Below are 70,330 nucleotides of genomic sequence, written 5' to 3' on the forward strand. Positions count from 1 at the left end.
ACAGCTTCCACCTTGGGATCACACTATCTCTTGTTCCCTCTCTCTCTCTCTCTCCCCGCCCCCCCCCCCCTTTGCATCTCTTACCCTGGGAAAAACAAGCTGTCGTGTTGTGAGCAGCCCCACGGAGAGGCCCACCTGGCGAGGCACTGAAGCTGGCCATCGACAGCCAGTGAAGAACTGATGCCAACTGACAAGCATGGCCGTGTGTTTGGAAGTAGGTTCTTCCACCCCAGTGGCCCTCGAGATGACTGCAACCTTTGCTAGCAGCTTTGCAACCGAGAGACCCTGAGCCACTACTGCCCAGCTAAGCCATTTCTGGGTTCCTAATCCACCATAATTGCGTGATGTAATAAATGTTTGTTGTTTGAAGGCATTAGTTTTTAGGTAATCTGTGGCACAGCAATAGAGAACTAGTACACTCAGTGTCCACCCTGTTCCCCTGACAGTGACTGCCCCAGCTCCCACCCCATGTTCTCACAGGACAGCATCTCAGGCAGGAGGAAAGGGTGATGGGGCTAAAAGGGCTCATTTTATGTTCCTTTCTCCTTTTATCAAGGAGGAAAACCTTTCTTAGAAGCCACTCAGTAGATTTCCTCTTACTTCTCATTGGCCAGAACTGTGTTTCTGATAGCCTCTAGCTGCAAGGGAGGCTGGGAAATCAATAATATTGGGGTAACTTTGTGTGGTGCCTGGTGGGTACTGGAAACACTGGGGGGAAACACTTTATAAAGTATATGATTATCTAACCACCTGAAATTAATACAAAATAACATTGAATGTAAACTGGAATTGAAAAAAACAAACATTGGGGCCTTTTAGGTCTTTGTGGGGAAGAAGGCACAGAACGTACGGGCTGGAAATCACTGCTCTGTTGCAACGGCAGCATCTACCAGCCCTTCCTGAAGTTGCAGTGTGTCCGTTGTTTTCACCTGGGGTCATTTTACTGGTTGCTTCACACCGTACTCACTGCAGACTGGAAGTTAGGCCTCGATTAGATTCAGGTTAAAGGTTATTGGTAAGACTACTCACAGGCGATGCCGTGACCTTCATACTGTCACATCAAGAAGCACCGGGACCTTCAGCACACAAACATTTTACAAGATTAAAGCAGAGGGTGGTGCACCTTCAGTGAAAGGCTAACCTGGATCCAGAGGAGCTGCGACCTGGGTGGCTTCACTTGTAGTTGGGGAAACCCTGTGTTTGTCTCTAAGTTCATTTTGGGTTGTGCTGCGGGAATTGTGTGAGATAAGCAGTCTCAGTTACTTACTTCTATCTCTTCATGGGCTGCTGAGTAATATACCCACTGCTAACTTGATTTAAAATACCTGAGAGGTTATATGCTGACTTTAAAAATTAAATGCAGAAATGTTGGATTGTGGCCCTTTTACGATGTCATCCCCTTGAAGCTTGTAGGGTTCAAGCAGAGCGTCAGGAACAAGGGGAATAAAACGCACCTTCTCAATTGTTTAACTGAGGCACAGGACGACAGGCCCTGTAGCCTGTGTGCAGGTGTGCAGGGCGCTCGGCCAAGGTCAGGGCTTGGTGAACACATTAACAGCTCTTGTGGGACTTTCTTATGCACCATGGCGAGTTTCTAGTTTGGCTGTTTGCACCTGCTGTGGTCTCCACTGTCCCGTCTCCATGGAACTGTGGAATATGTTTTCTCAGTGAAGACCGGGGCCTACTCTGACAACCAGGCCTGAAGAACGGGAAAGCCAGAGGCTGTGTTAGGACAAAGCATTGTGTCCTTGAAAGTGTAGGGGCCCCAGGCTTCTGGAGCCCCAGTAGCCCATGGAGAGCAAGGTGGGCCCACTTCCAATTTCTCTGGGCATGTTGAGATGACACGGAAGGGGGATGCTTGTCCCAGGGTGTCTTTCTTCACCATGACCCTGTGCCACCTCCAGCTGCCTCCCCTTCTCTGTAGCCCCATTGGCAGGGGACTCTGTCACCCTCTCTGGAGTCACCTCTGAGAGCAGAGTCTTGCTCTCATCTCAGACTCATCTTAAAGATAACTCATCCTCTACCCAGTTTTCCCAAGTCAATAAAAGGCAGCCCACTCCTCCCAGCCCCTGAGGCGAGGGCCTTGACCATCCTTCCCAGTTAGCAGTCCCCTTGTCCTGCAAGTCTCTGCAGCAATGGTTTCATTAACTTGTCTCCCTCCCTTCAGCCCCCGCCCTGGCCCTGTTGCTCACATCCCTAGGAAGATGTAGCACCTTCCTCCTCCCTCTCCCTCCCGCCCTGGTCTCATTGCCCTTGTGGCTTCCCACCTGAGAGCCCTCCCAGCTCCTCCCGAATGTTGGCAATGGCACCCTCTGTTCCACCTCATCTCCCTGGCCCACCTATCTGGGAGCCTTGGGCCTTCTACCCTTGATAATAATAGACATACCACATGCCAGGCATTTTACAGCCATGTCTTTAACCTTTAAACTCCTGTGTAACATAGGCGTTATTGTCCCTTTTACAGATGAGGAAAACTGAGGTCTGGAGAGGTTACACAAGTCAGGCTGCCTGTAAACAGGAGAGCTGGGATTCAGCCCATGTCTGTCTGATCTGCAGCCCTTCATCCCATGTGACTGCTCACCGTCCCGCCCCACTCTTCTCTCTATGGAGCTCGTGCTGTTCCCTGTCATAATGCCACCCTGACCCCTACCCCAGCTCCTTCAAATCCCACAACCTACAGCTCCACCACATAGCTTCCCTGATGGTTCCAGCCCATGCTGCTCACCCCTGTCTCTCATTTTTTTTCTGGCAGGAATCTCAGCCTGCACAATTCGGCACTTAATTATAAACTGTCTGTCTGGTGACTTCACATTTGCTTGTCTTGCTCTCAGGGAGCCTGGAAGTGCCTGCGTTCAGGGATGGGGGTTACACTCACTCCTGCCCCCAAGAGCCCGACACGGAGATGGGGGTGCCAATACTCAGTGGAGCGGACCTGTTTCCCAGGGCCACGATGCTCCAATAGCAGAGTGGACTGCACCCTGGCACACCCCACCTCCACCCCAGCGGTAAGCCTCAAATCTCTACGGACACACACTTTCTCTGTTTGTACACACACATTCAATCAAAAGGCCTCTTCCCAGAGGAGAGCAATTCTATACCTGGAACTACCTACCCAAGAGACAGAACACCCTCCTATCTGAATACTACAGTAGCCCTCACTGGAAGTCCAGCATGGACCAGGGGTGGCAGAGTTGGCCGGAGCTCCCTGATAAAGGTGAAGCTTTGATATCGCATCCCAACAGGGTATGGAGCTGCACTGGCCACTGGGTAGGGTACTTGGTGCCTCAATTCTAATTCTGGTCCTGCCTCTGGATGGGCTGGGGTTGAGGGGGCAGCGTTTGCTGTGAAACTTCCAGGTTGTGAGGAAGAATCCACTCTCCAGAGCCACGCTGCACGGCTCCAGAGGGGCGTGAACGGGGCCCCCTGGTGCTACGCTGGCCCCATGCACCACCTCCCTACCCTCTGGGCTTCACAACATCTCTGTCCTGATGCCGATGCCCCCATATCTGTGTTCTCAAGCTGTTCCTTCTTGGGATTAAATGGCCCCATCTCCAACTTCTCATTCCAAAGTGGGGAGAAGAGCGTTGTAATACGAAGCCCCACACACTTTGAATGATCTAGATTTCAGATTGATCTTGTTCGTGGACACTTAGGAGACAGCATGAGGTTCAGGGTTTGCTGAGAGGGTGCTGACCAAGGGCCAGTGGGTCAGCAAAGGGCAGGAGAGACAAGAAGACAGTGAGGATGGAGAGCCGGTGCTCAGTGGGGCCCTGGAAGCCCAACTTGTCTTCCTGTACAATTTTGCCCGTGACCAGTCCTAACATGTGAACAAAAAAGTGATGAAGCAAAGGGGAGCTTATGTAAGAAGGACAAATAAAAACAATTGTGCAACATGCCACCGGAGCCTGGAGAAGGAGCCCAGGGAGGGTGTCACTGCAGGGGGCACGGGCGGCAGGATCGTGTCCCCTCCAAACACCACAGCCACCGTGCCAGTCCTGCCGGGTGGGGAGGGGACACCATCCTCCTGGAAGGAGGCCAGCATTCAATTCCTTTACTGCCACAGTGCCTCAGGGAGAGAGGCACCCTCTGATAACCATCTGTGGAAGTTTTGCAACACGTGTGTGCATCCTTCTGGGCTGAGCGCTGAGCAGTGCCCGCCTCTTTGGGCCTGAGCCTGCGTGGCAGCTCAAATACCATAGGTGTGCCCGGCAGGGGCAGAGGGCTGAGGAGTCTGCCAGAGATGAACCCGGACATGCGATGAAGCCAGGGGGCCCTCGGGACCAGATGCTGCTCGCGCATCCGGGGGCTTCTTCACCTTGTCCTAGCGGAGCTCAACAGGCCCGGGCGCGCTGCCTGAGCCACCCGTGGGAGCCCCAGCCAACTGGGGAGAGCTGGCCACGTTCCAGGCTCCGGGCTGGCAGGGAAGCTTGGCAGCCAGTTCCAACAGGAGGGCGGCCCCAGCTCGGGCAGGCCAGCGCTGAGGGGTGACTTCTCACTATAGGAAGCCCCAGGCTGAGGAGATGGAAGAACAGGTGTTCAAGGGGGACCCGGACACCCCTCATTCCATCTCCTTCTCCGGAAGCGGCTTCCTCTCCTTCTACCAGGCTGGGGCCGTGGACGCCCTGCGGGACCTGGCCCCCAGGATGCTGGAAACCACCCACCGCTTTGCCGGGACGTCGGCAGGCGCCGTGATTGCGGCCCTGGTCATCTGCGGGATTGAGATGGGTAAGGCCTTGGTCCAGGTTCCTTGGGGAGCCTCTGGAGCGTTCCCCACAGCGGAGCCTCAGGGTTGCTCTGAGATGCTTTTGGGAGCAACACCAGGACTTATGGGGGACAGGAGAGGATAAAGTGGGTCGAGTGGGACGGTGGGCAGCTATGACTTTAAAGGCTGGGGTCTGCCAGGTACCAGTCTTCGACCCAGCAGCTGAGCTTGGACCCATTTCTCTCTCTCTCTCTCTCTCTCTCTCTCTCTCTCTCTCTCTCTCTCTCTCTCTCTCTCTCTCAATGCTCCTACCTGTGATGCCTTGTCTCTCTCAGTTTGAGGCACAATCTCCTGCAAAGGTACTGGTCTCAGGGATTACACCATGGCAGAGTCAGATGTGGGGGTGGAATGTTCTCCTGCTGGCCTCATGTAAAACGCAGATATCCTTGGGAAGGGCTGTGCTCCCTGTCTGGGTCGCCTTGGTGGGGATGGATTTGTCAGACCTGCTTCCAGGTGGCTGGAAAGAAGAAAGCTGGGGACTGGGGGTGGATGCAGGGCCAGGATGGGGAGGAACCAAGAAGGAATGTGGAAGCTCACACTTCACCTTCTGCCCTGCTAGTACAGGGGCCCCAGAGGGCCATACCATTGACCCAGAGGACAGGGGGGTGGACACGTTCCTTGCAGCCCCAGACAGCAGGCCTAGACTTGGCACTAGAGAGAGCCAGTGTCCATCAGCATGGACCACCTCGGGTGCATTTATTCATTTACTGTGCTGCAGTTCTGTGTCTAGCTCTGTTCCAGGCACAAGGGACTCTTCCCTGTCCCCGTGGAGCAGAAACTCTAGGAGGAAGAGATACATAATAAACAATCATATAAGTAACCTTATGACATCACATCAGGAAGTGCAATATTTATGAATAAAATTACCACAGGAGAAGGTCGGAGAATAAAGTGGGAACTATTTTAGAAAGAGTGGTCAGGGAAGGCCTCTTGGAGGAGGTGACACTCAAGCAGAGACCTGAGTGAAGTGAGTGAAGAAGCCATTGGAAGATCAGGAAGGAAAGAACATTCTAGGTGAAGTAGCAGCCAGGGAGCCAGTGGGGCTGGGGAGTGGTGGGTGAGGAGGAGGAGGAGGAGGGGGGTGGGGGTGGGATGGAGAGGCTGCCCAGGCCAGATCACGTGGGGCCTGGCAGCCGGAGTAGCAAGCCCTGATTCCTCTGTGAGAGGTGGGAGCACAGATGGGCTGTGAGCAAGGCGATGTGGGGGCAGCTAAGGGCACCCACACCACATGGGTTGGATCCCAGCCCGACCATTTCCCAACGTGCGTGCCCCTGGGGCAATTACTGAACCCTCTGTGCCTTAGTTTCTGCATCTGTAAAGTCATGGTTCGACTCATGCCTATTTCCCAGGGTAGAAACAAGGAAGCTACTGTAGCTCTAGACTGGGGTGAGCATGGCAGGTGCAGGGCGTTGAGGATGGTGAGAGGTGATTGGGTGATTAGATCAAGGATGTACCTTGAAAGCAGAGTCAGTGAGACTTGTTGATGGGCCACAGTGCACCCCCCACCCACTGCCCCAAATTCCTGCTGTTGGGCACATCCTGTCTCCAGATTCTCTTTTTCCCAGGTATCTGCATCACTCACCCGCTCCATTGCTCCCACCCTCCTCGTGTCATTATTTCAACTTCTTAAAATAACCTTCCGAAAGACTCAATGGTGTCCTCATCCTCTGGCATTCAAGCCCTTTTCAGAACCAATTCAGTTATATCAGCTCCATAAATACTGCCCCAAACCTACTTGGTCAGGCTGCGACGAGCCTGGACAGTAGGGGAGAGGAACTAACACCCACGGGAGGGACACCTGACAACAGGTGTGACCAAGGACGAGACCATGTGCTACCCGTAATGAGGAGGGAAGTTCAGGGAACGGTGAGATGCAGGTGGGACTCACATCCTGTGTACGAGATGCACCCACATCGCTCCAGCCTACTGCATTCATTTTCACTGCCACGTGATTTGCTGTTAACCAGCGTTTCCTTTATATCAGACGCAGTTCTAAGTCTTTGGGATATTAACTCATTCGGTCCGCATGCCCACCTCTGAGGTGAAATCTATTATTACCTCCATTTTACAGAAGAGGAAACTGAGTGACAGACAGCTTTAATATCTGGCCTGCGGCCATACAGACCGTAATTGGTAAAGCTGGGATTTGAACTCCGTCTGGCCAGAGTCTGCACCCTCACCCTTTAAACCACCCTGCTTCTTGACCAAGGGGTGTCGGGATGTACGTGCTGGTTGTATAAACAGTGGGGACAGGGAAATCTCTCTTAGCTGGTGGAACCTGCACTCAGACCTGGGAGGTAGTCTCTGCTCAGTGGGACGATTGACTTGTGTAACGTCTGTCATCAGTTAGAAGCACAACATAAGCCAGGACTTGGTCTCCTGCCTTCGAGGCTCTTGACTGCTCTCGGTTTATGTTTCACTTAGCCATTCTGTGCAGGCACGGCCTGCATCTGTTGCTATAAGCAGCACTGCAGTGCGCATCTGTGTTTGTGTCCGCCATGCCCACGTGGAAGGCTTCCCTTGGGCACATGTCACGTTGACTACACCAGACCTGGTTGAATTACCCTCCAAAGTGGTTGTACCAATGTGACCTCTGATTGTCCCACAGCGTCATCAACCCCCAGTACTGCCAGACAGCAAAGTTTTAATTCAATTTAATGAACGTGAAATCATGTCTCACTTTATTTAATCTGATATCCTGATTACTAGAGATGCTATCACTTGTGTTTCCTCTTCTGTAACTTGCCTGCTCATGACATTTTCCTACTTTTTCTATGGAATTAACCTTTCCTCTGTAATTTGTAGATGTTGTCTCTGTTGCCTGTACACTTGTCACTTACAGACGTCACAGCTTCTCAGTCCACTCCATGGCTTGTCGTTACTTTGCTTATGATGTCTCTTGTCCTGCAGAAAATTTTCATTTTAATGAGTCAAATGTATTAATTTTTTCCTTTTATAATTTGTGTGTCCTAATATCTTTGCTTTTTTACCATGATGTCTTCTTCATTTTCCTTCAAAAGTTTTAAAGTTTTGTTCTTTCATATGTTGGTTAATCCAGCTGGAACTCATTTTGTGGTTATTTTGAGGTAGAAGTCCACATTTTTCTTGATTTTTCCATGTGCTGACCTACCCAGTTATCCCCCACCATTTAGGTGGCCCTGTGGCCCTTTCCACACTTGTGTGACATGCTGCCTCTGGCTCACTCAAGGTCCTGGGTTCTCAAGAGCCTCTCTTCTCTTCCACTGTCTGGTTTGTCCACTTCTTTGCCACATCACCCTGCTTTAATCACTAGAGCCTTGTAATGAGGGCGCATCATATACGGAAGTTCCTCTCCTCCTCCTCTCCCAATTCCATCCTCAAGTACTGCCTCTATTATTCTCAACACTTTTCCGCTCCATGTGAAAAGCTCTGTTGGGATCTTGATTGAAATGACATTTTGCATTCATAAACATAGTCTGTCTCTCTGTTCACTGTGGCCTTTTTGTCCTTTAATGAAGATTTGGTATGTCTTTTATTAGATATGCTAGTTTTTGTTGCTATGGAGAACGGGATCTTCTATGGCATTTTCTGATCTAATTGATTATTGCTGATATAAAGAATGTTGGCTCTTCTGCACATTGATTTTTTTTTTGAGCAACCTGTTAAACTTCTTATAGTCCTAAAAGTTTGCTGGCAGATTGTCTGATACTTTATGTGTAAACAATCACACTATCTGCACATGACTAGAGACTTATCTCTTTTTAACAAAATTCTTCAACCCAGGGGCCCCGGAGCTTCTCCCTCATTCCTGGCTGGGCCTTCCTGTCCTGAGACCGTTCTGTTCCTGCGAAGGCTGAGGCAGCAGTGGGCTCATCTGGAGATGTGCGCCTCGCTCTGTGACAGGAACAATTTGGGGGTGTGTGAAACAGTGTGTAAAAACACCTACCACAGTGCCTGCTTTTATTAGAGATGCAGTAAATGTTCATTCATTCATTCACCCAAGGGGAGATGTTCTCCAAGACAATCTACAGGGAATTCAGGATTTCCAGTCTGGTCAGAAGTGGGGATGGGAACTTGCACAATTCTGAAAAATAAAAAGAAAAAATTTTCATATCCAAAATGGGGATTTGGTGGACTTACATCCCTATCCCCACTTAAGCTACTAGTGGGCACCTTCCCCTCTATAAGAACCAAATGGCAAGCCAATCATTCATTTCACACGTGTTTGTAGAGCATATAGTAGGCCCTGCAGAGGACACAGAGACATAACACAAAATGTCTCAAGGAGCTGGCAGTCAGTCTACTCAGACTCGACAGCAGCCAGCAGCCAGGTACTCATAATACAAGCCAGTTCCTACTCAATGTTAGCAAATTAAAAAGCGCTGGTGTGCAGAGGGAGGGAGCGAATGCTTCCAGTCATGGAGGGCCTCATGGAATTGGCATTTGAGCTGGTGCTTGAAAGGCAAGTAGACGTTTGACGGGTAGGGACAGGTTGGGCCCGAGCCCAGGCTTCTAGTGAGGACGGGCCACAGCGACAATCACAGACATGGAGATAATGCGGTGCCTGTGGGGACGGGAGAGTGCAGGCCCACTGGTGTCAGGGGTCGGGGTGAAAAGTTTCATGATAGAATACTTACTGTACTCTAGGCCATAATTTTGATATTCTGCTCTAGTTGTTAAAAAATTCATTAAATCAATGGTCCTCAGTCTTAGTTGCATATTCAAGTCACTGGGGAGCCTTAAAATGCACATTGCCCAGGCCTCTATGAAAACAGATTAAATCGGGTCTTTGAGGGCAGAGCCTGGGCACCCGGGCAGAGTTTCCATGTGCAGCCGTGGTTGAGACCCAGGGTCCTCTGGGACACTAAGGTGCCGTGGGTGCATGACCAGGTAGTGGGAGCCTGTAAGGTGCCCACCACGGGCCTGGACTAGTGAGAATTCTGTACCTGATCACTCATGGGGAATGGCTTTTTCCAGGACAGAGAGGAACAGTTTCATTGTAGTAGCTTTAGGCTGGATTAGTTTCCTATGAAGGCCTCTGTCTGGGCCACACATGAGGAAGACTGACCTTGGTTGGGGGCCACGGCTGGTCTGTCTCTTCCCCTTAGGGGACACCCACACCCAATCCACCTTTCAGGGAAGGGGTGAAGACCCTGGGCCCACAGCCTCTCCTGGTGGTTTTTCTCCCCCTGCTCTTTTCTTCTTTCTTTTTTTTTAACTTTTCAAAATAGCTTCTGAACTATAATTCATATAGCACACAATTCACCATTTAAAGCATACAACTCAATGGCCTTTAATATATTCACAAAATTGTCCATTCATTATCACAATAAATTATAGAACATTTTAATTGTCCCCAAAGAACCCTATACCCCTTAGCTGTTTGCCTCCCAGCTCCTTCATTCCCCCAAGCACCTGGCAGCCACTAACGGACTTTGTGTCTCTGTGGGTTTGCCGACTCTGGACATTCCACATTACTGGGACTGTACGCCATCACGGTCCTTCCACGCTGTGGCACGGTCAGTGCTCACCCCTGCTCATTGCCAAGTGGTGTTCCACGGGGTGGAGAGGCCACATGCTACAGGTCCACTCATCAGGGGACAGACACGTGGGTTGTTTGTTCTTTGGGCTATTATGAATAATGCTGCTATGAACATTTATGTACATTTAAAAAACTTTAATGGCCTTTTTAATGGGAAAATTTTAAACATATTGGAAAGAATAATATAAATGAACCTCAAAGAACCCATCCTCTAACTTCAACAATTATCAGCATTTACCTACTGGGTTTCATCTATTTGGCCCCCACCTGGCTTTGTTTGTTGTTTACCTTTTGTATTTAAAATCACTTTGAACTCACATAGAAGCTGCATGTGGGCTCCCTGGCCTTGTTTTTGGGAGAGCCTTTCAGTGCCTGTATTGCGCTGCAGATAAGGACAGTGAGCGGTCAAGGGCCCAGAGGGTGGTGGGGAGGAGGCTAGTGGGGCCCCACCCCACAGCACAGAATGCACTGGCTAAGGGCAGGGATGACCAAGGACTGTGCTGACTTTCAGTGAGCTCATCAGATGACTTTGTTTGACCTCTAACAGTAATTATTTTCCAATATATCTCACCCTGCCTTCTGAACAATGCCAACCTCAACCTCCCCCGACAAACACCAAATCAAGTAGTTAAAGGGTGGGGCTGAGGGTGAGGGCTGGGCTGGGAGCTCTTCTCTCCCGGCACAGTAGTGTCAGGATGTATCTCTGCGCCTTTGCTCCCACTGTTCCCTCTCCCCCCAGGAAGCTGTCCCCTTTCTTCTCTCCCTCTATTACATCTCCCCATCTTCTGAGGCCAACCTCAGATGTCACCTCTTCCGTGTCTCTCCTGATCCCCAGCAGGCGCTAAATCCTAGGCGTTCTCACAGCCTCGGAGACCGGCATTGCTCTGGGGGAAAGCACCGACTAGGAATGTGGCTTTCTGGACTCTGAGAACAAGGGCTACGAAAGTGTCTTGCGGTCAAATCGTGAGCTTAGCTTGCCACACACACTCTTGACACATGGTCTTCCAGAGTGGGGCTTAGCAAGGAGGGAGGAGAGGTGCAGACCAAAGCTGGTCCTGGAAACAGTGAGTGACCTGGGACAAGCCACCTTGAGCCTCAGGTCAGCCACAGTACAATGTGAGAGAATAATCCCTGCTCCCCTTCCCCGAGGTGGCTCTAGGAATCAGCAGTGGTCCCTGTGAATGAGCTTTGCAAACTAAGGGATTGATGTTGTAGCTGCATTGGCTGGGATAGCAGAGGCTTCAAAGAAACAAAAGAGCGTCGCTTACTTATGTCGCCTTTGTACCCCAGCCACCCAAGGCTGGTGTGGTGGCTCCACCTAGTTAGGACCCAGGTTCCTCCCACTGTGTTGCTCACCATCCGAGAGGGCTCACCGCCATGTCTGCATTCCAGCTAGTTGAGGAGGGGGAGGGACGTACATCCTTTAAGGGCAGGCGTTGGAGGTGACACACATCATGTCACCCTACAGCCTGTGGATCAGAACACGGCCACACCTGATGCAGAGGAGCCTAGAAAATGTAGACTTTATTTTGGGAGGTCCAGCCAAAAACTGGGGATTCAGTTACTAAGGAAGAAGGAAAGAATGGATATTGGGGACAACTAGCAGTCTCTGCCACGATAACAATCATTGGTGACACGATGATGATAGAGAGACTCCCTCTGTCTGGGACGAGAACCGTGCCTCCACAACCATGAGGTCAAGTCCAGGCTGTTGACTGGGGCGGGGCTCGGCTCTGAAACGCCAGCAGGTTGCCCTCCTGACAGCTGGGGGCATGGGTCCCTCAGTCCTTCCCCAGGGCCCTGGGCAGTGGGCCACAGCACCCATTGTGTCCCCTGTCTAGAATGACCTTCTGTTCTCCTCTCCAGAGATATCACCTCTTCCAGGAGCCCCCCATTTTGCTCCATTGGGTGTCTTTCCATGGCCTCCGGTTTGCCCACATAATCCGTCCACCTGCTCTAGCACGTGGTGTGATCTGTGCTGCCTTAATTGTTTCAGACGCTGTTTCTCATTTTATCAGCTACATTGGTTGGGCGATCTGAGGTCTTATGGGTCCCCTGGCGCCCACAAATTGCTCTTCAAATAAGAGCAGCTCGATAAACTCCTGATGATTGCTGGCTGTCGGCAGGCATGCCAATGAGCTTATCTTTGCAATTTCTATTTTGGGGTTTACCCAGCTCTTAATAATTTTCTGCAGTTATGGATATGACTTATAATACTAGAATGTCATAGATGGAAGGTCAGTGAGTCCAACTCATTTGTTTTTATAAGTAGTTGTATTTAGGCTTTGGGAGAGGAAACTAGTTGGAGATGGAACTCACTTAGGCCAGTGGTTTCCAAACTGTGTTCCGAGGAGCCCCAGGGTTCTGTGAGGTGGGGAGGGGCGGGAGCAGGGGGACAGCGAGAGGACACACGCTGAAGCCCCGGGGCCAGCAAGTGTAGCCCCGCTATTGTCTGTCTCATACGTGGGTTTATCTCCTGAAATTTCATTTAAAGAAAGTGTTCCAGTGATTTTTTTTTTAATTTGAAAGTGTCTGTTTGAGACAAGGAAGTTGAAGACCAGATTCTGACTGAATTGCAAAGATAAAACAGACCCCCCTCCAGGTCCTGGGGCTCCAGCAGTGAACAGGACAGCTGTCTGCCCACATGGAGCTAGTGTTCTCCTGGTGAAATCAGCCCTAAATCACCAGAAAGTGTCGGCATACATGCTGGAAAGAGAAAATAAAGCAGGAGAAGGGCATGCTGAGTGATTAAAAGGTGAAGTTCCAGGTGGGCTGGCAGGGAGGCTGAGGCAGGAGGATGGGAGGGGAGCCAGGTGTGCTCTGCGAGACGCGTGTTCCCGGCCGAGAGCCCAGCAGGTGCAGCAGCCCTGTGGCACAAATGCGTCAGCCTTCTCGGAAGGCGGGCCTTCTGGACAGGAACTGGGCTTCTAGAGAATGTTTCAAAGCACATGAGCAGGTCAGGGGGCAGTGGGGGCCCCAGACCCCCAACATGGGCCCAGCAGGACCCCGCATGACTCCTCCCTGGATGGAGGATGCCACAGGTGTTTAAGTCTTCCTCCCACACCTGGTCGGGCACTGCCTCGAGCAGCTCCTGCCATCCCAGTGACCGAAGGCTTCCTGGGGCACTGGAGCCAAGGGTGGCTGAAGTTACTGTCATTAGCAGGTGGCTCAGGTGTGTTCCGGGCAGTAGGCCCACTGGAACACAGCAGCCGGGGCTGGCAGGACAAGACTGCCTCTGTGAGAACCTTGGCTCAGGTCATTCCTTTCCTCAGTCACCGTGTGCCTGTCTTTGTCACTCAGTCGAGGAATAAGACACCCCAGGGCTGGCAAAGAACGCAGCACCCAGGAAGGAGAAGCACTGGGCTGGAGAATAACGGTGTAACATCCCTGCGGAGCACGTGTGCTGCATTCTTAGGACGGAAGGCAGCCCTCCTTCTGGACAGGAAATGGCTCTGCCGGCAGCTGCCACGGGTCCTTGACCTGCCAGCGACCTGCCTCACCCTCGTTTTTCCCACCTGTAACTTGGAGTGGGAACACACCCCTTGGACATGATGGTGAGGGCCGAAAGAGGTCGTGGATGTTCCTGGCACAGTGCTTGGCAAATATTGATCAAAACACTAAGTCTTTGATGAAAGAATGTTGAGTGAATGGATGAATGAGTACAGAGAAAATTGTCTTGAAATAGAAAAGCATAGGTAAGCAGCATTGTTCAAACTTAACTAAGAATGTCCTATAGAATTTACTAAGCTTGTTAAAGCAAAGATCCCAGGCTCCAACCTGGTCTAATTAATATCTTTAATACTTTGGTCGTGAGCTTTAATCTGCACAAGGACTTGGTTTTCCTGTGGGAATTCTGTGTGGCCTGGGCCAAGGAAGAACCCATCTGAGATGGTTGGCAGTGGCCCTGGCCAGGCGCCCCAGATTTTCATGGTAATTACCTAGTAGATTATGCCACTTCAAGCTCTAAACTACCCGTGAGGCAGACTTGGGCTTAAAGTTTTTATGGGAGACTGTTTTTTCACCCAGAGCCCCAGGCAGAGACAAGCCACCAGCACTTTCCTTGTCCAGAGGGGTCCTGGCCTTAGCAGGGCTCTTGTTCAACTCCCCTCACGCAGCCCAGGACCCAGCCCCGAGGCTGGTCTGATAACCATGGAGCCAGCTTTCTCCCCCAGGGCAGTGGCTTTCAGTCCCTTCTTCTCTTTCTTCTTGTGAGCTCAGACACGTCTATTTTATTTTATTTTATTTTATTTTATTTTAATCAAGCTTTTTGTTGTTGCCGTTGTTCTGGAATCTGAGGAGGTTTCTTTTTTAACTTAGCTTTATTGCTCAAGCTGGAAGTCTGTCCAGAGTTCTTCAAGACATAATGGAAACCTCCATTTCTTTCATGTCACAAGGGTGTGTATGTGTGTGTTGCCCAGACAAAGATGAGTTCAGTCCTGACTGTTGGGTACACTTTCAGAATCAAAACGTCTTCATCAAAAATCATTCCCACTCATGGACTCAGACAAGAGTGTGGTGATTGCGGGAGGGAGGGGTTGGAGGTGTAAGAGGGTGTAAGGGAGATAAATGGTAATGGGAAGAATACGATAAAAAATAAACTAAAAAACAAATCATTCCCATCCCTGGCTGGGTGGCTCAGTTGGTTGGAGCATTGCCCCGTACACCAAAAGGTTGTGGGTTCAATTTCTGGTCAAGGTAGATAGCTAGGTTTCAGGTTGGATCCCCATTTGGGGAGGCAACCAGTCTCTCTCTCTCTCTCACTCACTCACTCTTCAGTAAACATAGCCTCGGATGAGGATTTAAAAACAAAATCATTCCCAGAGTTATTTACCTGCCTGAGATGGCGGTGTTTTCTATAAAAGGTACTCTGCTCTGATTCCCACCTTAGAGTGACGCTGGCAGCAGCTACGTACTTACCAGGTGCCAGGCTCTGCACTCAATGTGTTGCAGGAATCACTCACTTTAACCCTCTCACAACTCCATCAAGTGGATTCTACCTCTACACCCATTTGTACCGAAGGAAGAAACAGGTATTGAGGATAATTAGATAACTTCCCAGGTTTCTACAACAGAGCCAGGCCTGGGACCTCACTTAATGTCTACATTCTACCTCCGCCCTAATCACGTTTTCAGAAGGTGCTTTGCAAACACCACAACAGTTTCCCTGCCAGACTCCATGGGCCAAGCAATCATTTGCACACTGATCAAGAAAGTAAGATCAAATGACATGATGTATACGAAAAAGACGTTTTGTAACATGCTATGGAAATACTGTCACTGTGTGGCTGTGTTCCACGATGGAATCAGTATCCTTCAATTCAAAGTCACTTGCATTTACATGTTTAGCCTCTACAGCCAAGTAGAATAAGATATTTTTCTCCTCCAAACAATCCTTTGGACTCTTTTTTTAAAAGATTTTATTTATTTTATTTCTAGACTGAGGGAAGGGGAAGAGAAACATCAATGCGTGGTTGCCTCTCATGCACCCCTACTGGGGACTTGGCCGTCAACTCATGCATGTGCCCTGACTGGGAATCAAACCAATGACCCTGTGGTTCACAGGCCGGTGCTCAATCCACTGAGCCACACCAGCCAGGGCCAATCCTTTGGACTCTTAATTAGAAGAAACTTGAATGGAAAATCTGGCAAAATTTCTGAACTTGTTGGTCACACCATAGAAACATGTAACTGCTGGAAAGCATCTCATGCAGGTGACACACGTGGACACCTTCCCCAGCATCAGCAGGCGGTCCCTAGCCCCTGCTGAGTGGCAGGCAGGCACTGTGTGTCTGATAGCTTTGTTCAATCTGTTCTTCATTGTTCTCGTTATTCTGGAATAATGTTAGATTTAGAGAAAAGTTGCCGATATATACAAAGAGTTCCGTATATCCATCAGCACTAAGACATCAACATTGGTGCATCACTAGTAACTATAGATTCCCCCAGTTTTTCTACTAATCTTCTTTTTCTGCCCCAGAATCCAACCCAGGATCCTGTACTGCATTTACTAGATCCATTTTTAAACCAGCTCACTCAAGAGCATTAGAATAGTGTTTTCTTTGCTTCACTTTGGGATCAAATTCAGCAAAGACAGTTGAGCTGCACCTCCAACGCTACAGGGAAAACAGGCAAACAAACAGTACACAAACCTGTCAGTCGACCCACGGTGCTGAGGGCGACCCAACTCCATCCTTTCGAGACCCCATCCTTGCACCACACACAAGAGTCTCCTGCTTGGTGCCAGCTCCGGGTCCTGTGTCCACCTGTGTGGGAGCAAGAGTTAGGACCAGGCTTGACAGAGCAAACTGCTTTGCGTCTGCCCTTCACAACCCCTCGTCCGGCTGAGTTAGAAAGATTCCTATCAGCCCAGTAGAGAAGACACTCTTTGATCTCCATTCAATTTGTTCACTCAGTCACTTTTTTGCCACTTACTATTAATTTATTCAACAAACATTTTTAAACAGATTTTTTAAATTTATTGATTTGAGAGAGAAACATCAGTCTGTTGTTCCACTTATTTATGCATTCATTGGTTGATACTTGTATGTGCCCTGACTAGGAATCAAACCCTGCAACCTTGGTGAATTGGGATGATGCTTTAACCAACCGAGCTACCCAGCCAGGGCTTTTCAGCAAACATTTATTAAGTATCTATAGTGTGCACATACTGAATTAAATGCTGGGGGCATAATGGGGTACAAACCAGAAATAGCTCCTCCTTATGGAACATTAAATAGTTTATTCATTCTTGGATACCCATTAAGTGTTCAACACCGAGCTAGGCAATAATAGGGAAGAAGGGTGTTTGTGAGACAGGCCCTGTCCTCAAGGAATGCAGCTGACCAGAGAGCCTGAGGTAACTGGTGCAGACAGTAATGGGGGAGAGAGCTAACAGCGGTGATCAGGGAAGGCTTTCAGGAGGAGGCCCAGATCTTAAGATGGGCTTTAGGGTGAGGTCTGCATAAATGGTTTAAAAAAAAGTGTGAGCAGGTGGTGGAAAGCAGGATCTTGCACTGTGTGTGTGTTTACTGTGAGAGAAGAGACAGACGCGGCCTGAGAAGGGGCTTTGGGTCATGGGATTTGGTTCCACTGCTCTACAGGAAGTCTTCCTGTCTCCGCTGACACCTGAGTCCGTAGGAGGTGTGCCTGAACTAAATCCAGGAGGCCGATCTCCCTGCCTCACAGTGGGGGACGAAGGCTCTGAGACATGGAGGGTGTGTCCCTCTATGGAGGCAGTGAGCTGTGGTATGAAGAACACTGGCTGTGGGACCCTCAGGACTTCAAGGCCTGGGTCTGCCATTTTCCAGCTGCGTGACCTTGAGCAAGTTACTGGTTAAGTCTCAGTTTCCTCATCTGTAAAGAGGAGATAAACATAGCAGCTACCTCAAAGGAGTGTCATGAAGACTAAATAGACAATGAGGCCTCAGAGCCTGGCACAGTGCATAGCACCAAGGAGGAACCAAACGGTGGTAGCTGGTAAGAGCAATAGACAGTGGGGTGGGTTTCACAAGAACTTCAGGACTCGTGCAACAGAGAGAAAGATGCAGGTAGCAAACACAACCAACTGAAGTATTAGACAGAGGGAACGGTGAGTAACTCCAGTCAGCAGAAATGAATTTTAATTAGCATGGCTTTGAAAGAGGGAGGCATGGGTGTTCCTCGGCAGTGGTGCCCTGATTTGAGCAAATCCCGGATGAGGAGGCGCTCTGAGATGCTCTTTTTTTCTGTGCAGCAGAGCCCTGTTTGGAGGTCACCTGACCACACATACACACGCACACCCCTAAAATAACTCTTAAGAATGGAGGGTGACTTGCTCATAGCTCCTGCTTTAGCCCAGTGTCCCCTTGGTAGGTCAGGGAGCATCTGTAGGACGGTAGGGCGGGCCACAGCCTGAAGAGGGGTGTTGGTTTCCACCTTGAAGCAGAATCCCGAAGGGAATTCTGGGTCCACCAAAGAAAATAGAAAGAAAAAGCAGGGGCAATGGCCCTGAGAACATTTTGAGCTTCCAGAGAACTTTCTAGATATATTTGCTCTCTGACTGATCCTTCAGAGGAAAGCTGGGTGGATCGTTCCTGGATTCTGGGGGAGGGGCACACAGGGACGGGGTGAGGGCCCAGGTTCTGGGAAAGCACAGCCAAAGCACCTTGATAGGAATGCAGGTGATGAGCCAGTAGGAGGCACTACTGTTTCCACAGCAATGTGATGTAAGACAATCTGGACTTTTAAAGCCAGTTCTTAGTAAACTCTTAGGGTTAGGAAAAGGTATGTGTGGAAGATTGTTATTATCCATAAAAAGTAATGCTTTTGTTGTGTTGAAGTGCCTATTAGGTCAGAGTTGTTTTGCTTTTGGCTGAAGCCTAAAATGCATTCAGAATAGAGTAGAAAAATGAGTTTTCTCATACATTCTAATTCTGGCTTATGCTAACATAGACTGTGAGACCCCGGGTATATCCATCCTTTATTCATTTTTCCATCCATTCTAACAGCCAGCCAACTAGCCATTTGGCCATGGTTATGGAGTTTAACCTTCATTCTGAGCTGGATTTCTTGCCCTTAAAATGAGAAAATTGGTCTATAGTGTTTCTGGTTTGACCTACACTCCTAGAATTCTAGAGATTCAGGGCTGTGCATGCAGGGGCATCCTTCCCAGGGCGTGGTGGAGTGAGCAGACAGGTCTGAGACTCTGCTTGGTTCCAACCCAGAAGAGCCCTGTGTTTCGCTGTTCTATGTATTGGGTTTCCAATTAAGATTTCTTTTGAGCAAAGTCTCGCTGACTGAAACATCACTGCCCCAGAGGGTCTCTGTGGGTCTTCCTGTGCCGACACTGCAGCCTGAAGTGGAGTTGTTTTCCATCAATGCTCCTGCAGAGCCGGGTATGTAATGAAATAGTGAATAACCAGGGTCTCTGCCCCACAGGGGCTCGCTGTCACTGTGAGGATAAACTGAGAGTGTAAGTGTGAAAACCTGCTTGAGTAAACGACTGTTGTTAAGATAATAATAATTACTATTACAGTGGAGTCAGGCAGTCAAGACATACCCACAGGGAAATGCAGCCTACAATTCAGGTTACAATTAGGGACCAGGCGGGAGCAGCAGACTTTCTAGGTCTGAGAATCTCAGGGACTCTGAGAATCACTGGGCTTTCCTGGGAACGCAGCTTTGCTCATCCTCGTCTCCCCAGGGGCTGCTGTGTTTCTGCTTCCTCAGTGCCTGCTGCGCTTGCTGCTGCGAGAGGCGCCTTGCTGTGATTGGCTGAGCCTGAGGTTGTTGCTAGGCTACCGGTCCGCGGGAGACTGAGGCCCCAGAGTCCTATCCTCCAGGGCAGATCCATCCCACACAGACTACCTAATTCAGACACCCTGTAAACGGGATCCCCAGCCATTTAAATTGTCAGCTGCCAAATGCCTGTCTTTCTAGGATTTTTCACTTAGCAAGAGGCCTTGTGGAGGATGGAAAAAGAGAAATCGATTTTATTCTGAGTCACCTTGAATAGCTGCTTCTCTGTCAGGACCTCGGTGTCCTCCTTCCATTGCTGGGGTTCATTCATTTATTCATTATTCATGTATGCATTCATGTTTATTAAGGGCCTATCACTCTCCAGGCGCTCTATCAGGTGCTGGGGACAAAGGGATGAACAAGAGTGAGGCCATCCTTGCCCTCACAAAGGAAGAAACATTGGGCACTTAAGCAAATAAAGATAAACACACATCTGATTATCCCTTTCCTTCCCCCTCAATGATTTTTCTGCCCCCACTTTCCTTACTAGATCTGTAGGACCCCCCAACCTGACGGGAGAAATGCCGCAGCCACCCCTGCCTGTGCTACATCGCCCCGTGAAACACACTCGCACTCTGATACAGGGTATACACCCCCACCTCCACAGTGCTTGAACTCTGCTCTTTTGTATCCGCTCGTGACCCTCAGCACACCTTGATAAAGGTGCAGAGCAAGGAGCATTGTCCCTTGTACAGGTGAGAAAGCTGATAAGCAGAAACATTAAGAAGGCTTTTCCATGCTCACAGGGGGAATTATTAGCATACCAATATTGAGCACTTACTACATGCAGGCACTTAAAACACCACCTGCTTCATAACAACCCTGTAAAGTAAGTACCATTAGTCCCATTTTATAGGTGGCAAATTGAGGCTGGAAGAAGTTATATCACTTGCCAGTGATGGCCCAGAGAGCAGGTGGCAAAGCTGGGATTTGAACCAAATCTGTCTGGCTCCAATGTCAGAGGTCTTTCCAAGAAATGGATCTGGTCATAGAAAATAGTAAAAGACTCTGCGTGGCTGAGATTGAAGCAGCTTCCAAATGACCTCAAAACTTCCCAGTCCCGGGATATTTATTTATTTGTTTGTTTGTTTATTTATTTTCCTACTGGAGTTTTTAGCACTACAGACTCATAAAACCTAGTAAATTGGCCATACTTACCAATACAGTTAACTCTGCTTTCTATCCACTTATCTGGGATGATCTTGCCTTCAAGCTTTTATTGGGTGATTAAGTCAAGTAGCTCTTCCTTGTGAATATCTCCATTATTTGCTTTGCCTCCCTGTCAGGTTTTTCTTTTCTTTTGTTCACACACTGACCAAACAGTGAGCACCCACCAGTCAGCTGTGGTTGGCAGAGGTGAGTGTGGTACATCCCTGCCCTTAAGGAGTTCCCAGTTTACAGCAAAGGCTTCCGAAGGGCCTTCTATGGGCAAAGCACCATGATAGGCCATAGAGGGAGAGGAGGACCACAAGGACCAGCCCTCAGAGAATCTCCTTCTTGGCTTGGGAGACAAGCTCACTACCCTTAGATAATACACAGGTGTGAAAGACATGGCGAGTGTGGGCTGGGGGTGGGAGCAGCCAATCTTGAGTTTCCTGCGGTGCTGATTTTAAATCCTGACTTGCTGTGGTTGGTGCGGAATGCTGTGTCAGAGGCCAGCAGCCTGCAGCTCAGAAGGAGGCCTTTAAATGGGAGAAGGTGCTGGGAAGTACAGAGATGCATAAAGAAACAAGCTAAATTTATCCCTCCTTGCAGCACCCAGCAATTGCTATGCTTAACACTTGATTTCCTACCAACTGAGACTTGCTAACCAGATTAGTTGCTTTCCCCACAGCTAGGGAGAGAGAGAGAGAGAGAGAGAGAGAGAGAGAGAGAGAGAGAGAGAGGCTCTGAAGACAGAGACACACAGAGACCTGAAGAGAAGCAAGGAGAAGCAGAGATAAAGGCATCTGTTGATATGTGTCCCCCTTGAGCAGCAGGAAAGGATATTCAACTGGGCACCTGAGTGGGAGAAATCAGACAATCACCTGTCCCCTCCCTCCCTGGCCACATGATTCTGGCTAGCGCATTGCTAATTTCCAGATAACACTGTTTTTAGATGTAAGTATATTGGAGATGTCTACACTATTTCTATTGTCTTGGCCACTGCTCTGTCCCTGTCACCCACCACCATCCCTGAATAGCTGAGTTGACTGTAATTGGATAACATAAAAAAGCCATGATTAAAATAAGCATTACAAGACTAAATATGCACATGCCTTTCACCTAGCATTGCCACCTCTGCTCCCATCCTAAGGAAAATAAGGAAGGACACAGGCAAATAATTTAACATGAGATTACTAATTACAGCATTGTTTATAAAAGCAAGGAAACACACTAAACAGCCAACCCCTCTTGGGGACCCACCAGATAGATGACCTTATAACCTTAGAGTAGCTTTCCATGCTGCTTGTAAATTAGGTTGTAAGTGGGGACTTATTGGTGTGAAAGACATGATTTATTAGGTGGAAAAAGCAAGTCACAAAACAATGTAAATAGACTGACTCAATAAAAATATTCTTATAAGTAAGAATACATATAAAATATATAGTTAATCTCTGGGTGAAGGGGTTCTAAGTCATTTACATTTTTTTCTTTTTGCTTATCTGCATTTAAAAAAAAATTCCCCCACAATGAACATGTATTTCTTGCGCAATAAGAACACATTTCCTTCCATCGGGCCCAGCAAGTGCCTCCTGCCAGGAGCCCAGGACTGTATGAGTAAACTGAAGGAGTCACTCCTGGCTCCCAGGCATTGTGGGTAAGGCCACCAACCCTTTTGTGACCACTTCAAGTTGCTCATTAAGAATTCCAAAAGCAGCATGTCCCCACCCTAGTCTGACTCCCCATCCCAGCTGGTCTTGTAGGCGAGAACTCAGTGACCTACCACCTTGGTATCCAAATGCCCAGTTGTTTCATTACCTGCTGGCGGGTTGGCCGCCACCTTCCCTTGAGGGAAAATGCTGTTTGTGTAAGTTGGCACATGATAAAGCTAACCTCCCTAAAACCACAGACGCTTCCCACCTCCCAGGAGCACCCTCCCCTCTAAGGGGGTGAAATTAAGATGCTCTGTTGCTCAGACCAGTCCCTACTACACATACGCAGCTGCGATTCTAAATGCTGGTGAGAAAGGCTGTCACCATGGCAACTGGGGCTCGCTCAGCCTCTGGGATCACCCAACACCCAGGGAAAGAAGGTGGGGTGGGAGTCAAAACAAACACCGCAAGGCTGTCTCACCTCAGGAAGGACACTTAGCCATTCTCTGACTCAGCCTCTGTATCTGCAAAGTGATGTGGAAGCTCCTCATCCTATCCACCTCCAGGATTAATGAGGAATAACCTGTGAACTATAAAACACAAGATGAGTAGAGCACCAGTGGCCTTGGTTTGTCCCCACATTGCTGTATGTGACTTCGGGCCAATCACGTAAGCTTTCTGTGCCACAGCTGCTCTATTTATAAATAGGAAAACAATGTTCACTGTGATAACTTCCCAGATATATTGTCAGGCTCCTGTGAGAACCTCAGAATCTCAAAATTAGAAAGAATCTTAACCCTTACTGCCCATCCAGAACCCCTTCGATTAAGTTCTCTAAGGTACTTGTCCTGTTTCTGCTTGATTACCTCTAGTGGCAGAGAGCTCATGACTACACAACTTCCCAATAGCCTTTGCTACATGATGCTGATTGTAAGAAAGTTCTTCTATATAGGATGCTTTACAGTTAAATATTTGTTTAAAAAATTAGCAGTCCTTTTTAGAGCTATTTTCAGTCTTGATTTTACCAGAAGCTCCCATAAGGTAGAAAACAGAGTAACTGGCAAGCTGCAGGGATGGGATGGTCTCTGGAAGCTTGTGGCTCAGTTGAGTGGAAGGAGTGTGGGTTCCAGGGCCACGCATCATCCGTGTCAAAATCCCACTTTGTCCATTTACTAGGTTGTTGATCTTGGGCAAGTTATATTACCTTTCTGAACCTCAGGCTCCTGATCGGCAGGGTGAAGAGAGAAATACCTGCCTCATAGTACTTCTTAGTAAGCCTATAACCCAAAGTTCCCCAGTAGATTCTGGAGATTTCGGGGGGTGGGGTGCTTACACCTTCCTCTGCCACACCCCCGAACAACACATCTGCCCCCCTGAGCCCCATCTGGCCCATGTGCCCTGGCTGTGCTCCTCTGAAAGGGAGGGAGAAGGCCTGTCTCCCCCTCCCGGGGCACCGGCCACACAGCTGCCTTCCTTGGGTGAGGGCCTTCTCCACCTCAAGCCTGTTCCAGGGGCCAGAAAGGGAAGGCGATGCCATGGTTTCAGGACAAAGTTCATCCCCCCACCTGTAATCCATCTGCCTCAAAGCCTGCAGCCACGCCCTGCACGCAGACCAGCTGGCACTAAACCAGTGTGCCAGGGTGTCTCTTGGTGAGGGCTTTCGACTGCGTCATGTTTTGATAGGCATCTCACATAGGGCAAAGCCTCTAAGACTCCAGAAGAATGTAGTCTGGTGGTGGACTGCCAGGCGTGATAATGGGAAGTTGGGCAAAGCTCTTTGGGGATGGGAAAGTGGTCCTTTGCCTCAGTGTGAATGGAGTCAGGATGCCTTGGTCTAGTTCTGCCGTTGACTATCTGTGGGATCTCTGGAGCCAGTGACTTGATTTTTCAGGGCCTTGCTCTCCTCCTGTGCGGAATGACAGGTGGGCTCCTGAGCCCTTCCTTGCTTTAGAATTCTAGGATTTCCCATTTGTTAGATGAAGGATTAGATGGGAAATCACCATCAACCTCTCTTGGCTACGGGCGCTGACCTTCCTCTCCTCCCTGCTTCCTCCACAGGCGAGTACCTCAGATTCCTTAATGTGGGTGTGGCTGAAGTGAAGAAATACTTCCTGGGGCCCCTGGCCCCCTCCTGCAAGATGGTGCAGATGATGAGGCAGTTTCTGTACCGGGCCCTGCCTGAGGACTCCTACAAGGCTGCCACGGGGAAGCTCCACGTCGCCCTCACCCGGCTCACGGATGGAGAGAGTGTTGTGGTCTCAGAATATAGGTCCAAAGAAGAGCTCATCGAGGCAAGGGGGCAGGGGCGGGGGCGGAGGAGTGGGCGGGGCCCAGAGTAGGGGCGGGGCCTCCGAGTGGGTGGGACAGGGAAGAAGAGGTTGGAGGGCTAGCTGGCCCAGCTTCTCTTGACTGGCCCTGGGATGATCTACCTATCTTCCTCCCTTCCTTCTATTTCCTGCTTTCCTAATCCTTCCCTTCATTCACCCTCCTGACATCCGTCTGTGTCAGGCACACTGTTAGAGGAGATGGGCAGAGAGAGGTCCAAGACAAATCCAACTTGGTCGCCGTACTCAAGACTTCAGCACCCAGAGTCCCCAGGGGCTTAGCACCTCCTTTTGCCTTTGCCCTGCCTTGGCACTAATCCTGGAGCTTCCCAGAGGCCAAGCGTTACCCGCAGAGGCCCCTTGTCTCCTGTAGGGCCTCTCAGTTTAAATTACTCCGTTTGTGGCTACAGCCTTCCTCTCTGCCCCACTCTTCCAATGGTCCTTGACAAAAGGATTGAATTATCACTAAATGGGTTATCACTTAGGAAAGTGCTCTCTAACAGTGTACATTCTAACCTCATTAGTATAAAATTTAGCTATGAATTACTATTGCTGGAGAATGCTGTGGATATACCCAATTTTCATTCATGATGAAGGGGTTTAGCTGCATGACCCTCTGTCCTATATTTTTATTCCTCTCCCCTCCCCTGAATGCGAGGTCCTTGCCCCATGTTCTCAGATCCCCACACCGGCCTGGCCGTGACCCTGGGGGTGGAGGGTGAACAGGCAATGGGCATGGATACCTCCTCCACCCGCCTCTTGTCCGCCTGGATTTGTCAACACCAGCTCTTCAACACTTTTCTCTCCAGTCTTCTTCCACCACCTTCCACTTCTCTCCATGCCAACCACACACACAGCAGTCTTTGTGCCTTTGTGCCTGCTGCGCCCTCTGCCTGGGAGGCCCCTCTCTCCTCATTCCCCTTCACCCACTTGAGAAGACTCCGACCACTCCTGCTGGGGAACTTTCCTTCATCATCTGCATGCCCCGAAGTCCCCCCGGTTGGGTGCTCCTCCTTTTGGGCCACAATGCCCATGCTCACCTCTATCACAGCACCTGTCACCCCTATTTGCTTACTATCCCCCTCTTTCAGCATTCCCAAGGTGGGCATTGAACTCTCCTTTGAGGCCAGGGCCTGACCCAAGCCAGATATACATTGATGATTGTTGAATACCATTGGACTTCTGGAAATCTAGTGCTGGAAGGGACCCTGGAGATCACTGAGGTCCCCCTCTCCCTTTAAAGCTAGAACATCAGGTCCAGACTGACCAACTTGGTTATCAAGGGCCCAACTAGTTAGGGCCAGGACAGCGACTAAACTTGGGAGGAAGGCAGTGCCTCCACCTTGGGTTTAAGGAAGGCCCTGCTGGCGGTGCCCAAGGCCCCATGGCCTCAGGCATCTCAGCCCTGTTCTCCCCCCGCAGGCCCTCTACTGCAGCTGCTTTGTCCCTGTGTACTGTGGTCTCATCCCCCCGACTTACCGCGGTGTGGTGAGTGCTTCAGCATGGAAGGGGGGCGAGCCAGGATCCAGGGGTGCCTTGGGGACCCTGTGACCCACATCTGGGAGAGCAGAGGGGTGGTCTCAGAATTCAGTGGGAAGAACAAGAGTTGGAAAGGCTCCTATGTTTTCCTATATTAGAATTCCCAGCATAAATAGGTTTCAGGGGCTTTAAGATGAACTTTCCCAACTAGATTGGGCTTCTCTCCAGACACACCAATTGTTTACTGAACCCCGCAAATCAAGATGTGGTCGGCTTTTCAGATTTGCTCAGACTCAAAAGAGTATAAAATGCAGACCTACCCTGGCTAGGGTGGCTTAGTGGCTGGAGGGTCCAGCAGCCGGAAGGTTGTGGATTCAGTTCCCGGTCAGGGCACACACCTAGGCTACAGGTTCATCCTCAGTGTGGGCGTGGGCCTGTGAGATGCCGGGTCCGGATGTGTAGGATCCCTGGTCCTGGCACGGATCCCCAGTCTGAGGATTGGAGGCAGCCAGTCGATGCTTCTCTCCCATTGATATTTCTTTCTCTCCTTTCCTCTCTCTCTAAAAAAACAAATGAAAGTGTCCTCAGGTGAAGATAAAAAAAAAATTATAAATAAAACATAAGAAATACAGACCCTGCAACACTGGGACCTGAAACCTTAAGTAATAGAGACCTTTGGGGTCATCTAGGCTAGTGCCTCCCAAACTTTAATGTGCCCACGAGTCCCTCAGGAATCTTGTAAAATAATGCAAATCTGATCCAGTCAGCCTGGGTCAGGGATGAGACTCTGCACCTCTGACAGGCTTCGGCGGATGTCGGTGCTACAGTCCGCTGCTGGTCCCCTGCTGGCCCCCGGACCTCGGCCTGAGCAGGAGGGTCTAACCCATGCCCCCCTCCTCATTTCATACGTAGAGAAAATGAGATCCAGAGATTAAGTTTCAGCTAGAAGATGGAGCTCAGCTTGTATGTTAGCCATGTACTTCTCGGTTACCCCAGAGAGTTAGAGCCTCAGTATCTGTGGTCCTTTGCTCGTAGCGGAGGAAACAGAAGCCCCAGAGGGAAGGGACTTGAGGGTGGACACGTGGTGGCTGGTCAGGGGTGCTCTGAAGAGTGTCAAAGGGGCCTGACCTCATCTGTGGGGCAGGTTAGACCTGGGGCCGTCTAGAGAGAGCCCTTCCCAAGCTGCTCAGACCCACCAGGCGCCCTCCTCCTCCTCAGGCCATGGGAGCGAACTCCATCCCCCAAGCCTCCCCTCAGCCACTAAGTGACCCCAGGAGGGGTGGTCCGAGATGGGTAGCTGTGATGGGGAGCACCCGCTCCTGCTCTATCCAGTCAGTGTACGGATGCTTCTTCCCCGCAGAGGCCTGGGAGCCCCATCTCAGCACCAGTAAAATGATGGAGGGGAGCCCGTGCAGGAACAGAGCACGGTGGTCCAGGAGCCACTGTGGGCTCACCCTGCGACCTTGGGCACACCATTCACCCACCCTCACCTCGGTCTCGAGGCTCCTCCTGAGGGACCCATTTCCTTGGCATACCGCCCTCTGACCCCACGTGAGCATTTCTCCCTCCACCTCCTACAGCGGTACATCGATGGGGGCTTCACAGGCATGCAGCCCTGTTCCTTCTGGACTGACTCCATCACCATCTCCACCTTCAGCGGGCAGCAGGACATCTGCCCCCGGGACTGCCCCGCCATCTTCCATGACTTCCGCATGTTCAACTACTCCTTCCAGTTCTCCCTGGAGAACATCGCCAGGATGACCCACGCCTTGTTCCCCCCAGACCTGATGGTGAGAGAGAGGGACATGGGGGGTGGGGGATGGGGACGGTGGCAGGGGATGGGATGCAATGGGGGAGCCCATGGGGCCCACTCAGTTTCCTCTGTGTCTCCTCCCCTCAAGTGATCCCTTAAACTTCCTCCTCAACCTGTGTCCTGGCCTTTTCTCTAATGAGCTGTGGGATCTTGAACAAATCCCCTAGGGCTCCCAGCCCCAATATTCTCCCCTGCAAAACGTGGTGATGCCGGAATCACTGATAGGAATGTTAACTGAACCCTGATGTGCAATGTCGGGTCAGCAAACTATGGCCCATGGGCCACATCCAGCCCAGGGCTTGTTTTTGTACACCCTGTGAGCTAAGAACAGACTTGTCATTTCTAAAGGACTCTGAAAAAAAGAGAAGAAGAAATGACGGACACTGTGTGTGGCCTGCAAAGCCCCAAATGTTTACTACTTGGCCCTTTACAGAAGAGGCTCTGTGGGCACACTCGTGTGATCCTTCAGCATCCTCTGCAATAGATGTTATTATTATCCCCATTTTACAGATGAAGAAACTGAGATCGTGAGAGGTTACACTCACACAGCCACACAGGCAATATGTGGAAACACTGGGATTTGAACCCAGTCTCCACACTTTGCTCTTCATATGGCCCAATGCACTGTCTCTGCTTCTACTATAAACACCTCACCATCTCCCACCCCGAGGAAGCTGATGTTTGGCTGTGAGTGGCTTCATACACTGACATAACATCATGATGGACACGTGACCAGGAGCTGCTCCCAGTCCTTAGCAGAGAGTCAAGGATGGGGCACGAGATGGGTACATTTTGAAGAGCCCATCAAATAAAGCCCAAGAGCAATGAAAGCAGCTTCTCTGGGAGAGGGGACCTCAGCTGTCACTGTTGCTGCAGCCTGAGTGTCTTCCTGGTGTGCCCACCTTGCAGGTCCTGCACAATTACTACTACCGAGGGTACGAAGATGCCGTTTCATACTTGAGGAGGCTGAGTAAGTACCATGCGGAGTCTGAAGAGGGGGGATCTGGGGGGTGGGCAAAAACAGGAAGTAGAAGGGCTGAGTAAAGAGACATTCCCCCCAAATCTGTGACCTAAAGGTGCCCTTCACCCAGGACAGCCAGACATGGGCACAGGGACCAGACAGCCTGCTGTGTCCAGGACAGGCCACTGAGGCCAGAAATTAGGGTCTCCGTGCGAGAGGGGCTGTTAGGGTAACTGATGGGACAGTGTCCTGGGCTTCGTCAAATATGTTTCTGGACTTACAAACTGTACTCAGGAAATACATAGCTCATACCTTCCATTCTCATGTCATTTTGTTCTCTTTCATTTTTACTCTTTCCAATAAAATCATATTGTTAATGTAGAAATAGATGCAACTAGTTTATATTTATATGAGACTTTGAATGATCAACATATTGATCAACAAATGAGAACAAAGAGCCCTTGCCCTATGTTGGTTTGGAAAGAGTAAATGATAATGGAAAAGTTATAATAAAAAATAAACTACTAAAAAAAGGAGAGAAAGAAATCCTGGTCCTCACACCTGTGCACCATCAGGAAGAAGGGAGATTCTAATATGTATGCATCACGCATTTAACATGGTGAAGGTCACGGCGCACACCTCTGTTAAAAGGAAAGAAATGAGCTTTTCCATATTTAGAGTTAATTTCTATAGAACATATTTCCAAAACAAAGGGGTTGCTGGATCCGAGGTGGCTTCCCGACGTTCTGTCATGTGTCTCCGTGTTGTCGTGTGGTCTTTATAACTGCTTGGGGGAAGTTGTAATATCCCATCACAGTTGGACAGAAGACTTTGATCTCTCCTTTGAGTTTCCAGCTGCTCAGTAAGCACCGCTGTGGTGGCTTTTTTGTGCATGTGGATTTTAAACACATTTGGGGAGTGAGATTAAGGGGTTGAATGAGGTTTTTTCCTAGGGTATATTCACTATTTTTCCCTTCAAAATTGCTTCCAGCTTTCCCAAGCTCCCCTTGTCCTGACCCTTTACTTTCTCCCGACAAGGGTGGGGGTTGGGGTCACGAGAGCAGGATGGAGAGAACGTGGGCTCCGGAGGGTACCCACCCCTCTGGCTGTGTGAGCTCAGGGACCTCACTCCACCCCTCTGAGCCTTGGTTCCCTAATCTGTAAAAGAGTTTGGAACCTGGTTCCTGACACCTACCCACTGTGTTACCTACAGCGGGCAGTTAACCTGGGGCTTCAGTTCTCTCATCTGGTCATGGAATCTACCTCAGGTCATTGTGGAGGTTAAAGGAGCGAAGCCACCTGCAGCCCTTAGCACAGTGCTCAGATAACCAGTAGTTCTTGCAGTGACATCATCTATGTCCTTGCTGAGGTCAGTCCAGTCCCCTGCCCACTGTGACCTCTAAGACAGGCCCCTCCCCCACCCCTCTGCAGGACAGACTCCTTCTAACCCTGACTCTCCTCTGAACTCCGCCATCCTCCACATTTACACAGGTGACATTAAAGTTGTGAAAAGTGAGTCCCAGCTATCCAAGAGGTGAATGTCTTGAGGGGTGTCATGGGGGGGTAGAGAAAGGGCCTCAGGAATAAGAGGGGCTGGCTGCTGGGGCCGAGTGTCCTTTTGCCACCAGTTAGGGGACCCTCCATGCTTTCCTCAGTGGCAGTGTAGGTTGGGGACCCAGGGTTTGGGGGATTCTCTGATTTGGGGTTCAGATCTTGGAGCAGATACTAATGTCCTGCCCCAGGAGGACCCCTCTCCACCCCAGGTTACAGCCTGGCTACTGGCTACTTCAAACCAGTCCCTCCTCTAGAAACTTAACTTTCATTTCCTCGCAAGGCAAGCCCTGGGGAGGGTCATAAAGTAGGTGCTTAAGCATCTCCAGTTCCCTTCCCTCATTTCTCAGTAGCACCTTCTCCCACACTTCTGCCTCTGGGAAGGACCCCGTGCCTTCCACCCTTAGCTGGCATGGACAGGTAGGAATGGTGATCCTAAACCCAAGGATGAAACTCTAATAGTAGCATTCCAGGCACCCACTCCTGACTTGGGACAGGATGAGGAGGATGGCGGGATTTCCCAATGGACCTGGAACCACTCCAAGTAGGAACAGACACAGGTCATAAGGGAGACCAGCTCGTTTTACCTCCTCTTCCAGTTTGCCAGGGTGTGTGTGGCTCTCCAGCGCAAGTTTCAGTGCCACCACCTAAAGCCTCTTGGGTCTGGCCGGGCTGAATTTTTCTCTCATCACCGGCACGAGCAGGAGGTACTGACACAGCCTGAATAAGTGGGGTCTTAATCCCTACTTGCCATCTGGGAACAGAAAGGGGGAGTCTACCCCAGCTTCCCACCCAACCTCTTTCTGGGGTGCAGGGGGTGGGGGGTCAGCTCCAGCAGGAAGCCACATTCACAGGTGTCACCCTCGACTCAACCCCGCCCTGGCCCCTCTTCCTCCCCCTCCTAAGAGACCACATGCATTTCACTATCCCTGCTGCTGGGCAAGGCCCCCTCTCCAAGCCTGGCCTCCCTGGCAGCAGCCTTCTGCCAAAGGGAAGGGCGTGCTCGCTGGTGGGCTCGAACACCCTCCTTCCCCACACGGACATCTGCAGTGGGTGGTGAGTGAGGTTGGAGCTCAGACGATGCCATGTTTAAAAATAGCCATTTTGCCTCCAGGTCCCTCCAGCCAAACCTACCTACCTCCCTTCTTCCCTCCCCTCCTGCCTACCTGCCATTCTTCCTTTTCTCTCCCTCCCTTCCTACCTCTCACAGTTTGATGTTTTCACACACACACACACACACACACCCCTGTGCAACAGCACCAGACCAGGGCAGGGAACAATGCACCAAGCCCGAAGTTTCCTCATGTCCCACACCGACACCCACCCTCTCTTGCCCACTCCCAATCCCTAATCCACCGTTGATCTACTTTCTGTCGTTATAGATGAATTGCATTTTCTGGAGTTTTTGATAAGTGGAATCTTACAGTGTGAAATCTTTTTTGTCTGCGTTCTTTTACTCAGCGTAATTATTCTAAGATTCACCCATGTCATTATAGCATGGTATAACTAGTTCACCCCTTTTTACATTCCATTCCGTTGTGTGAATATACCACAGCTCATTTAGTCATTAATGTTAATGGACATGTAAGTTGTACTCCCTTCAGACTATTATGAGTAAAGCTGCTATAAACACCCATGTACGTATCTTTGTATGGACATGATGCTTTTATTTATCTTGGGTAAATACCTAGCAGTGGAATGATTATATCATATGGTAGATGTGTTGTATTTATATAAATAAAATTATATACAATTATGTGTAGTTCTACTATATAATTATATATAATTTGTATATATAAAATTATGATAAAAGCACATAATATAAATTTACCATCTTAACCATTTCTAAGTGTACAGTTCAGTAGCGTTAAGCACATTTGTACTGTTGTAAATTCCAGAACTTTTCAGCTTGCAGAACTGAACTCTGTCCCCGTTGGCCAGCAACTCCCCATCCACCTCCCCCAGCCCCTGGCAACTGCCCCTCTACTTGCTGCCCCTCTACTTGTTTTTTCTAATGGTTTGACTGCCTTAGATACCTCACATAAATGAAGTATACGTACAGTATTTGTGATGTTCTCAAGGTTCAAACATGTTGTAGCATGAGACTGGATTTTCTTAATTTTTAAAGCTGAATAATATTCTAACATGTGTATATACATTTTCTTTGTCCATTTAGTCACCAATAGACTCATGGTTTGCTTGCACCTCTTGGCTGCTGTAGACAATGCTGCAGTGGACATGGGTGTGGGAAGATCTCTTTGAGATTCAGTGTTCAATTCTTTTGGTGGTTTTATGAAAGCACCAAACCGTTTTCCAAAGTGGTTGCATCATTTTACACTCTCACTGACAGTCTATGAAAGTTCCAGTTTCCCCCAATTTTCACCAATACTTAGCATGGCAGGCCTTTTTAATTCTAGCCATCCTGATGTGTGTGTAGGGGTATCTTACTGTGGTTTGAATGTGCCTTTCCTTAACGATGAGTAATGTTGAGCATCTTTTCAGTTGCTTCTTTGTCATCCACGTAGCTTCTCTGGTGAAGTGTCTGTACCACTCTTTTGCCCATTCCCCCTAGACCTTCAATAAACTTTATTTTTTAAGCCAGTTTTAGGTATACAGAAAAAGTATGAATATAGTACATCCAGGTTTCCCCATTATTATGTTTCACATTTATTAGATATTATAGTACATAGTATGGTATATTGTTTATAATTAATGAACCGACATTGATAAATTATTATCAACTAAATCTATACTTCATTCAGATCTTCTTAGTTTTTACCTAATGTTCTTTTCCTGATCCAGGATCTTATCCTGGATAGCCCCTTACATTTAGTTGTCATGTCTCCTTGGGCTCCTCGCGTTTGTGACAGCTTCTCTGACCCTCCTTGTGTTTAGTGAGTTCCATCCTGGGTTCTGGTCCTGGCCAGGTATTATGCAGAGTGCCCTCAGCTGGGGTCTGTCTGATGGTTTTCCCATGATTACACTGGGGTTGTGGGTCTGAGGGAGGAAGACCCCCGAGGCACAGTGCCACTCTCCTCACATTTTATCGAGGGTGCCTACTACCCACGGGACAGACACATCACTGGTGATGCTGACCTTGCTCACCTGGCTGCAGCGGCATCTGTCAGGTGCTCCACTGTGCAGTTACTCTTTCTCCTCTTTCCGTTCTGTGCTTTTTGGAAGGAAGTCACTATGCATAGTTTACACTGAAAAAGTAAGGGATTAAACTCCATTTCCTTAAGGTCAGGATGTCTGCATAAATTATTTAGACATCTGCATGGAAGATTTGTCTCTTCTCCCCCATTACTTATTCAATCATTTGTTTATATATGTATGAATTCATGGGTATGTATTTTATACTTTGGACTATTATTCAGCTCAATTTTTGTACTCAAATTGTTCCAGCTTCAGCCATTGGGTGCTATTTCAGTTGACTCTTTTGCCCATCTTTTAAAAAAGCTGCATTGTTTGCTTCGTTATTTAAGAGCTTTTATGTTTTCTAGATAAATGCCCTTTGTCAGGAATATTGTTTGTAAATATTTTCTCTCAGTCTGTGATTTCTCTTATCAGCAACTTTTAAGTCTGCCCCAGTCTTGTCTATCTTAGAAAGCTGGCCCTGGGTCCCCTCGCTCTCCTGTCCCCCAACACAGTCCTGGTCCCTCCCTCTTCTCACTCTGCAAGGCCTCTCTGGGCAGTCTTGTCCACAGCCACATCGCAGCTTCCGTTCTGCCTGGGGTGGGGCTCCCACAGGCAGGCATCTCTAACCCTCGTCTCTTCTCTGAGATCCAAACCCATACACACAGCAGCCCCCTTGTCATCTCTCCTTGGGCCTCTCTGAGGCCCTCTAAACTCAACATATCCCCTAACAAGCTTGTGACCTGTGCTCATCCCAATAACCGCTCCCCACCCCCGCCCTCCCATGGTCACATTCTCAGCAGATGGCACCAACATCCATCGATTGGGCTGGCCACCTACCTCCCCACACCCCCAAATCAATCCACCACCAAGTCTCATTCATTTACCTCCTAAACAGAAGCTCCCACTGATTTCTACCTTCTTCCAGGTACAAACCCTAAACACCTCTCCACAGCACCCCAACAGGTTTCCCTGGGCCCCCCATACCCTTGTCAGTGAGTCCCCTTGCAGCAGCCACAGTGACCTTGTCAAAGTCAGAGTCAAGTCAGCACATCCCTGCCTAGAAGTCTCCTGGTCTCCATGGAAACAACACGTCCCTGCGTGATCTGGTCCCTGAGCCTCTTCAGCCCCACCTCCCACCACCGTGCCCCACGCCGGCTCCAGCCACACTCCCTCTCAGGCCCTCAACATCCTTGGTGCTCCTTTGAACCTCGGCCTCTGTGTGTGCTGTTCCCTCCATCTGAAACAGTGCTCCTCCCACCCCACGCTGACCATCCCCTGACCACCCGCCCTTCAGATCTCAGCCCAGATGTCCCTTCCTCTGGGAAGCCTCCCAGTTAAGTCCTCCCTGCCTCCCTTTCTCCTAGTTCTGTGTTCTCCCGTGCCCAGCACTTGTCTTGATTAAAACTTGAGATTATCTGAGCGGTCAGGACCAGTCTTACCTATCTTCGTTTCCTTCACCTCCTCAGTGCCTGGGGGAATATCTGGCACACATAGGTACTCAATAAATATTCACTGAGTAACTGAACCAATCCTCAATCAAATACTCGGTGTAAATTCAAGTAAGTAAAGAAAGGCCATTGTTGAGAACTAATCCAGTTTATAAAAATAATTTGGAAAAAAGTAATTTTTTGCAAACACTCTGCTGCTATCGGAAGTTAATAATGCTACTTGTGACCCCATGCTCTTGTTTTTTCTAGATGCTGCTTACATTAATTCTCCCTCCAGAAGAGTGATTTTCCCCCGGGTGGAAGTGTACTGCCGGATAGAACTCGCCCTTGGCGATGATTGTCCTGAACGCAGTAAACCAAGCCGCCAAACCGAGCAGGCCAGTCTGGAAGAACCCACGCAACCTCACACTCAGCAGGCTCCCAAAGGGGAAGGAAGCAGTGGCCACGGTCCACCTGTGTCCCCACCTGAACAGACACCTGAATCCACACAGGAGCGGCCTGTGGAGTCGCCCGTTTCACCACCTGTCTCTTCATTTGAGCAGTCACCTGCATCGCCACCGGCCTCCTCATCCTCACATTGTCCAGCTGACTCACTGCCTGTATCACTTCCAGCCGCGCCCTCACCACCCGGCTCAAGACCCAGCCTACCACCTGTGTCACCGCAGCAGCAGGCACGACCGACTGGATCGCCACCCCCATCCCCACCCTCCCAGTCATCTATGTCAATCAGGCCACCTGTGGGGCCGTCCTTGGTGGGGACACCTCAAACGTTGCCTCCATGTTCTTCCGCATCACCTGCACAGCCACCCGTGGAGGGCCTGGGCTCAGAACAGCCCCAAGGTATGGACCCCCTGGCTTCTCCTGGCTTCCTCATGTCCGGAGCCCCTTGGCAAGCGTATGACAACATGGTGGCTGATAACCATTGCTTTAAAGGGCTAGGCTGGTGAAGTCAGGGTTAGCTGTAGGGGCTTTCCCTGGAATGAAGACAGGCCACCACAGGGGGCAGTGTACTTGACATTTGTTCATTTCTTTAGTCCAGTGATTCTCAAAGTGTGGTTTCCAACCAGCAGCGATGCGTCACTTGAGAACTCATTAGAAAGGAGAATTTTCAGGCCCTACCGCAGACTTGCTAAATCACAGACTCTGGAAGTGAGGGGGGGACCCAGCTATCCTTTTTCCCAGCTCTCTGTGTCATCCTTTTGCCTGCTTATGTTTGAGAAATGCTGTTCCGGTAAATTTTTGTTGTTATAGCCGCTGTGCCAGGCAATGCCAGGCAGAGAGCGTGGTCTTGGAGCACTGCCAGTTGCCTAACTATCTGCAACTAGTTCAAACGAAATGAGTGCAGGGATCAAGAGCCAGCAGTTAGAAATGTTTGCATGCATGGCAGCAATAAGATACTGCCATGGTGTCGAAGAATTTACCTAATTCATTTGATTGTATTTTTCAAAAGTACTGGTCTATTATGGACTGCAAACAAGGGTTTTCAAAAACAGGTCCTTTGCTGCAGACGGTCTGAGAAGCACCACACTAGGGGCTGCAAAGACGAGCAGTTCTCGGTTCCTTACTCTCAGGAAATCTCCCCTCTGCAGAGGGAATGACATGAATACTGACCTCTAAAATACAAGATAAATGATTAAGTTCCATATTACTAACAAAAACATGCTGGGGGTATTCACACAGAATGAGATCGCTTCGCTCTGGGGATAAGGAAGGCTCTTGGAGAGGACCTGGTGAGATGAAATGAGCAGGATATTGACAAGTGTGGTCTGTGGGGTGGGACAGGGCAGACTAAAAAGAGTATTTCAGATTTTGCTTATTCTAGAAGCTCAGGTACAAAGAAAGAAAGTGCAAGGTACATTCAGGATGAAGAGGATACCTGTTTGGTCACCGTGGATGTCCAGGGTGGGGCAAAGAGGGAGGGAATGAAACCAGGTTGTAGAGTCCTTATGGTCCATCAGCAAACTTCCGCAGATGAGCAAGCTTTCCTTCTTTTCAGACCTACCCCAAGCCACAGGTGGCCCTTTCTCTGGAGTAGGTTTACTTTGATTCTTTTCATTGCAATGAGACAAAAATATAAGGACATTAAGAGACAGAAAATTGGTCAATGTGTTTCACATGCTCTCTTATTTCCTGTTAAATAAAATGCACCTATTTTATGTTATCACATCTGTGCCTAAAGGTGTGACCTTCAGGGGCCTGAGCAATCCTGGGTCCTGAGTCAGCATTCCTCCCTCATACCTCATACTGGGGGTGGGCAGAGGGTATGGAGAGCCCAGCCAGGGGCGATTTTACCCCCAGGAGACACGAGGCAATGTCTGGAGGCCAGAAATGCTGCTAAACTTCCTACAATGCACAGGACAGACCATAACAAAGAATTGTGGCCCTTAAGGGCAGTAGTGCTGCGGGTGAGGGGCCCTGTTAGAGCCTCCAGTGGAGCCTCTACCTCGCCATAAGGCAGCTGTGGCAGCTGGGCAGAGAGGGTTAGTGTTGCCAGTCAGGTAGCAACGGCCATGCTGTTGGGTGGGGTGCTGCAACAGGCCCTAGGAAAACCTGTAAATGAAGGAACTGCAAATTAATTTGAGATATCCACCAGTTCTCCAAATGAAAGAGCTTCAGGTAGGAGTCCATATCATTTTTATTTACGTGTATTACATTATTATATAGTAATCTTCATGTATTATATATCCCTGTACTCTGAAAACATACAAAGGGCTTACTTAAGAACAATGGTCATAAAACTACTAATATTTTCTATTCCAACAACAACAAAAAAAAACAGAAAAATGCATTACATAAAGCAGGTGATGGAAGGGTCAGTCCCTGTGGGGTTTTTCCTGGAAACGCTCCGCTCCCTAGCATGTCCACTTTTTGTGAGGGGATCGTCGATGATGTTGTGTGAAGGTCAGCATCAGCCCTCCTCAGAGGCCACTGCATTGTTGTCGAATCCAACAATATGGTTTTGGTCCTAAACATGAGAATTTGAGAAAGAAAGAGTTCTTTGCTCTTTCTGAACACTCTTGCTTACTTCCTATTGTTCTATCAAAAGTGACTAAGTACCTCTGCCCCACACCATCTCACTCTTGTCTCCTACATTTTTATTTCTTTTTGCTGTAGTTCCTCTTGCCTCTTTAATTCCCCCAAGTACGAGACCTCTGGTGAGTGTGAAGGAGTCCACCAGCAAGCCCGACACCTTGTAAGTTTCTCCCTCACTGAGAATGCCTTCTTTCCTTTGATGGGAGTGGGGCAACTAAGTGACATTTTCCATCCTGTCAGCTGCCTTAGGAACATTGGGGTCCTTTTCTAGTTTGTGCGATTGCAGACTACCATCCCTCCCTGGTCTTCTTCAGTGGGGACGGTGTGTGAGAAATGGGCCTGTTCGTGCCGATAACATCATTCTCTTTAGCTTCCTGCTGCACGCACTAGGGATGCACCTACTCTCAGTGCAGTGCGACACTCCAGTGACATCTCAGTTCAAGAGAGCAAGTGGGCTGCTGCATCCTGGCCTTGGATAGCCAATGCGTGCTATGAACTGAGGGCCTCCCTTAATCCAAAAGATTTTTTATTGGCATGATAAGGAAGCTAATATTCCTGTGTTGTAGATTGTCCCGGGAAAAATTGTATTTACAATGCGCATCAGTCATCTGGGTGTGTAACGGGCTCCACAATTATCTTTGCGGCCATTAGGCGCAGCCCAAGCATCTCTATACTTTTGAGTCCCCAGGCTCCCTTTCTGGCTGGACACCAGTTGGGTTAGTCAGTGGGAGGACAGTGGGAGGTCAGAGGGTGGGTCAAGGGCATTTCTGCCCCGAACCTCATGCCCGCCTACCCGGGCCGCTCTGGCAGGGGTGGGGTTCCTCTGGGGCCACAGCGAGACTGATGGGGAGAGCAGGGCCTGCAACTTTTGAGGCTCCCACCCCATAGCATGTCATATCAAATACATTAAAATATACCTGATTCTTTCACTTAATGTAATTTTAATTATAAAACTTTCTGTAAGAGTTTGCATATATTTAATAATTTTGTGCTTGGGCATAAATTATGCTTTTTGTTCACATGATTTAAACTATTGCCTTGACAAATAACTATGTAAAAGTTTGAATTTCTATTGACTAGTTAGCATGGCATTACTCAGATAAATATTCACTGATCATGAAGTAAAGGTCACGGGGAACTCTGATGCTCCCGGGACTGAGAAGCACAGCACGGGAGTGTCTGATACCTTCTGAGCTAGAGCAGGGCCCTGAGGGTGGAGGACGGGACATCAACAAACCACTCAAACCACTCACTGCCTCTCTCTGCCCAGGGCGAGCCCTGCTGCAGGCCCCCGCTGGGCCAGTGAGGTATTCAAGAAGAACAAACTGAAGGCAAGTGGCACGAGAAAAGGCTTCCCAAGACAACCACGATCCAAAAAACCAGGCAGCAAAGTGCAGTGAGTATGACTAATGTTTCTTAAGTTCCGCAGGCAGGAGCAGCTTTGGGAGTGGTCTGCAGGAAAATCTTCAAGGGAGGAGGGGGAAGAGGGTCAGGTGTGAGGGCTAGGAGCTGGGCTTTGGGGTTGGATGCACCCAAAATGAAACCTGTGATCTGCCACGGCCTTGCTCAGCATGCTTAGGATACATGGCCTCTCTGAGCCTCTATTTCCTGATCTGTAAACTGGAGCTAATACCAACTCATGAAGCTGCTGTGCGCATTTAGTGAAGTCAACTGTGTGCATTGCTTCTCAGAGAACAAGATGTACAACAGCACTTGATAATTAGCAGATCCCACAGTTCTGTAACTCCCAGAGGTTGGCTAGCTACCTCTCAGCTTCTGAAGAAACTACACCAGAAAACCAAACTAGAGAGGTCAGTGCCCACATGACCCTCAACATGTCAAGCTCCTAACTGTTCCCACCCTCCAACTAAAAGCCCTAGTCAATGTAGGCCAGCTTCTTATAGCTTTTTTACTATATTATATTGTCATTGATTTACTCGATCGACATTTATTACCTAGTAGGTGCCAAGTACTCTTCTGGGCTCTGGGGAAATCAAAGATGAATTAAACTCGATCCCCAACTCTCAAGAGTTTATCTTGAACTTTGAACTCAAGACCAAAGACAAGAATAAAACCTACTAATTTGATGAACTATGAGCCTCATATAAACCAAGCCTTAAATTTTTCCTTTTTTTTCTACTGAACAATAACATTGTTAAAGGCACACACCTACATACATACATACCCACAGACTCAAAATGCCAGCCTCAAACACAAACCAAACCGGGTGTCATCTATAATTATTTTCCTGGATTATCAAAGTATTCTCCTAAAGGGACAGGCCCACATTGCTATATAGTTTGCTTCAAGCTTTATTGCTCAGAAAAATATCCAGTCCTTCTAAGGGACATCCTTCCAGGTTGCTCCTGTGCCGAGTGGGGGTCCCTGGGTGGTCAGTGGGGTGTTAGGTAGATGACGTCAGAGTCTCACCTGGGGCAGGTAGGTGCTTTGAGGGTCGGGGGAAGCAGTAGGGTGGGGAGGAGATTCTCAGGGCTGCTACAGGAAGTGGGGCAGACCCACAGGGCACTTTCTGGATTAATGGATGGGCAGGGAGCATGCAGGACCCAGCAGGCAGTTGGGGGTCTCTGGTGGTCACTGTGTCAGTGCAGTCTGAAATTATTCTCATTCTGTTCCTTGGTGTCCATACCCAAGACTTCCTTGACCTTTGGGTGTCATATCTCTGACCCTAGGTCGTGAGAATGCAGGCTGGTCTGCAGTGGGTGTGGGGAAGCCTTCCTAGCTGGGAGCCAGGTCCCGACTCAGGTCCCCTGATTCCTGGGCCAGCCTCTTCCCGCACATCAGAGCAGTGGGAACTATGCGTTTCAACCAGAGCTGCCATGGTTGGCAAACTTCTAGGAATCAAGGTGCTTTATAAAAAGCAAATGGTGATGAAAACAAATAAACAACACTCACAAGCTGTGAGAGACACTGCTGTCAGTGGGTCACACATGCTGTGTCCAGTACTCCTTTATAGCACAGGCTGCAGAGCTGCCTGGAGGCGACCCACCGTGGATGATCTTAAGCAATCCCATACAGACTCACTGCTCTGAGCGTCAAAGACCAGGGTAGGTGCAGAAAAGAGAAGCTAAAAAATGTTAGGCATAGAGAATTGCTCATTTCCTCCCAAACTGCCATCACAGGGACACCGTCACAGCCATGGGCGAGTCCTGTGTGAACTCCTGGTCCCCAGCTGATATCCCTCCCAACAAAGACTAGAGAGGCAGAAATGAAAGCTACAGCGTAGGTGTTCCATACGTTAATATGTGTGTGAGTGTGCATGCATATGGGCACACATTTTAAATCAGACATTCAAATTTATACTCTGATATTGTATCAGTTGGTTATCACTGCTATGATAATGCTGCATAGCAAACAACCTCCCTGCACCACAGATCTCAGTGCATTACAAAATAAAACTTTGTTTTCCTGTTTCTGGGTCTATGAGTGGCATGGTGTAGCTCTCCTTAGGCTACCAGCTGGGGTCAAGTCTGCTCCCTGGCCCTTTCATTCCAGGACCAGCAGTTACACCAGAACTGACCTTCTCCAGAGCATGGCTAGACACATGTGTCAGCATAGTTTTCCTCTGCCGGCCGGTCTGTCCTCCTACAGAGTCCAGCGGCTCCATCTCCCTTGGGTGGCCTCAAAGTGGAAAGAGGAGAAATTGGGAGACCGCCTGCAGGCTATGACGGCAAGTGGCGGAGGTCCATCTTGCTGATTGCTACTCAGATCCTCCTAACTGTCAGACTTTTAAAATTTCTACCACTTAGAGCCTCTCCTCTGAGTTACTATGGAATTTCCACCTATTAAAATGTGAATATAACAATAACAGCTAAAATGTATGTAGTAGTTACTACGTCCTAAGCACGGTGGCACAGAGAGGTTGCGTAACATGCTCAAAGTCACACAGCGGGTAGGTGGCAGAGCTAGGATCCAAATCCAGGGACCTGTCACCAGCGTCTGGATGTTGACCACAAAGTGATACAACAACCCAAAGCAGCCACCCAGAGCTGGAGCGAGAGCCGGAAGTCCCAGGGTCTGGTCCTAGTTTCTCCATGTGGGCGGGGAGAGGCCTGGAGTTGCAGCAGGAGGTGCACAGGGAGGCCTGGCAGGCAGGTCGGGCTGCCATGCCAAGGAGGTTGGACTTCGCCTGTGGTGCTGGGCAGTCCTCGTGGGGTTTACACAACAGAACGACACAGTCAGATTTGAAAATCATCCTGTAATGTGCAAATGTACATGCCAGCGTGTCTCCAAGATGGGTTCAGCACGTGTCTTCCTGCAGTTTCCCCGAGAGGGCAAGTGACTTGCCCAGGGTCACACAGCAGGTAGAGGAGGGTTTGGAACTCAGGTCTTCCCTTCCCCAAGATTTGTCTCCTTTCTCCTCACACGTGCTTTCTCAGCTTCTCCCATCCAGATCTGCCCCCTGCCCACTCGACTTTTCTGTGCTCTCCACCTCCAAGACTGTCTGGGTCACCTATGGGCCTCATCCCAGCGGGACCCAGGAATGCAGCTGTCCTGAGGTGTGGACCACCCTGGGGTGTGCCTGGAGGCTGGGCACTGCCTGCCTTGTCCCTAGTTGCTGGGATGACCCTTGAACACCATCAACCCAGTGTCCCTTCTGCCCCCACCTGCCTCTTCCTGGTCATAGTCAAGGCCAACACTAGCCCGTAGTGCCTTGTGCCCTAAGAAAACAGCACACCTTCCTCGTGATCTTGACTGCCAGCTGCTGGAAGGTTGTTCTAATACACCGATTTTGTTAAAACAATTGACTGCTAACTGCTAGAAATCTGTGTGAATGATATACAAAGCTACAAAACTGTGTGGATAACATATAGAAAGCAGTACAAATGACATACGACATAAATATGTCCACAGAGTGCCCACCCCCGATGTTGGCAGTGGGACATTGCACAACTGCACTCTGACCCTGGGGCCACCCCGCCTCCTCCCCCTCCCCAAAAACCCAAATATTAACCGGACTTTGTAGCCCCAGTAATGTGTCAAACTCTCTTATCAATTCCTGCTGTGCAAATGGGATTCTCCATTTGCAAAAGACCCTTGTGTAATAAAGTGACCCTTCTAACTGGTTTTTGGTATGAAGGGAGAGCTCCAATTTGGACGCATCAGGCTGGCTAAAGTTGGGCCTGGCTCCTTGCTCGGACTGCCCAAGGGGTGTGAAGCTGTGAGGAACATTCTCGGCTGGAGATGAGGGGGAGGGAGTCCCAGATGAGGGACTTAGACTTGACGAATCTGTGTCTTCCCCTAGGACGCTGTGAGCCGAGAGAGAACTTGAGCTGGGACAGGACAGGACCTGACAGCCCCGAGGCCGAGGCTCCTCCCTTCTGTTCTCAGATGCTGGCCCCTCACCTTGGCCTTTTGGGGACCAGGGCGGCACCCACTGTCACACCTGTTGGTGCAGGGGGTCCTGCTTCTCCCGGGTGACCAACTTCTTGTCTAAACATCCTCTCAGCTTCCTTGTGGGCCTTCCAATCCTTCCACTACCCTGCTCTAGACGGGCAGACAAGGACAGACAAGCAAGTGGACTGGAACTGAAGAGCATGCCGCACCGCCCCCTCCTGGCTGGCAGGGCTCAGCGCCTCCCTCCCAAGCCCTGCCTGAGTTTGCTTCTTTGAGACTGGCAGGATCAGTCCTAGCCCACAGGATCTATCTGGCCCACAGAGGGCAACCCTGGGGGGTCAGGCAGGGCTGAGCCGTGGACACTTTCCTGTTTTCTGTGGTGTCAAAAAAAACAGGTTCTTCTTTTGTTTTGTTTTAATTCACACAGCATACTAAAAGCTCAAGTTGGAACTCCCGGACTCCACCTCAGACGCTTGCTGGAATCCCCTGATGGCACTGAGCTGGCGTCAGGCTTCCAAGCTGCCCGGGGACTGTCTGGCGCAGCCGTGTCCAGCTGGTGGCCCTGGACTTCCTGGAGTCCTGGTGTAGTGCTACAGGAAATCAGGGGGTCAAACACCCCTGCCCCGCCTGCCCCCTAGCTGGAATGAGGGCAGACTCAGCTGTTCACACCAAAGTGAAAATGTTCCATGATAAGGACACCTTTGGCCTCAGTTTTTCCAGCCTGTTCAGAAAAAAATTAGCCCCTCTGCTCCCCAGAGTGCACATAACCTCCCACCCCAGCCAGGCCCAGTGCAGGAGCCCAGGCTGTCCCCAGGCCTCAGACGTATTGCCTAGCAAATCCTGGAACACACATCCCTGGGGGCTGGGTGGAAGACGGCCCTGAACCCGGCTGGGGCCCCTGGGAGGACTCTCAGGAACTTAGCCGTGGAGGGAGGAGCTGTTATGGCCAGGAGGCCCCAGGGAGCCCACTTTTAACAGGCCGGAGCAGAATCAAGTCTCCAGTGTCCTTGGACCCCCTGCTCACTCTGATTCTGTGGCCCAGACCAGTCAAGGGAAGCGCCCGGGTCCTGTGGAGTGACCCGCCCAGCCACAGGCCTTTCCTCCAGGAGTGGCCTCACCTTTGGCAAGTGGCCGCGGGCCCAGAGGCCTGAGACGCAGGAACCAGGGGAGGGAGCGTATCAGCCCGGCACAGCTCAGGAATGTGCATCGCTTGGCATGCAAGGGAGAAGCGAACATGGTGCTAGCTGCCCTCTTACCCCGAAGCCTCTCTCATGTTCGTTCTAAGTATCAGTAAAGCCCCTTGGATGTTTTCCTTCATTTTGCTTAATTTCCTCTTTCCCCACTTTGAGGTGATCAAGAGAATTGTTCTTTCGTTAGTTGCAGGGTTGAGGGGTAAAATACCAGAAGCTTTGTTAAGTTTGAATTTCAGATAAACAGTAAATAGTTATTTAGTATAACTATGTCTCCAGTATTACAGTTATTTTTGTGTGTATCTGAAATTCAAATTTAGCTGGGGCCCGATATTTTTATTTGCTAAATTTGGCAACCCCTAATTAGTTCTTTTCTCCTTTTTATGCTTAAAAAACACTAATGGATTGTTTTTGTTTTGTTTTTTTAAATATTTATTTATTTATTTAGAGAGGGAGAAAGGCGGGAGAAAGAGACCGGGAGAAACATCAGTGTGAGAGAGAAACTTGGATCTCTTGCCTTTCACATGGAAGACCAAACCCACAACCCAGGCACTGATTCACCCTGATAGGGAATCAAACTAGTGACCTTTTGGTTCACAGGCCAGCACTCAACTAACTGAGCCACGCCAACCAGGGCTATTGGGTTGGGGGTTTTTTTATGCCATAGTCACCATGCTTTGAAACTGGGATGTCTCACTGGTGCCAAGGCCAAGGCCAGGACATTCTCTGGTTTCCCAAACAAGTATATCTGAGTGATAGCTACAGTGCTGCCCTCGCTGTGACCCTGCTAACACCCCGAACTCAGCCAGCTCCTGGCTGACCCATTATCTCTGACTCACCCACTTAGCCTCCTGACTTCTCAGGGTGAGAAATTAGGTTAATTATGTCTTGACGTTACTTGCCCTCCTTTTAAGAGCCTTTCAAAGCAGCCAGGTCTGCCATGTACCCCAGTGTTCTGGAAAGCCTCCGTGGTGTGACTTGAGGGAGGCCCACCCCCACATGGTGTCCACCACCCTGAATTCCCATTGACACAACATTCCCGTAGCCAGTGAGGTCCATCAGCATCCTTCGGGTGGGACTGGGTCCTTTACATCAGACCTGGCACATAGTAAACGCTCAATAAATATTGGCTGAAAAAATGAACTAATGGATTGTTCTGTCTGTAGCTGTGTGGCCTTGAAGGAGGCACCTCCCACCCTGAGCCTTAGCCTCCTCATCTGGGAGATGAGGATAGTAATACTGCCCCCTGCTGTCCTTAGAGCATTATGGTGAGCCCTCAAGGCTTGGGGAATGGAAATGTGGTTTGAAAAGAAGACAGGCCGCCTTCCCCTGGGAGGCACTGGAAGAACTCGGCGTGTTATCTGAGAGAGGGGAAAGGACACCTTTAGTGCATTTCAGTGCACCACATTTTCCAGACCCCAAACTAGGCGCTATATTCTGTCAATCCTACCCCTCTATTCTGAGGGACAGAGTTTAGGTACCAGAATTTAGGGACTAATAAAACAGATGATAGAGGATCAGAACTGGCCCACATTTACCTGGACATATAATTAATTGTCACCTTAAGAGTCACCTTAAGATTCACCTCAGCGTTAGCCCGGAGCACTTACTTTTCACTGGCTCAGCAAGGTGGCTCCCCAAGGATGGGACACCTGGAAAGCACCCAGAGAGGGTCCCCAGGCGGGGACCAGGGGGCTGACGCCCACAGCCTTTCAGGCACCTGACAGGCCTAGATGTGACCCGTGTGCCCCATCTTGGCCCGTTGTAAATAATACAGGTGAGACCTTTGGACAAGTCAGCTTCTTTATTTGTTCCAATAACACAGTCCAAACATGAGACAGAGATGCCAGCATCAGAAACTCGTACCAAGCACTCACACAGCTCAAAGAATGTCGTTCCACCTGAGAAACCACACACAGAAGGTTCCTGACCCCCATCTAGAACTGACTCCTATCCTTCAAGTTTTGGCACTGTAGTCCTAAACGCTGCCTCAAATAAACCCATAAATACCTCGCCTCTCCCACACTTCTTAGAAGCAACAATGCTAAGTGACTTTCAGAATATGCTTAGCTGAAATTCCTGAACTTTGCCTCAGGTTTGAGGTCAGTCCCATCTAAGCACCCAAGGCCTCTGCCCTGGACGTGTCCTCCCCGCCCCCCACCCCAGTCCCACCCCACAGTGCTCGCCACAGGTTCCATGCCGCAACACCATGTCCTTCAAGGGTGACAAGACTGCGTTTGCCGTCCAGGTGTTAACTCCCTCTCCCCTACGGCCTCTTGCGTGCACCAGAGCCAAGCTCTTGAAACTGTTCAGTTGCAGAAGGCAGAGCCCCTAACAGCCCACACATCACCTTTAAACAAAAGCAAAAAGGGGCCCTTTCTCAAGACCACTGCCATCAGCTGGAAAACTGTCGTCATAAATCTACAAACCTACCACATCTAGGAAGAGAACAGCACGCCCTGGGCCATGGTGCTCCTGAGCAGAGCACACCCGTGCAACTGTCCGTGGTCGTCCAGCTCGAAGCCCGCCCCCCCCCCCCAGTTCCCTGAAAACTACCAGATTGGGCCTGTAATACAAATGACATACATGGACATGGGGCTATGCAGTTTTCAGAACCCTTCACATTCACGTTCTCACTGACTCTTGGCAAACCCCCATGAGATGGGGGAGCTGAAAGGCATCAGCTTCGTTTCTCTGGTGATGGAATGACAGGACACAGGTTTGGAAGGTTTCTGGAACCGGTGATCCCCAGTCCATAGGCCTTCCCTAGCTGGGCAGGCAGACCTCCTGGGAGGGATCTACAAATCTGTATGGGCGGTAAGCACTGTGACCTGAGCAAGTTATGTGTTGCCTATAGAGGCATACCTGTTTAAACGCATCTGGATGTTCTAGTGAGAGATTAAACAAAAATTTACTTTTAAAGCTAAAGACTCATTAACAGCAACATCTGAAAAAATGTCAGCAAGTCATTTGCCACTATATGATAGTGGCATGTTTTTAGCTCTGTGAATCAAGCAGTAAAGAAATAAGGTTAAGGATTTAGTAACTCTCAAATAAAAGTAAAAACCCAAGGGCAGGTTAAGTTGGCACTAGGGTTGTCAGCAGAATGCAGGGGCTTCGAGTCCTGGCCCAACTCTCCAGGCCGTGCTCATCGAGGCAGCACCCCCCACCCCCCCGCCCGTTTCCTCCCGCCCCACAGTTTAGGGATAGAATCACTGGCTGTGTAATTCCAGCTGAGAAGCGAGGCCTCCCGTGAATGCCTAACACACTGCCTGGATCTTAGGAGTTCTCCACCATTTCATTCATTCATTTGGTGAGTGCCTCCAGCTCAGTGGGGAGGTTATGTTTAGCCACAGAATAAAACACTCCCTACCCTGTTTAGACAGATTTTAGCAGTACAGAACCAGAAGGCATATAATGGGTCACCTCGTCCAGCCCAGAACCCAAGGTCTGGAGAGGACAGGGGTACACCAGGCCTTGCAGCACGTTTGAAGCAGGTCAGCAGTTGGATGCCCGAGTCTCCTAACTCCCACTCCAGTGCTTGTTTCTCCCAGCATAGTCTCTGCCGCTCGTTCTGAGGAAGAATTCTTCGTGCATCCTCAGTCTCAATAAGCCCATGACTACAGGAGGATGCAGAACGGTCATTCGCTCTTGTCTGCAGTCATGCCTGCGAAGCCCTGAATTGGGACAATTATGAAGCATCCTCAGGGTGTCCTGGCTAAAGCCACCAGTCGTTTGGATTGTTCAAGGGCGTGCTTGAGTGGGAAGCACAGCTTTCAGTCTGGACTTTGTACCTCAGGGCTTGTGATGTTCTGGGAGGAGAAAAAGAACAGAAGTTTTATCCAGAGTCTGATTATTTGTAGGTTCCACTCTGGTGACAATGGACTTCACATTAACCCATCAACACAGCAGACTAGCTCCCCCTCTGGGTCTTTGCTCACACCGCACCTTCTGCCTGCCTGTCCTTTCCCCCCATCTACAGCCTCTCCATCCTCAAAATCAATGCCTGCCACCTCCTGGAAATCTCCCAGAACCAATTTGCTTTATTGGCCTCAATCACCACTAATTGGGCATTTAATTGACATTAAATTTTGTCATCAGTAAACATTCTGTCTTCTCCACTAGCAGAACATTCCGCAGGCCCTCACAGAGCCTTATGCACTATCTATAGGTCACATGAGTGAATGGATGAATGAATGGAACCAGAGGACGGAGTCAGGGCTCCTGAGGGTGTCAGAACTCATGTTTTTGTAATGTCTTTCCCAAAGAACTTGGATCCCTTCATGAGCTATTACTTAATCCATCTAGGGGCCAAACTGTCTGCAGTACCCCCATTCTCTGGGAGAAGACAGTGAGGCTGAGAAGAGAGAGGTCTAAGGTCAGGAGGAGTTCTCAGCAGGAGAACGAGGCAGAGCGGTGCGGAGCATTGGAATAACACGGCACAAGCATCACAGAGAAGGACCAGCTTTCCTGTGAGCCTCAGCCCATGGCGCCCGAAGCTCCTTCCAGGAGAGGAAGACAGAGTGTGAGTGGTGGTGACAGCGCTCTGGTTTCCCAGGACACAGAAGTTCTGGGTCTGCGTGTCCCACACCAACAAACAACACTCCTTCCCTTTAAAGTCACACCCTCACTCAGTAGCTTCTGCTCTATGGAGCAGGGTCCAATGTTTGCAAGCAGGTTATCTTAAGTAGATTTGAAAGGGGAAGGGAAAATTGTTCATCAGGGTCCTCCAAAAAACATGTGAAAACTCAGACCTTTGAAAAACACAGTGATAAGTATTATTTCTAAAGGGAACATCTCAGAGCCTTGGGCGAGGGAAAAGTGTGAAAACAATCAGAAGAGAGAGTAATTGCAGAGGGGAGGCTACTGTTCATCCTCTAGCCAAGGTCTGGATGGGGCGCCTCCAGGAAGCCCTCCAGAAGCAAACAGCCCGTGGAGCCTTCTCATCTACCTCTACCACCCCTTATTTGAATGTGATCTTACTTTGCTTTGCTATTTAAATTTTATGGCAGCTGCAAGTTGGGAAGCCAAGCAGCAGAACCCCTGGAATAATAAGAGGGCGAGCTTAGCTAGCTGCCAACCCAGTGTTCCATACTGATGTTGAAAAGTATGGAAACTCGCACAGTTAGACACCAGGGCCAATAAGGAAAATGCAGGTAAAGCCAGTGAGGGTGTGGGGAAAGAAAACAGTCACTGTGGTGTAGAATCGTCTCAAAAGGCCTCAGCAAGCAGGTGGCATTTGAGCTGGACCCCAAAAGTCCTGAACTGGGCAGGGGAGAGGGGACAGTAAGCAGATCCTGTCTCGACCACGACCGTGTCCTCACTCGTCCCCTTGCGCCTCTTTGCCGTTTCTCACCTGCGGGGCCTCCCGGTTCGGGAACTGGGGGTAGCGCAGGCCCATCAGGCTGAGGGCGTTGTGACGACTGTTGGCCAAGCCAAAGGCAAACTGGTAGGGCCTCTCAGCGGGGTTCCTGTCGGACTCCGGGCAGCAGGCGCCCTGTCTGCGCAGGGTGGCGGTCAGCTTTACGAGGGACTCATCTGGGAGCTGGTAAAAAAACCTCTTAAAGCTGGGGTATCGCCTGATCTGGAAGCAGAAATGAAGTGAGGCCATCAGTGTTGCTGGCAGGCGACCCTCCCACCCACGGCCAGGCGGTGTGCCTTGTTATCCCTGGGACGGCTCCTGGGTTCAGTTCCTCCACCACCCACAGCCAGTCAGCGTCTGTGCTGCAAGGCCCAGCTGCAAACAGCAGGACAAAGTGGGGGGAATGTACAGGTCTTCGGACCCAGACAAATACATTTAAATCGCATGCACTGGCTGTGTGGCCTCTCTGAGCCTCTACTTACTCATGTAGAAAATAGGAGGGCGACTGACTATTGCTGCAGGGGCGGATTTGGGGAGGTGGTTTATGTGAAATGTTTTGTCAGCATAGATGTGCGTGAGTTTTAGTTCCCACCCTAAACCTCCTCTTCTTCATACTTAGATATCTTAGGTTGGGCTCCCCCTCAGGCCGACCCAGAGGCAAAGTCTAGGGTGAGCTCCCGCATGTTGAGAGTGACCCCGGGAAACCCTGATGGGAAATGGAGACCTAGGATGAGGATGGGAAAGCAGCCGCACAGGCTTCGGCCCACCCACACGGGGCACTGAAGGGACCAGCTCCTCAAAGTCCTCCCCACCCCAGGGCAAGGGGCTGGGGGCTGTGTGCACCAGCTCCTGTCAGCCATTGGTTGAGGGCTGCTCCTGGGGCGGGAGAGTGTGTCCATTCTAACCTTTGTGTGGTGGCAAAGTGGCTCTGGGGGCCAGTCCTCAGGCACGAGTGTTCGGGCTCCAGCTGTGGGGAGTCAGGCCGAGCGCTGGGAGGCACCTGCAGGCCCTCCAGCTGATCGCTGCATCAGTGACCTGAGCTCACACCCAGCGACCCCTTCATATGTGACATGTGTTTCTCCACGTAGACTGTGAGGTTCTGGGGGGCAGGGAACTGTCTGTTATAGGCTACCTAGCAGGGGAGGAAAATCTAAAAGCTTCGAAGAATTGGAGACCACATAGATGCTGAAGAGTGTGCCGGGGCTGACGACCCCAATTCGCATCCCTCCAGACCCACGGAGGTGAGCCCTGAGCAGCACTGCAAGGAGGGTTTGGATGGGGGGAGGTCCTGGCTGACCGGGAAGCCACGTGAGCTTTATGTTATTGTAAACTAACATTTATCTCATCTACTACGTGTGTGGCATTTTCTATATATGCACTAAACTTTGTCAAGTAGGTATTTATCTCTGTTTTGCAAAAGAGGAAAGTGAGGCTCAGAGAGGTGAACGGACACACCCAAGGTCGGCGAGATACAGAAATGGGGGTTGAACCCAGGTCTCAGTGGTGGGCTGATGATACCCCTGGGGTTGCCCTTGGGGGGACTAAGTAGTTCTTACCTGCTCCCCCAAATGGCCATCCACTTCTTGGAGAAGGACCACCAGCTTCTGGATGATCAGCTTCTCTGAAGAAAGTAAAGAAGAGACACTGTTGACAAGTTCTGCAGTAACGCGTCTACGGATTACGACTATCGCGTCTCTAACACAGAGCCCACAGATGAGTTATGAAGGGCATGGAAAAATCTTCCCTCAACGAGAGCCTCAGCATGAGAGCTTCCGCTGGGTTTGCTGTATAGAAACAGAAGGGATTTTGGGCTGCTGCGCTTCACTTGTAACCATTAGACAGATGGGAAAACTGAGACCTCCCGGTGGCCCTTATCCAGGCTACCGAGTAGCACAGTCAGGGATGGGAGCTGGGACCAGGAGCAGCTAATGAGAATGCAGGGAGGGGAACTCCATGGCTACCGATGGAGCAGGAATGTGCCCCTCGGCCAGGGCTATAAGCAGTGCCCTGCAGGTGGCTGCTCCTACCAAGGGTTAATTGTAAATGTGCAGGGAAATTGTCGACCCATGGTTATAAAGTATTGGCAGCTTGAAATTGGCCACAGTGGGGATGTTTATGCCACAGGAATCTTCAAAGGCTACAGATGGGGGCTTCCCTTCTTCACACGGTGCCTCCAAGAACTTGTTGGCCAGTATGCCACTGATTATGAGACCACAGCAAACTAGGGATTTAATGAAACATTCAACAAACCACAGGGGTGGGGTGGGGTAAAGTCATTTCCCACAGAATAGATGGGTGTTCTCTACCTGGAAAACGGCTCTTCACCTCCAGCCCTGTCCCAACAGCCCCAGTTGGAAGGCCAACCCTATCTCCTCCCTGCCCTCAGAGTCCCCCAGATGTTTGTCAGCTGCCCTCCCAGATCCCCGCTCAAGTACGGCCTGTGAGAGAAATATCACTTGGTTGTCTCTTGCACGCCTCCAACGGGGAACCTGGCCCACAACCAAGGCATATGCCCTGACCAGGGGTGAAACAAGTGACCTTTGACTTTGTGGGACAACACCCAACCCATTGAGTCACACCGGCCAGGGCCTCAGGTCTGGCCTGTGAACTCCAGGGGGCACCATCTCAGGGGACAGCAGATGGTACTAACTAGATTCACATGCTCCATCCGGCAGAGGTCTCCCTTCCGGCTTGTGGCTTCCAGCCTGGGAGGATGCTTCTGAGGATCCAACTCGTCCCCCTTCTGCAGGCGAAGACTCCTGGAACTCAAGGCCCTCCAGCTCTGAAGGCAGAAAAGAGCTGGCGTGAGTGTGTTTGCACCCGTCTCGAGTCCACAAGCACATCACTTCACCCAGGTTCTGACAAGCAGCCGCCCACAGACATTGGCACGAGAGGGCTCCTGGTTTTCCAGGCTCTTGGGTGAGCCCCAGATCCCATGGACCCACCTCAGAGGAGCTTACAGGACTCTATTTGTCCCCTCCAGAAATCTCATTCTTTCTTCCACCAACCCCCTCTGCCTCCTCTCTGCCCAGGAGGAAGACAGGCAGGGGAATGCACTTCCCCTTTAACTCTTCGAGGCTCTGCCAATTTACTTGGCCTGTCGGAACCTCACTTTCTCCATCTGGCCAATGGAAGTATTAAGACTGGCCTCTCAGGTTTGTGAGCTGGTTAAATGAGATAATGTGTGAAAGTGGCATGGAGTGGGTGCTCCATAGATGTCATGCTAATCACTGTAAACCAGGGGACCTCGTGCTCATCAGCAAAGGACAACCCAGGGCAAGTCCTCCTTCATCAGACCTGGGTCTGGGTTCTATTAGCTTTCCAGGTGACTCTGATGCACTTGTCTAATGTGCAGATGCACTGTTCTCATACCACACTTGTTTCTAAACGTGTGTGTGGTGGGAGTGGGGAGTGTGTTGTGAGCGGTGGGTCCAGCCAGCAGCCTGCTCCTCTCCCCTCCCCACGGTCCTCTCACACCTCCCCACTCTGCTCAGAGCAGAGGGCAAAAGTCAGGACTGAATGAGAGGCCATACAGCTGGCCAACCCCTGCCCTGGAGGAAGAAGCCTGGAGTCAGAAGCAGCCTATTACCATGGTAACACCAGGCCTACTCACCAAGGCTGCTGGCACTGGAGGGCCGATTGCCCCCAACACACAGGGCCAGATAGGTGGGCCTCTTGAGCAACCGGGACTCTGGGCTGGTGGCACCTGCAACTCCCCCCTTCTTGGGCTCCTTGGAGCCATGCTTCTTATGAGAAAAGGCTTTTATGAAGCTGGACTTTCTCTCTTGGGATTTCTTCCTGCAGGGTGGGCTCAGGTGTTCTACAGCCACCTCTGGCTCCTGAACGTGAAGCTGCTGCGGGCCAGAGGAGAGAGACTGAGTTACAGCCCTTGGCTTTGAGGAAATGGCAAGTGAGCTGAGAACAGAGACCTGTAGCCCCTGAAACCAGACAGACCCACGGTGGCCTAAAGGGTGCAGCGCAGGAAAAAGAGCCATTGATGCTCAGAGGTGGGAAAAAGAGTGACCTGCAGCCTCAGGAAAGAGGAGGGTCAGGAGCAAGGCTCCTGTAGGTGTAGAATTGGGGGAGACGCAGGGAAGTTATTACGCCGGGCAGTGGCCAGGGGGATCCACAGTGAGAGTCAGGGTTAGTGGGGAACGCCCTCCTCACCTTCTCTCCCTCCGGTTCCTCCTCATCTTGGAGTAGGGCGATGATCTCCTGGATAAATTTTTCTAAAAAAGAACAAAGTAGCTCCTTACACTCTAGTAAAAAAAAAAAAAAAACATTCCTTTGGTCAGCCTTCATTTCCTGAGGCCCTGGGTGGGTGATTCTCATGGGGCTCCAGAGTGCTAATGAGCTTGCATTTGTGGCCGCCTCAGCCCTGACCCACTGGGGAGCCACCATTTCTCAGGCCCGGCCTGAGGGCAGAGCTGGTTTCAACGGAACGTACTCTCTGTCCATTCCCAGCGAGGGCATGGATGTGCCGCTCTTAGGTGTAAGGAACAGCACAGGGGCCCTACTTGGTTCCCCTTCACGGCACATTTTTTGTGAAAAGCAAACAAGGCCAAATGGAGTTAGGGGAAAGCTGGTCTTTTTTTATTTTTTTAGTTGATTTGAGAGAGAGACATCAATTTGTTTCTCCACTTATTTATGTATTGATTAGTTGATTCTTCTGTGTTCTGACTGGGGATTGAACCCACAGCCTTGGTGTATGGGGGTGATGCTCTAACCAGCTGAGCTACCCAGCCAGGGCAGAAGCAGATCTTTAAGAGTATCTTCAGACATATGGAGCCGACAGTGATTAGGACTCTTAAGATCGGCTCCACCAGTGATAAAACAATAATGACTACGGCAGCTTCCCTTTGTCGAGCTTCTGTCCCACGGCCCCTACCCCTTCCTATCCTCTTTACCTCTCCTGGGGCTCTGAGCAACCATGATGATAATAATAACAATAAGTGACAGCTAACGTTTATTAGCTGATAACAGGTACTGCTCTAAGCACTTTATCTGCATTCATTCATTTAGCGCCTCCCACAGCTCTGTGAAGTCAGTACTGATATTATCCCCATTATAGTGATGAGGAAACTGAGACCAGAGATGAAGCAACTTGTCCAAGTAAATGCGGCTGGAAGAGGTCACTGTCCAAATTCAAACCCAGGCCCTAAATCACACTGTCTACAGAGCCCGTGCCGTGGCCAGTGCCTGCGGCTGATGTCGGCCCCACTGAGGAGGGCATTTCACGTGGAGGCCAGACAGGGTGAGTAACAGCAGTGTGGTTCAGCGCCTGGGCTCGGGGCCCCACGCTGCCTCCCCACTCCACTGTACTCAGCAGGAGGTCTGGACGAGTCTCTGCCTCTTTCTGGTTGTTCCTCTTCTGCAAGTGATGGGGTTCGGCCATACATTTTCCAAGGAACCTCCGAGAAAAAGGGAGGGGTACTTACTGCATTCTGAGTCTCTGTCCAGCTGCAAGTCCTCTCCAGGTCCCCGGCTTCCTGCTTGGGTGGAAAGTTCGAAGGGACTTGGACTCCCACAATCTGTAGACAAGGCCTCTTGAGCTTCAGGTTCTTCCAGGCCTGAGTAGCACAATGAAATGGTGTGTTTTGTTAGTTCCAAGGCTGTTAGCTACTGCAGAGACGTTAGTTAGCACAGCCGCCGCCACCCACTCTGTAGCCGGGTCACAGGGCGGGGGTGGGGTGGGGCAGTGAGCTAGGGTGGACGTGGACGTGGACGTGAGCTGCTGGTCAGGGCCTTTGCACTTCCACACCTGACCTCCAGAGCTTTGCTCCCTCGCCTCCCTCCCCTAGCGACCTCACCCCTCCATTATCTTGGCTTGATCCACTAGTTGGAGAGTAAATGCCACAGAATGAGTTAACATATCTGCCAGAAGCCCCTGCATGACAGTTAACTCTTTGGTGTCAAATATCACCTCCTCTTTCTTAAAATGTGAAGTACCCGGCCCAGGGTGACCTGCTAGGCTGTTCTTCCCTGACAGCCAGGACATCCTTTCTTCCTGGTCTCTGGCTCCATCACTGATGGGCCATGACCTTGAACACATTGTTTTACCTCCCTAAGTGGCAGTTCCCTCGTATGTAAAATGAAGATAATAAAATGGCTGAAGGCAAGTATCACAGGCCAGGAGACTGAGGCACAGAGCTGGAGAATGACATAGAAAGTACAGCTCAGAGCCAAGGTCTCCTGCCTCCCAGTCTCCACTTTCCTCCTGCCTGGGCTCCGCACTGCCAGGGTGTGGAGCTGAGGCTGCAGAGAGACAAGGACGATGGGGGTCCCTGAGCACAATTTCCTCTAGAGGCTTCTCGGGCTTGTCAAGGCAGTGAGGTTTCACGTGTGGCGGTGGCCCACTGGCATCCCTTTCCTCCTCCCCAGGGCCCTCCCCATGCTGCTCAGGGAAGAGCAAAAGTCAGCTGGCCCTGCTGCTCTTCCAGTGGCCAATTCCAGCCCTGGGGAAGCCTCGAGAGCTGGAGGCAGCTGCAGTGTTGCTATGATAACGGTAAGCCTGCTCACCAAGGTTGCTGGAGATGGAGGGCCGATGGCCCCCAACACACATGTACAGAAAGCTGGGCCTCTTGGACGGCCGGGACTCCGGGCTGGAGACATCGGCGGCCCCCGCTCTCTTGGGCTCCTCAGAGCTGTGTTTCTTATGAGAAAAGCTTTTCTTGAGGTTAGACTTCTTTTCCTGGGATTTCTTCCTGAGGGGTGGTGCTGGGTTTTGTGGAGCCACCTCTAGCTGAGAGGCTAGAAGCTGCTGTGGGGAGATGAGAGAAACTGAGTCAGGCCCCTGACCTTGAGGAGACAGAAAATCTCCCTGAGAAGCAACTCAATAACAACCAAATGCTTCAGGGCGGCCCCAGGCAAGGGAGGTGACAGAGCCCTCAGCAGGGGGGCTGGGAGGCCTGGAAGGACCCGGTAGGCTTGAGCAGGAGGAGGAGGGGGAGAGGGAGGAAGAGGGTGGGTGGAGGAGGAGGTGCAGGCCCCTGGGAACCTTCCAGGCAGGTGTCTCCTCACCTCTTCTTCCCACCGGTCTCCCACTTCCCGGAGCATTTGCACTATCATCCGGATGATAGTGTCCTCTGGAAGAAAGCGAGTGACCAGTTAATCTTTCTAGATGCACAGAGAATGCTTTCTAACCACTCTCTTGGACTTCTGAGACCCCCTGGGCCCTTCTGTGTTAAATGAGGGTCCTCCTAAAAGAAGCTCTTTAGGCCACAGAGGTGACAGAAGCGCCATATCCCAGAGGCCGGTCCTCCTGAGAGAGGGTTGGAAGGTCTGCAGGAAGGGAACTGGGCCAAAGAAGGACATTTCATGCAAGAAATTCTAGGTCAGTCCTTCAGATAGTAAACTTGTGCCCCACTATTTCCTTAGAACTGCACAGATCTGTGAATGTCTGCTTTGGGTTCAGCAAGCTGTGAGACCTTGGGTAAAGTTTATAATCTCTCTGGGCCTTCATCTCCTCCCCTGTTGAAATGTGGAGCATAATCCCTGTTCTGCTTCCCTCCAAAGACAGTCAGGCCGTCCAATGAGGGGCCGTGCTGGGAAATACTTTGCAAGGCTAATGCTGACATTCCAACCTGCAATATGCCAGTCGGAAGCCTGGCCTGAGGTGGGGCTAGAGGAAGGAGGGACCCCAGCCCACACAACATAGACAGCCTGCCTTGGCGATGCCTCCACCACACTGCCAAGTCTTAGCAGAGAAACCACAAGCAACATCAATGATTTCCCTTGATACCCCACCCCACCTCTGCAAAGACACTCGCTCAGAGTGGCCTCTGCTAGTGGCCAGCTAGCTGATGAGTGCACATGGAAGGAGGTGCACATGAGAGTCCCTGTCCCCAGGGCATCTGCAGACTGTTTCACCCCTCACTGGCTCCCTCACTCCCCTCATTTATAAATCCTTCCTGGCTTTTACTCCTTGATTCAGTCTACTAGATGATTTCCTCTCACATGAGAAAACAGAATGTAAAATAAACATCCTTCCCAATAACCAACTGAACGCCTTTTAGTTATTCTTTGACAAGTGAATTTAAAGATCCTCTGTTTTGTATCTTTAAAAATATGCCTGTTCTTTACAAGGAATTAGATTAATGGAACATTATTGATTTTATTAGGGGGCAATAACCGGACTGTGGTTGTGTATGAGATTGTCCCATTTCTTGGTGACCCGTGCTTATGTATTTAAGAGTGAAGCATTATTTTACTAAAAATGGTTCAACAACAGAAGTACACATGCATGCATGCAAAGCAAAGCAAATATGGCCAGCTGTTAACAACTGTGAGTATATGAGTATGCAGAGAACTGTTCTTTCCACTCTTCTGTATATTTAAATATATATAAATTCTATATTCCTCTAAATTCCTTTTACAAATTTAAAGACACGCACAAAACATCCCATGCTTATGAACACACAAGCAGGAGCGTCTGCCAGTGGCTGTTCTCACTCCCAAGGCTCCCTTCTGTGAAACTCTAAAATAAGTAAATGTGTCCAGAAGCACCAGAAGGGGCAAGGTCAGCACGTGCATTTTGAGAGTGACTATTGAAGCTCTAAGTGGTCATCCAGAGCAATCTGTCTTATTGGGCAGTGGCCACCCCAGCTGCAGGCAAAGGGGGCACAGTAGCTTCTGACTCACTGTCCAGCTTTTTGAGCTCCTCTTCCTGACAGCGGCCCGTGGCTTGGGAAGAAGACGCCGAGACACCAGCATCCTGGCCTTGGATGAGCAAGGACTGGTGGACACCAGTATCCTCCCCGCCTGGAACAAAGACAAAAGCAAGTGTGGGTGGGGGTGGGGGGCATAAGGGTATGTCAGTAACATTCTTCTGACACAAGGAAACAGCACAGAATTCCCAGCAGGAGGGCACTGCTGTAGCCAGCTCTAGTCCTAACCAAAACTTCAGAAACATACCAAGATTTCCATCTGGAAAGAGGCTGCCTCAAGCCAGATGTCCTTCCCTACACCCCCCAAAATATCCTGGATCTTCCTTGGGTCTCCTCTCTCCATTTCAACACACTCACTTTTCGATGCTACGGGGCAAAGCTCCATCTCCCTCCACGTGGCTGTGGGCATTCAACTCCAGGATGCTAGGAGTCAGAAAAGGAAGGCACCTTGGGGACCAGCTCCTTCTTTTTGCAGATAAGAAATCAAAGGTTCTAGAGAGGAGCAGCAACTTGCTCAGAATCACACAGCAAGCTTATTCCTGAGGGAGCCAAGTCCAGAAGCGGCACCCCAGGAGCTGGCTCTGTCCCTGACACCCTGCCCCAGCCCTCACAGGTGGACTATGTGGAGGGCAGGGCTTCCATCCTCACTTCCCTCCCTGCTTTCCCCTTCCTCCCTAGTCCATGTTTAGAGTAACCAACAGTAACAGCTATCATTCATTGAGCACTTTCCACGTGCCAGCTCCGGGCCAAGGCCTCTCCCAAAATGCTAAGGCTCAGAGAGGAAAGTCACCAGCCCCTAGTCACACAGCTAGTTGGTGGTGGAAATGCCTCAAAGAAGTTACACGGTGCTGTCATTCCTGATAGTTGTCCTGCCTTCCAGGTCCCCTCTTTTGAGAGGTTTGAGGAGCCAGCTTACAGCACGCTAGCCTTTGCGGGTGGGGCAATGGAGTTACCATACAAACAGGCACATTCTGCTCACCCCTGGGTCCTGGCCCCTGGTCAGCCTCTTCAGAGCGCAAGACAGCAGCTGTCTGGGGCAGCGCTGCCTCTTGGCCTTGGACTTCCTGACCTTGGACCCCCCTGGTTTGCTCATCAGCATATTTCTTGTGACTGTGCTTCTTGCGGCTGGCCTTCTTGTCGTGGGCTTTCTTTCTGGGAGCTGGCTCCCCCGGTGACTCGGGGGCTTCTGCGGGCTGGGGGAGGCCCTCCTTCCCCTTTGCTCTTCTACTGGCCTTTTCTCTGGTCTCCTCAGGGCCTGTCCTCAGGAAGAAGTTCATCACGGTCTTCAGCAACCCCTGCTGGGCCCGACTCTGGGCCTTGTCCTTCTTGGCATCCTTCGGAGGTCTCTGCTCCCTGGGGAGAAACTCCTTGGTCCCCTCCTGGCTGAGGGCTGTGCCTGTGGTGGCTGGAGCCTCCGAAGCCCTTCGGCTCTTGGGATGCCTGCTCCTGTCACTGGCGCTCCTGGGAAGCGCCTGTCTGGAGGACGCAGTGGGCGGGGAAGAGCCCTGGCAGCCCCACGACTCTGAGTCTTTCCAGGGGTTCGGTGATCTGTCCAGGGACCTGGCTCTTCTCACAGACAGGGGCTTCCGGGGGCCCTGCAGATGCTCCATTGTGCTACAACCAAAACAAAGAGCTCCCTTAGAATTGCCTATTGGAGACTGCCCGGGGTGGCCAGCATGCTGACTGGTATGCGTATACACCCTGCCCACTGGCCCAGGGATCTCAGCCCTCAAGGCCTTTGGCCCATTTTCATTCCTCAACAACCCTAGCAGGGAGGTGTGTCCTCGCCCCATTTTCCAGGGGAAGAACCTGAGCTACAGGAGGTCGTGCACCAGAACTCATTGTGCCCTCCCCCTCCCACCCCTGGGCCCCCAGAAGGAGCACAGCCCTGCCAACACCTTGATCTGAGTCCGTGGAGACTGATTTCGGACTTCGGACCAGAACTGTGGGACAGGTAGTTCAAGTCGCTCCAAAGCCAAGGAGTGTGTGCCGTCCTGTTGCAGCAGCGCAGGAAACAAACACAGGTGGAGCAAGAGGCCCAGGCCTGCCCTTTAAATGGCAACTCCGTTCTTCCAGTTGCTCAAGACAAAAATGTGAAGTCACCCCTGACTCCTTGTTTCTCTCACTCCCCAAATCTGATGCACCGGCAAAGTTTATCGGCTCCACTTTGAACTGTGTCCAGACCTCAGTCCGCCATGTCGCCTCACCTCCTCCACCTCCACTCACCGGGACTCTTTCAACCACCTCCTAACCGGTCTCCTGCTCTACTCTTGTCCCCCTCGCAGCGATTTCTCCTCTCTGCGCCCTGGGGCTTATCCACCATGGGTTAGAGAAGGGGACTCTCCTTCCTCCAGTGGCTCCCCTGTTGCTCAGAGTCAAAGTCAAAGTCCTGGCAAGACTTCATGACCTGGTCTCATTAGCTGTCCAGTCACCTCTCACTCTCTCCACTCTAGTCACACAGCCTTGCTCGCCTTCAGGCCCACTCTGCCTCTTTCTAGAACATTCTTCCTCGAGACAGCCTTATAATTTGTTCCCTCCCTTCCTTCAGGAAATCTGCTGAAATGCCACCTTCCCACAGAGATCCTCCCTGTGCACCCCGCATCAGCATATCCTCCCCCCTTTACCCCAATGTTTACCCATTTGTTGTCTGAGCCCCTCCACCTTGGTCTGTTGTACTAGGCCTTGCTTCCTGAGTGCCCAGAACAAGGACCTGCATCGGTAGCACTCAGGAAGCACTCATTAAACAAATGAATACACGTGTACCACACACTGCACCCTGCACAGTACGTAGGGCATCTCTGGTCGTGTGGTAACACATGATAGATGTCCCGCAGCAGCGGGGCCCCCTTGGCTGCGCCCAGGACGCACTGCCTGTGGAGGGACCGAGGAACCAGCTCCTCCCGGCCGTGCTCAAGCAGCCCGCGTGCAGACAGTGCACGTCTGTGTCTCTAACCTGAACCCCCCCGGGCTTTCCAGTTTCTCCAAAGTTGTTCGGAAACCCTTTGCCCTTTGGTGGAAGATAAACAAAAAATAAAATATGGTTTGAGTCCCAAACCCAAGCTCCCAGAGATTCCTGTGGAGTTTAGATTCATGGATGGACTGCTCTAGTTTGTAATTATAGACTTATCATGCATTTACTAAGTATAATTTAGTGTATTTGTACTATATATTATGTATGTATTTACATCTTACCTCCTGCAGGTACTGACTCATTTATTTTAAAATGTACTCTATTACTATGTCCAGCTTAGTGACGAGAATAAGAATCTAAAATTGTGATTTCAGATGTGGAGGAATTCATGTGAATGTGAAGAAGATGTGTAAAGAGAGAGGTACATAAAGGCATGGGGGAACAGGGGCAGTTTGACGGTGACAGCGATATTTGGGATGACTTCCCTCCTTCAAGCACGGGTCTAGGGCAGAAGGACCAGGCAGGATGGCCAGGGGCCAGTGGCTGCCACCGGCACTGCTGTGCGCCCACTTGTGTAAGTGGGCAGCCTTGGAGGAAGTGACAAAACGAGCCAGGGAGAAGGCAGGCAACTTGGAAGGCTTTATCTGTTGTTTAATGTCCCTTACAAGGCACGTCTGAGTCATACAAAAACTTTTAGCAACGCAGGTGGTGCCTTATAGGACGCGCAGGCCGGTGCTCTGGAAAGCCTCAGAGCCTGCCCTCGGGTTGTGCCTCCGAAACACAGAGCGGAGCGGGATAAGGACAAGAAATCATAGGAGAAAATATTTTTCTTTCTTCTCAGTTATTTTTTCCAGTTATATTTGTTTTTTTCAACAAACATTTACTAAGCTCCTGTATGTACCGGAGCTACACTCCGTGCTAGGGAAGCAACAAGGAGCAAGATGCCAGCGGCCCCTCCCAGAGACCGCTACGGCCTTCAGGCGGGCAGCACACGGTGTGAGTGCGTGGGGCTGGCCGTGACCTCTGTTTCCCCAATCCACCTCTCTTAAGTGACACATGGTTTAAAGGGAAGAAAAATTTAGGTGAAGCTCTGTTTGATTTTGAAGTCTAAGTAAGCTGTCCTGGAAAGATTTGCTGAATGGTGTCAGGCCCTCGCTGATTTTCCCACATGTTCCTGTGCTCGGGACCACACAGGACACCCTTGCCGGACTCAGCCCCTCTTCCTCCTGCACACACTTGGCTTGTGGGAGCCTGTGGCATGGAGGGCTGGAGCATCTTTCCCTAGCTAATGAAAAAAAGAGTCGCAGTAATCTTTTCAAAACCTCTTGCTGCTATGGAAACTGTTTTCGCCATTGCTGACGATGGCAGTGTTCTACCACATTCAAAGGACACGCCACCACCTCTAGTCAGAGCACCACTACATCACCAGCAGTGATTTTTTTCAAGAATACTGTCTTGATTTGGTCACCCCCTCCCTGGAACAGCAGTGCTCTGAGCCCAGGAGGAGGTGGAGGAGAGGGGAGGAGCAGCTGCAGCCGCGGAGGCAGGGGAGGCAGGTGGGTGACGTGAAACCCTGGCCGTACGAGAGTGTTTCCGAGTGAAGAGAGACTCCCATGGCCTCCTAATTCCAAATCTGCAACACCCCCCCCCACAGCAGCTGCAGCATTTGCCACCACATCCACCCTCTTCTTCCTGCAAACTCTTTCTTGGGCAGCTGTGACTAAGCTCAGCCTGGCTCCCCTCCCACTTGTCTGATGCTCCTTCTCCTTAAAGTTCAAAGAGTCTGCCTTCCAGCCTTGGGACCAGGGTTAGGAGAGTGTGGCTGGAGGGCAAGCCCGCCCACCCCAGGTAGGCGCTCTGGAAGAGCCTCTCTTGCCCACGAGTCCTCAGACTTCAGCACCGCTAAGCCCAGAGAAGTCTGTGTTTTCTCTCTCACACACACACCAGATTCTGTGTGTGCTGAAATGAGATCCTTCCAGACATTCGATGCCTGTCCAGAATTCATCAACACGAGACTTTCTCTTTCCTTCCTCTTTTTTCTTGTTCTGCCCCCCTGTTTTGCCTGAGGGGCCACCCAGGTGCCACCTGGTTATAGGGGAGGGACATGCTTCCAGACCAGTGACCCCAAGACAGCAGCAGATCCTCCCAGCAGGGAAGCCCAGCTGCTCTTGTAAACCTGTTTGGCACCTTGGCAGAACATGGGTGCAGAGCGAAGTCCAAGTCTGCTCGGAAACACCCAGGTGATCTACAGACCCAGGCCCTCTGGTAAGACACGCCCACAGAGCCGCCCCTGAGTCACTGTGGAGCCGAAGTCTGGCGATTTTCCCCAAGCCTGCTGCCATTTGGGTTTATTATCTTAGTATACGCTGACGTCATCCGTACACGATTCTCTCATTTACTCATCCGCTGGGTTACTCTGTAACTGCCTGGGCGCCCAGCGGGTTCCCTAGGTCTGCCGCTACACGCCCCACCCCCGCACCCCACAGAGCGGGACCGAGCAGATAACCAGCCACCGTGTGCGCGGCACACACGTGGGCCCCGTGTCAACGCCCTTGGACACCCCACTCTGCACGGAATGTTTGGGTCCCTCCCCCCAAATACATCATTAAATCCTAACGCCCAGTGAGTTGGTGGGGACCTAAGCAGGTGGGGCCTTTGGAAGGTGACTAGGTAACTGGAGCAGAGCCCCCATGAGCCAGACCAGTGTCTTTACAAAGGACACCCCCAAGGGCCCCCTTGCTTCTTCCATTACGTGGGGACCCAGAGAGAGGTTGACTGTCTGTGAACCAGGAAACCTGCACCAAACACTGGACCTGCCGGCACCTCAGTCTCCATCTTCCAGCCTCCAGAACTGTGAGAAACAAGTGTCTGTGGTTTTATAAGCCGCCCAGTCTGTGGTCGTTTTTTACAGCAGCCCGAGTGGCTACGACTCTCATTGCCACACATACACACTCGCACACACCGTAACCGACAAGGACTCATATCATAGCACCTTGCATTCTTCCTGCCCCAAGTCCAGACGAATATTATCTGAGCATCTGTTTGCCGCCTGCCTTCCTAACCCACGTTCTTGGGAGAGGACGTGAGCCTGCCTGGCCCCCTGCCGTGTCCACCTGCCTGTGGGGTTCTCGGTGACTGAGGAACGAAGGAATGATACACTACACAGATGGGCGCAGACATGACCTGCTCACCTGCGTGCCTCCACGCGGCACCCAGAATGCCCTTTCAACTGCGTATCTCATTCCGTCCTGGCCCTGCCCCGGCAATCAGACAGGCTGCAGCGGGGAACAGAGGCTCCAAAGGGTTAAGAGACTTGCCCAAGGTCCCACGGGCCGAAGCGGAGAGAGTTGGCGCTTAAATCCACTTCTCGGGGCTCTAAATACTTTATTGTCTCTCCTACACCGAGGGGCCTCCAGTAAATGCAGACACACACACACCAACTTAGAGGTGAGCAAATCTGCTATTTCGCGCTGACAGAGACAACTACATCTACTCACACCCCCGCTGCGACCTGTACACACTGACTCACACGCCACGTGTGCCCAGGCAGAGACACACCTGTGCCCCGGAGGCAGAGATTGTGCGCACAGGGCAGGGCTCACACACCCCGGCATGGAGGGTCAAGGCTGCACCCAGAGCTCATGTTCGTTTCTCTTCGGCACAGGTGGCCCCACAGACGCTCCAAAGCCCTAGAGTGAAAGCCTTTCTCTTTGGAGCTCAAAGCCTTCAGCCCGGGCTCCCTCAGTGGTGTGGGTCCCCCCACAGGTCACACCTCCCCACCTGCAGGGGAATGAGGGGTCTCCTGGGGAGACACTCAACCTCCACTGGCCTGACTCTCTTGGGGGACAAGGCAGTCACCTCGTCCCTCAACACTGGATGCATCTCGCTCCCACGCCCGGCTCCCAGGTATTGGATGGTAACAATTCGATGTATTCCTTCTCCTTGGTGGGGTCCCTAGCAGGGTCCCACAGGACCTGACAGGTGGCCAGCCCCACCTCCTGCCATGTAGGGCTCCTTTCTGCCCCTTCCCCGGAAGACAGACGTGCAGCCCCCGGGGGAACACCTCCTACAACAGGAACTCACCGCCCTTGGAGGCGGAACAGTCTATGGTCAGCCATCATGGGTTTGAAGGAAAGTCCTCCTCACACCCCTGAGGAGAGGTCACATCAGCCCTCGGGTTCTGCCTGTTTCTGTCCCTAAGCCCTGGTTGTCCAGGTCTCCCGAGTCACACTGCTTCTAGACCCCTCGCCCTTCCCTGGGTCCTTCTCCACTTCAGAACGAGAGGCCTGGATGGAGGGCTCCAGGTCCCACTGGGCTCTGCACATGAAGCCTCGGGTCACAGGGTCATCTGAGCAGCCACGTGACAGCACTGGGGGTGTCAGCTCTGCCTGGGCCACCCCACAGCTCAGGGTAAGGTGTGGACTTTGACCATCTACCCGTTCCTTATAGTTATCGTGAAACTATCACCTGGTGCCTAGTTTCCAGAAGGTTGGGGATGTACATCTTTTGAGGAGCTTTCAAACCCCCAAAGAATGAACTCCCTACAGGTGAGCATAAGGCACTATGAGCCAGCAGCAAGCAGACTTGGAGGGGGCAGGGGGCGTCGCTCACAAAGCTGGAGGATGTCAGCGACGGCCAGCGCTCCCCTCCATCCCACACTGGGGTTTGTGCTCCGGGGTGCCCACCCCCACCCCCATCCGCTTTTATCTTTTATCCCAGATGCCAGTGTGACGGCCCCCCTCCAATTCCAGTCAGAGCAGCAGGCCCCCAGAATTCTTTTCATAAGATCTCCCTGTCCTTGAACTAACTTCCAAAAACCTTAAAATCTAAACCTTAATCCAGCCATAGGCAATGATGTCACTTCCCTTTTACATGTTTTCCTTTTAGTACATATCTTCTCAGAAAGTCTGTTCTCTGACCTGCACAACATCCTACAGAAGAATGAGCAGGTGAAGTATGGAACGCCATTCCATTCTGCAAATGAGAAAACCGAGTCCCAAGAAAGTAGCGTTCCTTACTTGCGGGGCTAGTAAGCAGCAGTGCTGGGACCGGGGTTCGGAGCTTATAGGTCCAGGTTTGTTCAAAGGTCTTCACATGACGCCCGGCTGAGATCACGTCATTGAGCCCTACTCTGTCTTCCTAGAGACGAGGGGACCGAGGCCTGGGGAGGGCCCGGCAAGCAAGAAGCAATAATGGGACTGGACCCAGGGTCTGACTCCTGGCTCTACACTACTTTCAGGACCCCGTATTACTTACCCACTGCTCCAGGCCCCTAAGGAAAGTGTATCGTTCAACTAACCTTGGACCGAGAAAGTCGCTTCTGTCCCAGTACACCCTTGGCCAGGACCTCCAGACCAGGCAGCTCTGTGCTGGGACACTGAGAGGCTGAGCTGCAAGAAGTTGTATCCAATGAGGGATCGTAGGCCCAGGTCTCCCAGGGAGGAGATGCTGCTGTGGATGCTGCCAGCGTCCAGAGCGCCTGAGAAGATGCTTTGGTCACAGTCCTATTTAAGTGCCTCCCAAGAGCTGAGCCTTGGGGCAGCCAGCCCAGGGGCCGCCCACTATACCTTGCCCGTCCCCATGCTGCTTCTGGTTCCTCTAAATATAGGAGGCTTACCTCAGCTGCCCTGAAAAAAAAAACAGTTTCACTTGACAACTTCCTTATTACTCTCAAACCCAACAAGAGACCGGCGCTCAGAAAACAACCCCAGCCTGGCTGGAGGCCAGGCCTCGGAATAAAAAACAAGTGCTACGGAAAACTCAAGTGAGGAAAAAGGAGTACGTAGTGTTATCGTCTCCACACCTTCCCTCAGTTATCCCTGAAGCATGCCAAAGAAAGAAGGATCTAGAAAGAAAGGTCATTGAGTGGAACACATACGCTCCTTCACCTGGAGACAAAACTCAATGGGAGTGGAGGAGGGGCATGTTCCCAGATCGTGCTGCCTGGGGGGAGTTGCCGTGAGTCTTGACAGAACATCCTAACAAGTCTTTCAGAAATCACATTTTCACTTTCTGTGGCACTGGAATTTTTTTTAGATAGACTACATACATGTTTATTATCAGAAAAGAAGAACTAGTTTTATTTAAACCACACCAAAAAATCAGAAATTTTATTTTGGTTAACTGACATGGGAAGGTATTACAAATTACAACTTCCAGAGTGCAAATGTAGATGTATTTATAAAATAGTTCAAAAATAAACTTTGAAAGTGCTGAGCTTTATAGTTGCCCATGGCTGGAGCCATCTGCCAGCCAGCTGTGTGGCCTCTGGCAGGAGACACGGAGTCTCTGATCTTGTTTCTCACTCAAGTCCTCTTGTTTATATTATAAGAATACATGTCTATGTATTGTACGATGACAATTGGAGAGAAAAGAGGACAATGTGTTGCGTGCCAGGCGTTTCCAAGTCCTGTGCCTTGAGTGCCTGGCACCTCGTCAGTGCGCAACGAAGGGCCGGCGTGCCGTTTCCGCAGCAGAGCTCTTCAGGCTCCGTTCATGCTGTCGCAAACAGGTTTGGGTCCAGCCACGCGCTGGGCACCATCTCCACACTGAATTTAGAGGCTGTATCAGCTCAAGAGCCCGCATGAGCTTCAAACAAGGGTTCGATTAGATCCTCAGTTTCATTTATTTAACTGAACTGTGTTTTCCTACCCATCTCTGCTAAGCCCTGTGTGCCTCATACGTGCCGCTCCGTGGTCAGAGCCCTGGCCAGCCCTCGTGGGGCTCACAGTGTAGCTGGGAAGAGAGGACACAGAGAAAGTCTGGAAGCGGGTGGAGGGGCAGGGGGAGTTGCTGTTTTGTGGGTACAGAGAATCAGCGTGGGAAGATGGGCATGTTCTAGAGACGATGGTGGAGATGGTTGTACAACAGTGTGAATGTACTTAATGCTACTGGGCTGTAGACTTAAACATGTTTAAAGCGGTCAATTCTATGTTATGCATATTTTACCACAATTGAAAAAAGAAATCAGATGAAAGGGCGGGCACAGAGCCACTGGGGGTGGGGAGTGGGAAACCTTGTGCACGGACCCACCCTGGCCCCAGCCCCGCCACCCACAGGTGCTCACAGGAGGGAGAGCCGCCCCAGGGCTGTCCTGGGCCTTGGGTGCCTTTTGAACCCAGGCAGAGGGGCACCCTGGCCCTGTCCTCGGTGCCCGTCAAAGACCAAGCCTCGGGCATCTGTGAAGAGAGAAACACTTGGCCTGTGGCCAGGTCCGGCTTTATGATGGGAGCAACCCAGAGCCAAATGAAAAGGAAGGGCCCCATGTTCAAAAGTGTGAAGGATTTTGAGACAAAGCAGAGCATGAAACCAGCTGGAGGTCCTTCTGAGTGTGGCTCTGGGCAGCTTGTGCAGGGGGCACAGCCATGCAGGGGACACTGATGGGGACAGTCCCTAACCAAACACTTCAAGGAAGGATGACCGAAGAAGGAGGAGGGGAAGATTTGAAAGAAAATGCTTTTTAAATTTTAATTTGAGTATAACATGTAAAAGTGCACAAATCGTTACTATACACTCCAATGACTTTTCACAAAGGGGATAAATGAACCTGTGTCACTGGCATGCAGACTAAGAAACAAAACATCACCTGTACCCCTGCCCCTGCCACCCTCATGCTTCTCACGGGTACCACTGTCCTGCCTTCCAACAGCTTAGGTCGTTTTTGCCATTTCAGGGTTTTATAGAAATGGGAATCAGAATGCACGTTTCTTTATGCCCAGCTTTTTCTTCGCCGTACTTCAGGTTAATGAGACCCACCACGCTGCTGTGTGGAGCTGTGGTTGGAAATTCTGAGACCGACAACACCGGGGTTGGAGAGGTTGTGGGGCGACCAGAACTCCCATCCCTGACTGGTGGGCGTGGAGATGGTGCAGACACCTCAGAAAATGGAGGGGCGACTTCTACTAAAGCTGAGCAGACACCCACCGATGACCCAGCACTTCTCTCCCGGACACACACACACGACACAAGGGCACGCACGGGCCCCCAACAATGTTCCCAAGAGCGATGTGTCAGCACTCTTCGCAACAGCCCAAAACGCAAGAATTTGAGACTACTCAAACGCCCAGTGACAATGAAGTGAGTAGACGGTCATATATTCACAAAATGGAGAATTTTCTTTTCCTGAGAGTCTGTATGTTTGTTTAGAAAGATTATTTTCCCTCTTGTGTAACCTGGGTAAGCCACATGGGGACATAGAAATAAACTTGGTCTTGAGTGGAAACGAAGGAATCGATGGCGTGGTTCTGAGTGACATGTTTAAGACAGGAAGAATTTCCACAAGAGACACTCAAACCCCTCTAGATTTGGAACACCTTTTCCCAGAAATCTGCCCCCATGCTGGCAAGAAAATTTGCATTATGGAAATTAGCACCTGCCTTTGGTGACTCCCAGGAGCAAAGAACAAGTGTGTGAATCCACCTCCTTTCCAGGGCCACACCCTCTGCTGGGAATCTACCAGTTCAAAGACCAGCCCTGACACTGTGCTTGGGCTTCCCCCTGCACCCTGCCCTGCCCACCGCTGCACCTACTGGGGATCTGTCTTCGAGACCAAGGTCCCTGGCCAGAAGGTAGTCTCAGAATGCTATTTTGGTTCTTGCCCACAATGACTGAATTTAGGTCTTGTGCTTAAAGTGCTCAATGAATCTCAATTCCCATCCACACTCCCCTGCCTCAGTGCCTTTTCCTGTCCCTCCAGTGGCTCCCAGAATCTCCCTGTCCTTCAGTTGTTCCCAAGTCCCCCTTACA

The 70,330-nt window shown here is 50.6% G+C and overlaps 2 protein-coding genes across 3 annotated transcripts; one reads left to right on the forward strand and one right to left on the reverse strand.

The window, feature by feature from the left end:
• The first annotated feature begins 4,022 nt into the window (after nucleotides 1-4,022).
• PNPLA1 (patatin like phospholipase domain containing 1) lies at nucleotides 4,023-44,990 on the forward strand. Of its 2 annotated transcripts, XM_036024026.1 has the most exons (10): nucleotides 4,023-4,725; nucleotides 24,413-24,645; nucleotides 26,101-26,166; nucleotides 27,738-27,947; nucleotides 28,880-28,940; nucleotides 35,318-35,908; nucleotides 38,183-38,261; nucleotides 39,372-39,497; nucleotides 42,513-42,618; nucleotides 43,365-44,990. In XM_036024026.1, the coding sequence occupies exons 1-10, from the start codon at nucleotides 4,521-4,523 to the stop codon at nucleotides 43,389-43,391; spliced, it is 1,704 nt and encodes a 567-aa protein (XP_035879919.1). In that variant the 5' UTR covers nucleotides 4,023-4,520; the 3' UTR covers nucleotides 43,392-44,990. The 2 variants fall into 2 exon arrangements, with proteins under 2 accessions (XP_035879919.1, XP_035879920.1); XM_036024027.1 differs by lacking the exon at nucleotides 42,513-42,618 and having other exon boundaries at nucleotides 4,025-4,725.
• Nucleotides 44,991-46,526: 1,536 nt separating this feature from the next.
• On the reverse strand, nucleotides 46,527-60,284 carry BNIP5 (BCL2 interacting protein 5). The gene is made up of 11 exons (XM_036024028.1): nucleotides 59,654-60,284; nucleotides 58,649-58,768; nucleotides 57,029-57,093; nucleotides 56,528-56,768; nucleotides 55,447-55,578; nucleotides 54,176-54,237; nucleotides 53,622-53,862; nucleotides 52,659-52,790; nucleotides 51,565-51,629; nucleotides 50,003-50,230; nucleotides 46,527-48,458 (listed from the first exon to the last, which is right to left on the reverse strand). Exons 1-11 carry the CDS (start codon nucleotides 60,282-60,284, stop codon nucleotides 48,423-48,425), a joined length of 1,953 nt encoding a protein of 650 aa, XP_035879921.1. The 3' UTR covers nucleotides 46,527-48,422.
• Between the last annotated feature and the right edge of the window lie 10,046 nt (nucleotides 60,285-70,330).

This window comes from Phyllostomus discolor, chromosome 4 (genome assembly GCF_004126475.2).
Source record: "Phyllostomus discolor isolate MPI-MPIP mPhyDis1 chromosome 4, mPhyDis1.pri.v3, whole genome shotgun sequence".
In the NCBI taxonomy this organism is placed as follows: Eukaryota; Metazoa; Chordata; class Mammalia; order Chiroptera; family Phyllostomidae; genus Phyllostomus; species Phyllostomus discolor.

Bases quoted from the DNA above. Each gene is read 5' to 3' on its own strand.
- PNPLA1 (XM_036024026.1), top strand. From the start codon at position 4,521: ATGGAAGAACAGGTGTTCAAGGGGGACCCGGACACCCCTCATTCCATC. The intron at 38,262-39,371 runs GTAAGTTTCTCC...CTCTCTGCCCAG, and splicing joins ACCAGCAAGCCCGACACCTT to GGCGAGCCCTGCTGCAGGCC. The intron at 42,619-43,364 runs GTGTGGACCACC...GTCTTCCCCTAG, and splicing joins AGGAATGCAGCTGTCCTGAG to GACGCTGTGAGCCGAGAGAG.
- BNIP5 (XM_036024028.1), bottom strand. From the start codon at position 60,284: ATGGAGCATCTGCAGGGCCCCCGGAAGCCCCTGTCTGTGAGAAGAGCC. The intron at 54,238-55,446 runs GTAAGTACCCCT...GTTCTTTTTTAG, and splicing joins GGACAGAGACTCAGAATGCA to AAAAATTTATCCAGGAGATC. The intron at 53,863-54,175 runs GTGAGGAGGGCG...TCTGGCCCGCAG, and splicing joins AGGAACCGGAGGGAGAGAAG to CAGCTTCACGTTCAGGAGCC.